At 42.1% G+C, this 72,089-nt stretch overlaps 2 protein-coding genes across 5 annotated transcripts; one reads left to right on the forward strand and one right to left on the reverse strand.

Annotated features, from left to right (window-relative positions):
• Nucleotides 1–19,022: 19,022 nt before the first annotated feature.
• ZDHHC7 (zDHHC palmitoyltransferase 7) lies at nucleotides 19,023–27,973 on the forward strand (the record flags this gene model as incomplete). 2 transcript variants are annotated; one of them, XM_079541585.1, is made up of 6 exons in its annotated part: nucleotides 19,023–19,397; nucleotides 21,561–21,685; nucleotides 25,724–25,820; nucleotides 26,287–26,368; nucleotides 26,635–26,765; nucleotides 27,797–27,973. In XM_079541585.1, the coding sequence occupies 6 exons, from the start codon at nucleotides 19,023–19,025 to the stop codon at nucleotides 27,971–27,973; spliced, it is 987 nt and encodes a 328-aa protein (XP_079397711.1). The 2 variants fall into 2 exon arrangements, with proteins under 2 accessions (XP_079397711.1, XP_079397712.1); XM_079541586.1 differs by having other exon boundaries at nucleotides 19,023–19,328.
• A 4,138-nt stretch (nucleotides 27,974–32,111) lies between these two features.
• On the reverse strand, nucleotides 32,112–52,194 carry LOC306950866 (hepatocyte nuclear factor 4-beta-like; the record flags this gene model as incomplete). 3 transcript variants are annotated; one of them, XM_079541260.1, is made up of 10 exons in its annotated part: nucleotides 32,112–32,248; nucleotides 33,297–33,410; nucleotides 34,014–34,250; nucleotides 35,983–36,135; nucleotides 36,689–36,776; nucleotides 37,128–37,283; nucleotides 38,038–38,144; nucleotides 43,486–43,580; nucleotides 45,376–45,535; nucleotides 52,080–52,194. In XM_079541260.1, 10 exons carry the CDS (start codon nucleotides 52,192–52,194, stop codon nucleotides 32,112–32,114), a joined length of 1,362 nt encoding a protein of 453 aa, XP_079397386.1. The 3 variants fall into 3 exon arrangements, with proteins under 3 accessions (XP_079397386.1, XP_079397385.1, XP_079397384.1); XM_079541259.1 differs by having other exon boundaries at nucleotides 45,376–45,547; XM_079541258.1 differs by having other exon boundaries at nucleotides 45,376–45,580.
• Between the last annotated feature and the right edge of the window lie 19,895 nt (nucleotides 52,195–72,089).

Raw genomic sequence — 72,089 nt, forward strand, 5'->3', positions numbered from 1 at the left:
CACAGGGCAAGCTTGCTTGTCCAGCCTTGCAGAAACATCAAAGTGCTTGCCACCTTTCATAAATGCAAGAAAGGAAGAATGTTTCCAGACTCCAATTGTGTTTAATCTCAAAAATTCACAAGATCTGCTATTTTTGCATATAGATTTTTTCTTATGCTTTTCCAAAGAGCAGTAGTTTTCCTCTTTGCTTTGTAAATTGAGAAGGAACTTTGATCAAGGCATATTTTCAAATATATGTGTCACTTACCAGCAGTAAAACTGACTCTGTACTCATCCTTGATTACACCATCATCAGCCATTTCAGCCAGCGAGGCATTGGACCACTCAATCCCAGCCTTCTTCCCATCAGGGAAAAAGACATAACCTACAGTGAGGCTGAAGAGGAAAGAAATGGAGCAGAACAAAAGTTCAGCTAAAGCTCAAATGAATCAACATGCTGACCTTCCAGGGGAGCTCAGCTTTGAGTATAGCCTCCATTCCTGGCCAGCAGCATAAAAATGGTTGTATTGTGGGATCTTGCAAATGTTGAACAGGGGAGGCCATGGAAGTAGGAAAGAAGATGAGGATTGCAAGAATGAAAAGCAGGTCTTTTGGTCACACTTGGTCACAGAGCTGAAGAGTCAGGAATGAGAGGATCGAAGCTCCCCACCATTCAGAAGCATAACATTAGGCTCAACAATAGTGAGCAAGTGCTCAATTTCTACCTCTAAGTCCTCTAGACAATAAGAAAGACAGCTGCAGCAGCCCAAAAGTAATTGAAAGGAAAGGAAGTAATTGGAGGTAAAAGCTGTCCTTATAACTAATTGCAGCTGAAAAATTGGACTGAGGGAGTGGAGAGCATGAAAAAGAGGGTGTGGATGGAAATCTGGCTAGGTGGGTTCAAAGCAAGAATGTGCACACAGCTGTCTTGCTGAGCAACTTCTGTCACTTTAGAGATGTGTGTTTTCATCAGGGCAAACTTCCTGGTTTACTTACTTCGTTGTGGTAGCAGGCATGTTTATAACTGTTAAATGTGCTGCAGTCCCATCCTGAAAGACAGGAATAAAAGAAAAGCAGTCTGATTGACATGAGTCGTATGCTGATTTGACCAAGAAGACCTAGAAGACATTGGATTCAAGTCAGGTTATGCAGCACACTATTACTTATTACTTCTAATTCTTCTCAGTCAATTTTCTCTGTAAGTGTAGCTGCAAATGAAAGTCCAGGAATATAAACTAACTGAGGGCAAATTAAGGACATTAAGGACAACTGAAAGTCCACAGAAAGCAGATATAAGAGAAGAAGGGAAACAATAACTGCAGAAACCTCAGCTTGCTGTGCTCAGAACTGCAGAGCCACCTCTCACAGTTGGCCCTTCTTTGACAAGATATCTCTTTTAACCTATATTATTCCACGCTTTAAAGCAGCATACAGGAAAAATGTTAAATAACGAGGAACTAGATTCTCATGTTTTTATTCATTTCTATTCCATTCTTGAGTCTGAATCTCTTCATGCTCCACTTGGGCTGCTTGGAGGTAAATGAAAGCCCATGCTGCAGTTTTTTAAATGTACAGACATCGAGATGTGAGGACTCCAAATTTCAATCAGTGATTAACTTTAATTGTTTCTTAATAAACAGTTAGATGGCTTTTAATTAGGAGGGGTAGAGCAGCAGTTATTTTGAGTCCTGAATAACTCTGAAGAAAAGGGAGAGGTTACTGACCGATTATGCACATCACAGTGCAAAACCACAATCTTATTAAAAGGTACACAGGCATAAGTTAGATCCCAGCAGCAACTGGATCTGCACATATGTGGGAATTTCCAAGGTGTGTTTTTCTGCTGGCCTGCATGTGTCTGGGCAAGAATTTTTATTCTGCTTTCAGTCTCAACTCATGTAATGCTGAATATAACAGACATCTTTATGCCTTTTCAGAAGCAATCTGCTCAGGTTGCATGCCAGCCTGGAATGCCAGGGTTCAGAATTTCCCCAGGCTGTGCTCTCAGCAGCCACTCCTCCAGCACAACCACCATAGCAAAGCAGGGAATTAGAGCTGAGCATGGACAGAAATATTTGCTGACTGCTGTCATGAAGGCTTAAGATGCCTTCAAATATCTCAGGCTGTGAATCAGCATTGTATCACCTCCTCCGAGCTCTTGGGTATCTGCAGCAGGAGAAAATCTGTCCAGTAAAGCTGTCTAATTTTATCTTAAAAAGCCAAAACAAACAGTTTCAAGTTATCAAAACAATTTTTAGTTAAGCCAGTGTAGAAAAAAATATATATTAATTTTCAAACACATGGCTCAGCTTTTTGAGATCTGCACCCAACACTGACATGTGCTAATGATGGCAACATTTAGAATTTCTGATTGCACACTGTGAATGCTCCCAGCATGTTATGTCTGGATATTTAAATGTAGCTGATAAATTCAGAAACATCAGTAGTGCCATGGTTAAGGAGCATACTGGCATGCTCATATCTACCTCAAAACGTGCCAAAATCATGACATAACGGTAGATCTCAGACCAGTTCCGGACACCTGCAAAACAGAACAAAATCATCCAATGTAAAGTACACCATGGCTGGAAAACATGAAGGAACAGTATCTGACTTGACATTGACTTCAGATACAGCAGTCCTGCAGTAAGTGATACATGATGAGTACGTGCTGGGCTCCAGAACAGCCATGGAGTATCATAGAATCATAGAATGGCCCAGGTTGAAAAGGGCCATAATGATCATCTAGTTTCAACCCCTCTGGTATGTGCAGGGTCAAGGCCATCATAATTGAAAGAGAAGCAGAGTAACATGTCAAGTCAGACTGAGGAAAGGTTTATCTTGACCAAAACCAGGAAAATGTCTCAAAAGATAAAATTAAATTAACAGTTCTAAGTGTGTCAGGCCAGGAGGCTGAATGGGCCACATCCTCTCAATCACAAGTCTCTACAGTGAAATTACATCCCATGCCTCTCTTAAAGAGGAATGCTGTCACCTGGAGGAGCACCAGGCTTCAAGGAGGTGAGGAGATGGGATGAGTGGTTCGGAGTGACTTAATCCCTACTGGAGTCTACTGGAGGTGAACGAGGGGAAAATTTCTGCTGTTGTTACCGTAAGAGTGGCTCCGAACACCTTTGAGGGAAAGTTTGGTTTTCTCATGATTTTTTATTTCAATTTCTCCAACAGACTGGCCCCACTGCTCATGTCGGAAATGTTGTTCCCTTTGTCTGGAAGAAAGAAAAGCTCGAATCAATATTGGCAAAATCAGCATGGCTTCTATTAGGGAAACCACAGTGCCAATCTGATGGAAGCACATCCAAAAAATGAAGGTTTCAGAGCATCTAGATCACAGCTGTGTCAGATCCTACATGTCAGCAAACACTTTCAGATTTCCCAGCTATTGCTAAATGCATGTTAGAACACACAGGCATACCCTTGCAGCAGTCTGTAGAGTAATTATAACTAATCCCAGAAGACATTATTCTTGCCTCTCACTTTTTGACCCTTTGGAAGAACTCGATGGTCCATGGTTCCTGGGCAAAAGCATGGGCAAATGTGCTGGGATGACTGTCATCACGGAAGCTGAACACTTCTGTAGAGTTCTCCCAACTAGGAAAAGAAGGGAAAAAGCAAAAGCTGTTATCAGCTTGCGGGTCACATTAGGCCAAGTTGTGCACTTTCTACTCTAGGGATGATCTTTGCATTGTATGGTGCTTGAAAATTTCTGATCTTTTCCATTTTAAATATGCTATTACTTTTCAAGAAAACAAACAAAAGGAAAGAGAATGGGTACCATATCCTGCAGAATGGCTTAACAAGGGTCAGCAGATTACCTAGGAAGAGAAGCTGGAAGGGCAGAGCCTCAAGTAAAAGGATGATGCTTTCTCTCATTCAGTCTATTCAGAGGTACAAATGCGGAATGATGCCAGAAATGCTGCGCTACTCCGACAGCAAATCATTTTTAATCAGGCAAACAGTCCATAAACCATTTGCACTGCTGGAAAGCAATGGCAGAATAAGAAAGCAGAGACAAGGATGGCATGAATTACTTTGGACACATGACCCTGTGAAAACAATAGCTGTGGGAATAAGAGAAATAAAGCCACAAATATATATTTTCAAATAGAGATTGTGGGTTTGGGGTGGTTATCTTGTATACTATTTCCTAGTTGTATGAGCAGAGCTTTTATCCAAATACACGCTAAAATCATTCCATAACTGTTGGTTGGGTCTAGTTCCAACCCCCTGCTATGTGCAGGTCACCAACCAGCAGACCAGGCCCAGAGCCACATCCAGCCTGGCCTTGAATGCCTGCAGGGATGGGGCATCCACAGCCTCCTTGGGCAACCTGTTCCAGTGCATCACCACCCTTTGTGTGAAAAACTTCCTCCTAACATCCAACCTAAACCTCCCCCATCTCAGTTTAAGACCGTTCCTCCTTATCCTATCACTATCTACCCTCATAAACAGCCATTCCCTCTCCAAGAAACAGAGGACCAGTGTATTTTGAGACTGCAGAACTAAATTCCTTTTAAAGCAGTTTCTCCAAAGACAAAAACACCAGACATAAAAGTCTTTGGTATGATAACTGTCTAAATAACAAATACTGAAGTTCTCATTATGCAGTCAGTTTGCTTTCATTTCCTCAAGGATATAATGAAGAACCAAATCTTTAACCACAAACCCACAATACAAACCAAAGCAAACTGAAATGCTCTTACTGAAAAGAGAATTTAACCGGTACAAGTTCTCCCTCTTCTTCACTCCACTGCTGTCGGTAGGGTCCTTTTCTATAAGAGAAAGCACCATAATTCTGTATAACTTCTAAACAGGTGACATTTTTTATGTATTTGAAAATGGAATCAACAGAAGACACTGCAGAAGAATGGTGTCACTGTGTGCTAAGGAAGGACAGTAATGCTCCATTGCAGTTAAGAAGCAGAAAATAGAACTGGATGTGGATCCTACCAGCTGTATTTTCATTGCATAGAAGGCAATGCATGCTATTGGTACCAAGTAGCTTTTGGTTCAAGCCTGTTAATTAGTTTTCCAGGTAGTGTTCAAGAAGCCTTGGCCTCACATGTATGAGCCCACAGTGCTGTAATACCTGAGGAATCCATTGAAGCTTATTTTCCAGCGTGCTTGGAGCTCTAAGTATTCAATAGTGAGCCCTCCTCCACTCCAAATCTCTTCAGATTCATCATTCACCATCATGTTTGGGTGCTGTGGGTGCTAAAGAGACATTTCAGGAAAACATTTGTTTAACCCAATTCTGGAGGTGCAACACAGGTGAATTCCCACTGTGACAGCCCTCTGCAGGAGTAACATCAGATTGAATTGGCTTTTCAGCTCTGTCTGCTTTTTGGTAGCCACATACTGGAAAAGAAAAATTGCATCTAAAATATTGGAGTTTCAGATAGTTTGTTATTGCTTCAGATAATACAACTGAACTACTTGTGTGTAGGAAAACCACTGTAACAGCCCAGCTCATACTTAGACCCAAGGCAATGTGAAGCTTTGGGGGGTAAAAGTTATTTTTAGGCTGACTATGATGAAACAGATGATTTTGTTTTAAACATGCTTTAGATTTTTAGTGCGTGCAAGTTCAAAGCTCGTCAGCTGCTCTTTGAAAAATATGCTTTATTTCCTAAGGTTGTCAGCTTCCTGAAGGAGCTCTTATCCCTGCTGCTATAAGAAAGGGTGTAGGGTATATAACTTGGCTGCAGTTGCAAATAATAAAGCCACAGCTACACAGTACTAGGAAACCTAATAATGCACATCAATCTTCACTTCTGTGGTTTACTGTGAATAGGATGCCCCCTGGTCATGGCTACTTAGCAAAGCAAATTTGTGAATGTAAAAGTATTGGTAAGGTGCAAAGGGATTTAGGCCAGATCTTTTCTTTTTCTTCACCACAGAGTCAGCTACTGACAAAAAGAAAGTTCACAAGTAAAATATTTGATTAATACTGTTTTCCTGTTAGGATGAATGAAGCAGATGTACATCTAACTCCTTAAAAGCCCTCCTTTCTCGTTGAAAGAGGCACTTCCACAACAATTACAGAAAGGGGAAAAAACAACCATAGCTGTACAGCACTGCTTATTAACCACATGCAGCACATTATCACAAAGACTGAATGCTCAAATACTTCCAAGAAGATTTACCAAGATATTTTTTTAGACAACATGTTATATTTAGTGCACTTATTGGGGAAAGAAAAAAAAAAAGCAGTGAATATCAGATACCTGCCCTGAAAATTACACACAAGAAGTAATCCACTGAATTCACTGAAGTGAAATGCAATTTATCTACTGGAGCACCATTCTATTCCCCGTGCATGGATTGACTGCATTCAGTTCTGGAGCCTCATGGGGTTCATGAACAGCTTTCTTTCCTTAATGTCTGTTGCCACTTATCTTAATGAGACATTGGAGAAGACAGCAGGTCTCAAGGTGTGTTTTTCTGCCAGTGATTGTTGTGTTCACTGGAAGTGAATTCTAATGGGGTGTTTCAAGAAGACAAGATCAAGCAACACATGTAACTGCCTTGTAGCAGCACTGATGGTTTAGAATGTTAATCATAGAATCATAGAGCCACCAAGGTTGGAAAAGACCTCCAGGACCATCCAACCCAACTGCCCGCCTATCACCAACAGTTTCCACTTGTTTCTCAGCACAGCATCAGTGAAGACACATGCATGGTGGTGATGGATTGACTGTTAGACTAGATGATCTTTATGATCTTTTCCAATCTTAATGGTTCTGTGATTAATTTTCACTTGGGTTCCTAGCATAGCAATAGGACTTAAGCACTGAATGTCCACCACTTACTTCAAACTCTCCTATTCCATCCACCCTCAGGAAGAGCCACATCTCACAGATGCCATTGGGACGCTTGGCAAGACGAGCAATCACAAAGCTCTTGTTGGTCTCTGCAAAGCCCGTGAAGTAAACTGAATCAAGTGCCTAGGGAAAAGGAAACAGATCTCGGCTCAGGCTGGAGGGGGAGAAAGAGAGCCATGCTTTGTTTTCCGTGTTTTTTTCTCAGGAAATGGACTTTACTTTCACTTTCTGTATTTAATACCACATTTTTCATTAGCTTAAAAGCATTATTCCTTTCTCCTTTGCCCATTTGCTTGTCAGGAAGAAGAGATAGAGCAGGTGATAAGCAAGTTTAACAAGGGACCGTAATTATTTTATGACACTCGTGCAAGGTGGGCTTCTTGCCATAGGAAACCCAGCACTTCACTGCCATGATTACCAAGTAATGGCACTGTTAATGTCTCAAGTCTCAAGAACGTTTAGGCACAGAAATCCACAACTCCACTTCTACCTGCGAGGTACAACCAGGTGACATGCCCATGTTGCCATCCCAGAGATGTGCGGAGGGGAGAAAAAGGGTGCAGGTCCAAGGTTGGGTAGTGAGTGAAGCCCAGCATTGGGATGCAGGGAAAAGAAGCTTCTGATGCAGGGGGATGCAAGGTGCTGGTGTGCAGGGGATGCAGAGGGGTGTGTGCCCTTGAGGGATGAGAGTCCCACACACAGAAGTCCTGGGGAGTGTGAATACAGGTTATGCTAGATTAATGAGCAACCCAGAGGATGGAGGTCCTGGAGATGGCATGCACTGGGACGCAGTGGGAATCTGAGGAGATGGGGGTCCTGGGGATGGCAATGCATTGGGATGCAGTAGGTCTCTCAGGGGATGGGGGTCCTGGGGTTGGAATGCATTTGGGCAGAGTGCTGGGGAGATGGGGCTCCAGCCAAAAGAGTGCCATAGAGATGGGATGCCAAGGAGATGAGGATGCTAGGGAAAGGAGCGCCAGGGAGATAAGTGCCAGGCGAAGGAGTACCAGAGAAAAAGGTGCCAGGGAAACGGGACGCCAGAGAGATAGACGAGGTGCCGGGGAAGCGAGTCGTTCTGGGGCACATCAGGCCACTCACGTGGGGGTCGGGACTCAGCAGACGCGGCCTCCGGGGTTCCGCTGCTCCTCCGCAGGCAGCCCGCTGCTTCCAGGCGCCGTAGAGAAGCAAAAGACCTCCCAAGGCCCAGCGCTTCAGCGGGACCCAGGCACCGGGAGCAGCCGCCCGCCGCGCCCCGAGCAGCGCCAGCAGCGCGGCCGCCAGCAGCGCCAGCAGCGCCAACATCGCGCAGCGGAGCGGAGCGCAGCGCGGGGCGCGGAACGGAGCTGCAGCCGCTTCGTAGCTGGGCCGATCGTTCCGGCGGTCGCCAAACTCCGCCTCGAAGCTGCTTAAGGGCTCGTCCTGTCTGCCGGCGCTCTGAGGTCACGCATAGAAGTGGCATTTGTTTATTGATGTATTTGTGAAGTGGTTACTGTTAGTATTACCGTTACTAATGTTATCGAAAGTTGCATTTGCTCGGTTTATTTACTTGTTCATTTATTATTGCCGTTACTGTCCTTGTCATTCTCCTTATTTTCCCAAATAAACATGATCTCAGCTCCCATTTTGCACAGCTGGATGGAACCAAAGAGAAGTTCAGGCACACCGCTGGTGTGGTGCAGGGGATGTGGCTTCTGTGGTTTCCTCCTTCCCAGGGCAATCTGTGGCTCCGAGCCTTAAACCTGAGGCTGCTCCCAGATCCTTGGTTGGGATCTCAGTTCCTATTTCCATTTCTGGCTCTGTTTCATTCAGCTTCCAGCTTAAGTGGATCCTTCGCTTCATCCCACTGCCAGCTGAAGCCAAAGGGGAGAGAAATGACTCAGCTGCACTCTTCATCCAAACCATGAAGCAGAATCTCAGCAGACGTCCTTTCAGCCACCTTGGTAGGTGCCATTTCTGGAAGCCTCACTTTCTGATGCCTGTTGGCTCACCGCACAATAGATCTTTTTATTCCTCTGACAGTTAGCAAGCGTTTTGTCTCATTTCCCTACATTAGCTAAGATCCAGTCTGTCATGGTTAGGCTTAGGGTTGAGGTGTAGCTGATCTTGCTTTGAAGAAAGGCAGGGCTCTCAGACTCCATGCCTTTTACATTTAGTTTGGACTCCCTGTTAACTCTACAGACTTCTCAGTGCGTGTATATAGACTTCTATGGTACTGGTGTGTGCATTTACTCTGCCTCAATGATTATCTTTCTGTCTATCTTTCAAAAGTATTGTCTTAGATGTTCATTTTATCCTCTTAAAAATCTCCCTTATTTGTACAATTTCCCTTTTCTGAGGCTGGACTGTATTGCCTTATTGCTGTCAATGGACATCAAAAGTAGACATGAAGGAGCTAAAGAGTAGAAGGCAGCAATGAGTTTCAAAAATTTATTTCTGTAAGTCATCGTTGCTTGAATTAATACTCAAGGAGCAAGTGTTAAAGTTAACTACCTACTGTAGACAGAGAGCCAGAGAGACAAAAAGGTGATTTTCATATTTCAGATCATGCCATAGAATGGCTAAAAACAGCCACAAGATAGATTATGTCACAGTGTTATCACCACACCTGCAGCAGAGCAGATAATGGCTCAGTACAGAGGTAGGTTGCATTGGAATGTGTTATGAAGAACAGCTTTTATTTTTAGCTCAAATTTAAAGAAAACATTGACACAAAGCAATACTCGGCAAGCAACAATCCACACAAGTGACAAATCTTTGGCACTTTACAAACATGCATAATTAAACCCTAAACAACACTTGTCTTGAGACTTGCCTATGGGAAATGACATATTCTGCTGAATTGTTTTTGCCTCATGCAATCTGTGAGCAGTTTTACTGTGCTTTGCCAAACCATTGGAGTCCTCATACAAATCATTTGAATGTCAGTATTTGCATTTCTGAGGGCAGGAACAACAGAGCATGCATATTTCATGTGTTCCTCTGATATCTGAAGTATCCCAAAACTCTTCCAGTTTAAACAGTGCATCAGTTAAGGTACTGCAGCCGTCTCTATGGAATCTGTAACAGAGATAAACTCCATTCCTTCCTACAAGGACAGGAAGCATGGAAACAATTTGCTTTGTGCAGCATTATTTTTCAACATTTCTTAGGTAATCTGTTGGAGGACTTGAATATATCTCTGACAAACAATTTATCTTGGCAGTATTGTTTGCTGGGGAGGTGGTTTCAAAACAGCAGGAATTGCAGAAGAACCGAAGTCCTGACATGTCTGGTAATGTTTTTAGCATGGCAAAAACAATGATTTGCCTATTAAAACAGATCTGTCCAAGCCCTGCTCCACATGCTTAGCAAAAAACGTGGGAAGTAAAACGTGCAGATGATTTGTTTGGTTTTGAGTTCAGGAGGAAATGAGAAACCTGCACAGTGCTAAAAATACAGAGAAGGAAACAAGGTGAATTTCAGACTGATTTGCTGCCTTGCCTTTCCGAGCTCTCTTGAACAGAAATCAAAGCTTACAAGAAAAAAAAACTGGTTCATGGTCTCATGGTCTCTAATCCTCTAAGAGCTGCAAATGAATCTAAATTTTCAGAACTACATCCACCAACACCAGCAAGAATCAGATGTGTAGTGCAAGACCTGAACTTTGAGAGGTCTCTGGTCTGGGAGAAAACATCCTATTTTCAGCCTGTATTTATGTCACATGGTATTATATGTAAGTATTATTTTTTTAGTTGCTAAACAACTGCTTTGTCTATATAATTTCTCCCTCTATTTTCACATATGGAGAGATGCATACTGCTTGCCAAGGTCAGCATGACTCCAACATGTTTTAAGATGCCCTCTAGCTGCCCTCCAGAAACAAGCAATGCACCATCCAGTGGACAAGAGCAGTTACACTGCAGTGGCAAATTATAAAATATCAGTTCCACTAATAAGGGTTGCAGCGTTTCCACTGCATTTAGAATGACATGGAGAGAAAACAAAATGTTAGAGAGATCACCTTCTATGATTTTCTGTGCATAGATTTTTGTGTTTAGGCACTGGAATGGGCTCCCCAGGGAGGTGGTGGAGTCATCGACCCTGGAGGTGTTCAAAGAACGTTTGGATTTTGTGCTGAGGGATATGATTTACTGAGTACTATTGGTAATAGGTGGATGGTTGGACTGGATGATCTTGTAGGTCTTTTCTAACCTTGGTGTTTCTGTGATTCTGTGATTCTGCGTGCTGTCATTTGAATAGCAGAGTTGGGGATAGATAGTTCCACCCACTGTATGAAATCCATCTGTTGGGAAATAGAATATTACATACAAAAGCAAGTCCTTCTGAAGTCTCCAATATTTTGGTGCAAAAGGAGAAGGAAATGGAAGAAAAGAAGCATAGAAACATGCACAGGCACGCAGACAGCTGTATTATATTGTGTGTATCAGCACTTGCTGCCCATGTCCCACTAGATGGTGTTCATGCTACAAGAAAAATAAGATGGAAAAGTGTGTTTGAGCTGTCATAATGCCACCCTTAGGCTTCTTCTTAATGTGCTTTAAATACTCCCTTGTCTCACACAGTGCTAGGTTAGCTGCTTTGTACCTCATTGTCAGAAGCAGATTACAAAGGGGTTTCAAGGGCTTCAAAGGGGCAGAGGATGTGCTCACAGAAACACTCCTGGCCCAGCTGCCTGGGGCTGGGGAGGCAGTGGCAGGTTAGCAGGCTGTGGCAGATCTGTGCCCGGGCGTCCCAGGGCCATAGGAGCACAGCAGCTCAGGCTTCTCTACCTGAGTTGCCTTGTGCATCTTCGCTCTGTAACCTTCGACACCGCAGAGATATCGTTTCAGAGATATCGTCTTCAGACACAGACAACTCTTTTTTCAGACATCGGGAAGGAAAATGTCTCGTTTCAACAGCTGGACGAACCGCATCTCGCTCTGCCCATCAAGCAGCCCACCGCTCGCCCGGGCGCTCCATCACCAACACATGCGCACTACCCGCCCATCCCACAGCCGGCGCCAAGGACGATCCGCCTTGCGCTGTGCGCATGCGTGCTGCGCGCAACACGCACCCGCCTGTCTTCAGCGCATGCGCATTGATCCCAGCGGCGAGCCCTGCCTGCCGCCGCGTCTGCGCAGTGAGGGGCGCTCGACTTCCGCCTCCTGCGGCGCTACCCTGCCCACTTCCGGGAGCGCTGGGCTCCGCGGAGCGCACGGCGGAGGGGCACGGTGGCGCCCGCGGTGGCCCGGCGGGGGGGGGCTCGGCCCCGGCTCGGCCCAACGCGCCGCCGGCACGGCGCCAATCACGGCTCCGAGGGCAGCAGGGCCGCCGCCCTGAGGTAAATGCATCCCCGGTGCTCTCCTTCTCTCTCCTTCTCAGCCGTCGGGGAACCGGTTCCCGTCGGGGTACCGAACGGGGCTCGGGCGATGGACGAGGCGGGGTGAGACCGAGAGCTGTGAGAGTCCTGAGAGCTTCGGGAGAGGATCTGGTGCTGAGTTACGCTGCGAAGACGTAATTGGGTTGAATTCAATGAGCTCCTTGGGGCTGAAAGACTCATAGCGATTTCTGTCTCTTTAAAATCCACTCGCTTTTTCTCTAAATTAATACATTTTGTGCCGTGTTTTTCTCACGAATTTCCTGTTTTTGCCTTTGATGAGGGCGTAGAACTCTATGGGAGCAAATGTTTTGCATGCTGCAGTGGTCAAAAGGCCAAAGAGCGGTGAGAACAGTTTGTTTTTATCTGATATGGAAAAAAAAAAAAAAAAAAAAAGGTTTTAATACTCTTAATCCATACTGATAATTGCCAGTGCAAATATTTCAGCTCTGATCTGTGACATTGCTTGGAACCTTGAAGGGAAAATCACATGTGGATGGGGATATAACTGGTGGAAAACTGTATTGCTAGCCTGAGATTGCAGCACAGTCAGCGATGGTGATGTGCAAACTGTCTTCAAATGAATGTAAGGTTATTGCATAATTTGACAACTGGAAATGTTGCAACAAAAAAAATTGTGCTCTCAAGTAGAAAGTGACATCCATTTGTCATTGACAAAAGAGCAAAGCTTCCAGCTTCCACGCAACAATGCTGGTAGTTGTTTAAGCTTTCTAGTGTCTAATCTCAATTTGAGTTTGTGGCCCTGCTCCAAAGTAGGTAAGCTATAAAGGTTGGCCATTACTCATGTAAATTGTGCTTGTGTCCGTCCTTGGGTGAAGGACAGGGGTTGTTCTTGAGTCCAGAAGTGTTTTGTCCTTGCTCTTGTAGGCCAATGAATTCATGGTAAATTGGTTGCTGTATTTCTTTGCTGAGCACTTCAGTCTTGTGAAATGTATTCTCTTCCTCTTCCACATCTATAAAGGAAAAAAGCTGTTTTCAAAAAGAAAAGTTACCTCGCTGAGCATCTCAGGTGTTGCTCAGAGTTTTGGTGCACATGGGAAAGTGACTTAATATCGCAGCTCTGATCAGATTTATTGCTGATGAGCAAAGGGCTTTAATTCATCATATAGATGCACGTTCTGAAGGCTTCCAGGGTTTTTCTTGTATTTTGCATAACTTGTGTTGCCCGGAATTCACATTTCTGGGTTTTGGGGATGTTTGTAAAGAGTAATTAGATGATTGGCTTCCCAGTAAAACATCCATACGTGTGCTTTTATTGCTTCTGTGTTTCCCTTTTATTTCTGAGAAGCACATTCCCTTTTCAGAGCTGAAAACGGAAACCTCCACTGTTTTTTTTGCGTCCTTCTACTTGCTGTATAAGACAGGCATAAGGAGAAGTGGCTTTAAACTTCACTGTTAAATACATACTTAATGAGGATCATCTCTTGAATTTGCTGCCAGCTCTGCATGCAAACAGCATCACATTTGTTGTATGTATCCACTGTAAATTGTCAGCTTGTGCCTGTAGTAGAGGATATGTTGTTTAGTACAAGAAAGGGCAGCAAAGCATAAACAAGGCATTCATGAGACAAATATGGTATAAAGCATGTAAAAGAAGGATTTTAGAGAGATGGTCAGCTTTGTCTCTGAGGGGATGGGACAGAATTGGGATTGTAGTTGATGGTTGTTGGACTGATTCAGTGTTGATGTGTAGTAGGACTATTGCTTGGGCTGAGGAAAGTGTTTTTCATACAGTTACTGCTTGATGGAGTTACTAGAGCAGTTTTATTTGTTTGTTCTGAGGTTGTTTGCTAGTTCAGTTGCTGAGAGAAGTCGTAACAAGCCATAGTTTACTTATTAAATGGCTTTTTAGTTTGGATTGCATGCATCTGCAATGAAAAGCTAGTTACCTAGATTGGGCATGGGTATGTTTAGTGGTTATCTGGTGGATGTCTATCAGCAACAAATGGTCCGAATTGCCTGTGATAATGGGCACAATGGTACGGTTGCCCATTTGGTGTGCTTTTAAATTTTGCAGTTTTTGAAGTTAATGTTTAAACTGCCATTCTGTGATTTTGATTTGCCACCAACGCTGTGTTTCCTATGCAGGATTTGAATCGATCCTATGTAAGCGCTGCTTATGTAAGTGTGTGATACCTGATAGCATCCCTGCAACTTCTGACTTACCAGCATTTAGTCAGCAAAGCTGAAGGAAAAGAGTTCTCTCTACTGCACTGTCACTGAAATAGGAGGAATCTAAGGAGCTATCCACTGTGCAGCTATAAATTGACCCCAAAACATTTGAGTTCTGACAGCTGATGGATTTTAGACCTGCATATCAATTCTTACCTGTATATCAGTGAAAGAAGTTGTTGGTGTTTTGTTTTGTTTTGTTTTCATTTCTAGGCCAATAAAGAACTTTCTTCTTCAAAAAAAATAACAATGAGAAAGGACTGGAGTTGACTTCAGAGTGCCCTTTTTTCTTATTTCTTGGACAGCTGAGGGGCTTCCCAATGCAATAGTAGTATGATGTCACTCATCTTTCTGAAGCCCGTGGTAACCTTATTCCAGTAAGCCTACAGATGGGAGATTTGCTGTTGCAGTGGCTCCTCTTTAGCCCCACTGGAACACTGCAAGCATTTCAGGCACAGTCATTTTACAAGACCATCTATCCACTGGTTTTGACTTTTTAACATAACTTCAGCTTTTCTTCATATTTCCCCGTGCTTTCTAAGCAGCCTGCTTGTCACTTCTTAATACCCTTTTATTCCAATAAAGTGCCTGCTGTTTGTGCCTGCATTTAGTTAACAATGAGATGTAGGTCAGATAAGACATACTTAACCTGAGAATTTCAAATAACACCTAACAGTGGAACTGCATTAGATTAGATTTAATACAATCACCTGTGTAAAGGGATTATGTTTTGCATGAAATGTTGAATGATCCAATGTTATCTTCCAGTGCCAGATACATGAAAAAGGCCAAATTAAAAACCCTTGTTTGAAAATATTAGGTTTAAAGCATTTTGCTTTGTCCTGGATGTTTGTACTTCAGCTGTTCCACAGAGACACAGTGTAATGGGGGACAGACACAGTTGATAGGGACAAACAGTGCAGTGAATAAATCAGCCACCTACAGGAAAGCTGTGAGTGCCTTGGTGGGGATGCATGGCGCTTGATAAGGTGTCAGTGCTTTTCAACTGTTGATCCTTCTCTCCTTGAAGGGACCAAGACAGGGAGTAATGGGGCAGGCAGCTATAGAGGAGTAGCAAAGATGGCCAGGGAGGGAGGAGTCACATCAAAACGACTGTATCTTTTGTTCTTGCAAAAGCTGAACTGTGATGGCACTTCCACGTAAAGCAAGAACAGGAGATGCTGCAAGAAACACTGACTTATCACACACAGCTGCAGTGAGGATTTGGGAACTGACCAAATAAATCATGTCCCTGTCTTGTCATTGAGTTCTCTGTTCATAATTTCAAATGATTCCTCTAACTTCAATATTTTACCTGCAGAGGCTTAACATGTCTTCTTCTATTGCTTGTCATCGTCAACTCAGGGAATGGGTGGGTGATGCTGCAAACTAACGTGATGTACTCAGCCTTTCTTTGCTTTGTGAGCTCCTACTTCCTCAAAATGCCACATCAGTGACAACTTAATGATCCTAGTTTTCACAACATTGTGAAACCTTGTTTAACAAGTGTATAAAAGGTTATTCATAAAGCAAAACAGAATTCAGTAGCTTTGCTCAGTTATATGTGCATTAAGAAGAATATTCATTACCTTTTAGGCTTCTATAGATGATACAATTTTGTTTAAATAAGGCACGAGTCTTCTCATTTCCAGAGGAAGTCTGTCTTGGTATAACTTCCCTTGTTCCAAATGCCATGTGGTGATTCATAGAATGGCTTGGGTTGAAAAGGACCACAATGCTGATCCAGTTCCAACCCCCTGCTATGAGCAGGGTCAGCAACCAGCAGCCCAGGCTGCTCGGAGCCACATCCAGCCTGGCCTTGAATGCCTGCAGGGATGGGGCATCCACAGCCTCCTTGGGCAACCTGTTCCAGTGCCTCACCACCCTCTGAGTGAAAAACTTCCTCCTAATACCCAACCTAAACCTCCCCTGTCTCAGTTTAAAACCATTCCCCCTTGTCCTGTCACTGCCTACCCTCATAAACAGCCATTCCCCTTCCTGTTACATGCTCCCTTCAGATACTGGAAGACATTTCCAGAATGGAAGCCTTTCAAGCTTTGAAGTACCTGATTTTCTAAATAAAATGTGTTCCCATTCGTTATGAAAATGGTTATGAAACTTCTAGGCTGTTTAGAAGAAATGCTCTCGCTTCACACAGTCTGTCTTCAGCTTGTTACATCCCAAGGAAAAGGAAGGAACATGATTAAAGTTGGTGAAACACTTGTATTGTGAAATAAGACGTGGTTAGAACAGCTCGTGCTAGAGTTTGAGTTCTTATACTGACTTCTGCATTGTAATAACATAATATATTTGAAATTTCAGAACTTTCTAAGTGCATGTTTCCATTGGCAGAATTGTGGAGCATTTTCTTTTATCTACAGATTCTGGAAAGAGTAGTTTCTTTATTTTTAAATTGTCCCTGTTTGGATTAATGATTAGTTTGAAAACATTTGCTCCTAGCTTATGTTAGAATTACAGAACAAGATGGATGCAGTGTTAATTGAAACACTGCCTAGAGGTTTTTAGAGTGATCTTTATGATAACTTAAAAAGTCTAAAAGGCTTTTATCCCCTTTGGTCAGAAGTTTGCTTGCTGAAATTGCATGCAGCATACTCCTATGGTAGTACATTGTTTCTATTTAACATTTTCCTGATAAAGCAAAAGTGATTTACTAACCAGTTTTGTGGTGATGTCTTTTCAGATTTCATCAGATATGACTATGAATATCCTAGCGTAGCCCAAAGGAAGGACATGATGTCAGAATAACATACAGAACAATTGTGAGGTATGTGATTATTATTTTTTTCTTTTTTAATTTCGATTTTTCCTGTTGTGTTAAAAATGTTTTGGGGTGTTTTTTAAACAATTAAACAAATTGAATATAGCAATTTCATGCCATTCTGTTTGCGTGCTGGAGTAGTTGTTTAGAATTAAGCTAAAATCCGCATATGTCAGGGACTATGCAGTACTGACTTATTTCTTTTCAGAATCTTGATGTCCTGATTTATGGTGATAACTTGTTGGTCTGAGCAGCTGAAAACTTGCCTTGATTGAAAAATAATTGCACATTTCTACTCGGAGATACTGCATCCCCTCTGGATGGAATTCCAAATTTGTGTTCTGTTTGAAGCTTCAGAACTGGAAGCTTGATTGTTTTGCTTCATTGACTCCTTTCAAATAATTGGAAACATCTATGCAGCAAAGAGATCTTGGAGGAGCACCTATTTTAAATGTTACTTTGGAATCTCTGCGCTGTAATCTGTGTATACTGCTTTCATTTCTGGTCTTTGAGATGATTCCTGCCTTTTTCTAACCATTAAAGTTTAAGGGCCAGAAGGATTTGTTAAGCAGAATGTGTTTATCATTCGTGATTCCTGGTAGATGGGACTGAGAGATTTTTAAAGGTTCTTAAAACATAGAGCTTCATTTGAAAACTGTCTCCAGTGTGAGACTTTTCACTTGGTGCTGATTGCTTTCACCCTTTGAGGCTATATTCAGAGTCTTGGGATATAACCCAAAGTCTCATATAGACTACCTTTATAACAGAGAAAAACCTGAGACTTCTTCATAGCTGTCACCAATCAATATAATGCTTTCACAGCTCTCTTTGATATGGGCTTTAATGGCATGAATCAATATAATTTTTGGAACACAGTATACTTCAAGGTAAGAGCCCAATCTTAATGTTTAAGCTTTAATTTGTCTGGTTGTTGACAGCACTTCTGTACTGCCATTGTGTGTTTTTGCTGCCTAGAGATGTTTGAGAAATAACTGTTTTCATGAAATCTGATACAGTTTTGAATCTTGTTTTTGTTTCACGTTGGAACAACAACAAAGCCTTAAAAGCATTCTGATCAAATTAAATTAATAAATGTGTTCTTTTGAAAATCTGGTTTGTGCAATCCGTTGCTGTGCTAATTTAACCACTGCCATTTGTTTCCCTTAGGTCTGGTCTGATCTGAGATGCTTTTCTCAGTTATCCAATCTGATTATTTTTTTTTTTGTAGCATTTTTGTTGTGTGGTCATGCTTTTGTGGGTGTTTTCTTGTTGGTTTTTTAAATTTTAAATACAATTGCACTTCTGTCAACAAATTTAGTTGCTTTCGAACTTGCTCTGCTTTTTGTTAACGGTGTTCTGGAGCACTGGTATTTCTATTCTACTTTTCACTGAAGTTATGAAGCAGAAAAAAACTCTGAAGGCAAATGTCATAGTTAGTAATTTTCTGAGAGACATAAACTGTAATCTGATGAAGAGTTTGCCATTTGGAATGATTAGGGCTAAAAGAAAGAGGTTACATTTTTAACAGAAAGAGTTGAGTAGTTTACAGGCATAGCAAGGTGGAATTAAGGTTGTTCTGAAATCCATTTATCGAGCATCAAATTAACGTGATAAAAATAAGTTACAGAACTAGAACACTAATGAAGTAGCTTACAAAATTATTGCTGAAACTTTGTAAATTAGTGTCTCATAGAAACATTTCATCCTTATGCAGTCATAGAACTGTTAAGTTTTGATCATGCAATCCCATTCATTGTTTTGAAGCTGAATGTGTTTTATTTTACAGAAATGGAAAAGGAGAGCACCCCCATTTCTGGTTTCCTGATGTGTAATAATGGTATCTTTGCTTCCTGCAGGGCAAGTCCAGAGAACCATGCAGTCATCGGGGCACAGGTTCCGTGATGTTGAGCACCACCCACTTCTTGCTGAAAATGACAGCTATGATTCCTCTTCCTCAGAGGCCGACATGGCAGAGAGGGTTTGGTTCATCCGAGATGGCTGTGGTATGGTCTGTGCTATAATGACGTGGCTTCTGGTTGTCTATGCAGACTTCGTAGTGACTTTTGTCATGCTGCTGCCTTCCAAAGACTTTTGGTACTCTGTGATCAACGGTGTTCTCTTTAACTGCTTGGCAGTGCTAGCTTTGTCATCACATCTGAGAACCATGCTAACCGATCCAGTAAGTATGCAATTGCTCCTTGGTGTTGGAGTATTCTTTCATATCACTCATCAGCAGCAGAGAAATTTGGTATTTGTTCCCTCTTACTAGGGAAAAAATAATGTTAGGCCCAAACTCCTCGAGTTGGAGGGACTATACCTATGCTTTGCCTGTTTTTATGTGAATGAAACCACAAATAAGCTTTGATTTGAGCTGCAGGCAGTATAAGACACGTTATATGGCAGAGGTAGGCTCATGAGAAGTACAGTTCATTTGTTAAATATTAACCCGTTGTGAAGAAGCTGGTAAATCTTCAGTCTTTTTTTTTTTCCCCTTTTTTTTTTCTCTAGATTTATTTTCAGAGCTTTATAAAAGGTGTAGTTACATCTTATTGTACCAGTTGAAATATGTCTTCCATTTATGGCAAGTGGAGAAAGTTCAGAGGTAGGCATGCTGAAAAACCTCAGTCACATACTCATCATTCATGCATTACCTCTTGTAGATATTTAGAGTCAGTGGAAGGAAAGTGTGAGTTTAACCTCCCTGCTGTTGTGACAATAGCTGTGAGAGGTCCTAAAACTATTCACTTTTAGGACTTTTAGTTTAGGAATTCAAGAGATTAAATTGTTTATTTTGTGCTTAAATCTGTTACTTCTAGGAAATACATCTGTTGGAAGAGGGATGAGGGAAGGGAAAACTATTTTCTCTAGGATTTTGAAACAATTTATGGAATAGTTGATTAAAATGTTATGACCTCTCCAGACTGACAGCTAATAAAGTTTAAGGACAGGTTACTTCAAAATATGCACTGGTAAAACTGTGTCTCTTTCTAGACCTGTGTTGCTCTCACTGCAGCAGAGATGAGTCACTCTCTTTTTTTTTTTATTCACTCCTCTCCTCCCCTCTCTTAGCATGGAAGACATGACTATGTGATAGAAGGTTGAAGGAAATAGGAATATATCACTTCTAAACTTATGTGAACTACAACATACTGTCAGAGCTGTATTTTTTTTTTAATTGTAAGGACTTAGCAACAGTCTGAGTGTAGAAAATATATAAGTAGAGTGGTTTTTGTCATCAGAATGTGAAGGGAATGATCTGAAGATGCTGTGGTTAGGTACAGATGAGTAGGTGAATTTGTGAGATGTTTTATAAGCATAGAGTCACCTGGGACAAGATAAATTTGTGCATTCAGGAGTAACATCTGTCTTTGAGATAGTTCTCCATTTTTACTGTGAAGTGCTATCATACATTAAATGTGAATGTTTAAGGTAATATATACTGCAAAAAAAACACTTCAGCAATACAGGATGGTCTTTAAGAAGCTCTCTTCCAGTTTGTGCCTCTTCAAAGACCAGCTGGTTCAAGTTTAAAGCACCATTTAGCACTGCAGAGCTTATCTGGGGCAGGACTTGAACTGTCTCTCAAACAGCATAAATGCAAGATTGTTGTCCATTGCCTGTGATACTGTTACTGGAAGAAGCAATCCTGCCAGTTCCTCACAGTTCATCATTGCCCTTTGTGTCAGAACAGCTGCAAATGGAGCGTTTTGATGAACAATTTAAAAAACTAATCAATTGAAACATGGTTTCTTTTCCTGGTGGTTTGTTTTTCTTCTGAATTGGTTCTTTCAGCTGTCTGCCATGGAGGTCTTTCACAGTAGCAACAGGCAGAAGGAAATGCTGGGTACAAAATGGAGAAGCTGATGGTGGTTGTACTGGAGGTGTGCAAGCTAAAAGCTTGGGTGTCAAGGGAAAAAACTTGTTCACATGGAATGGGTAGCAAAAGCTTGGAACTGGAGAGTTGAAATAAAAGCTTTCAAGTAGTTGCTGACTTTATGGCTTTTGTGGATGGTTTGGCCTAACAATAGAATGTCACGTTTATGTGAAAGCATGTTTCTTTTTAGTGCCAAACTTGGAGTAACTCGTAAGCAAATATTGTACCTGTAGTGCCCACATCTGCATGTAATGGTGTGTCTTCCTCATCATTCTATTTAAGCAACAACAGATTCTGGCAGGAGTATGCCAGTACTTGGCTATAGCTGTGTCTTGCTGAAATGAAATAGATCTTGAGGTCATGCGTTGGTAGCTTGCTGATTTGAAGTGGTTCTGGCTTATGGCAGATTAACTTCAAGTAAATGAATTTATTTCAGCAATTATCCTGAGATTACTGGTATGGAGTCTATAAAATGTATTATTAAACACTTTCATACCATTTAAGCAGCTTTTTCTGTTTTAATTGAAATGATTTCAGGGGGCTGTACCCAAAGGAAATGCCACTAAAGAGTACATGGATAATTTGCAACTAAAACCAGGAGAAGTGATCTACAAATGTCCGAAGTGCTGTAGTATCAAACCTGAACGTGCACACCATTGCAGGTATGCCCTAGTTTGGTTTATTTTTTAAAGCAGTTATTCCTCACAGATGTTTTTGATATTCAAGAAAGTTTTCAGAGACTTATACATTGCAGAGTGTCTTATACTGTAGCGTGAGCGTGGATGAGGGGAAGGAAGCAAGAGATGCTGTTAAAATCTGTTTTCCTTTGCATCATTCTAATTATTGTGCCACATGTTAGTAATGGGGGACAAAGGCAAGAATCTCAAGGAATTTTTCAGATAGAAACTAATGAAATAAGTGACCTCTTCAATCTTAAATCAAGAAAATACTGTTAGATTTTGTAGTGCTTCACTTGCGATTACATCTAAATTGGTTCCTTATTTTCTCAAAGTTTTATGAATAGTCAGTTAAATGTGTTTCTGTTTGTTGAAGACTCATTTTAATTATGATCAAAGTGATGGCAATTTGAACTTACAGGGCAATACATGGGATAACAAATATGCACGTTGTTGATCAACTCTCAGTCTTCTGAATTTTCAAACAGTATAAATGTGCATTTCTGATATTTATTGTGTGAGTTGAATAGATAGGCCTGCATAATTAGGGCTCACATAAATATGTAAATGTTTCTGGTGTCTCTTTCTAGGTGTGAAGAGTATATGTATTGAATTCTGTGGCATATTAAGTTTCTGAGCTAGTAGCCTTCAAAGGAACAGAAGTCTTGTCAGGACACTTTACATGTTCTGTAAATGTGTGGTTTCTAAATTAAGTGTCTCACTGTGTGTCGCATTTCTTTGTGAAAGTTACAGCTGAAAAGCTATTTCCATTATAAATACTCTGCTTTGGCACTGAAATCTTGCTCTCATCTCAGATGTGAGTGGGTTTTTGTATCTGGAATGCGAGGGGAAAAGTGTCGTATATAAATAGCCTTGTATAGAATTATCTTTCGGTTGATTTCTCTTTGTTTCAGGTTAGTTGTGGCATGGATGCAGACAGACACCAGGCATGGCTTCATGTGCAGTGAGTTTGATTCTGGCTGGCAGTATTAGCTCCAGCAGAGCGTTACATGAACACAGCTGTGCTGTTAGCTGGGCAGGCTTGGGGGTGGAAGCAATGCAGCTGCTTTCTTGTGCTAGAATACAAACTGTTATCCTATGGAGAGCCAGAACAGCTTTGTGCCATCTGTTCAGGTTGTGTTGTGTTCATGGGATGCAGCAAAGGGATACCCAGAGGCTCTGCTGAGTGTAGGTTGGATCTTGTTAATTTGCTCGTGGCAGATTTAGGCTGGCTCCTACAGACTTTACAGGTATCTCTGTAAAGTGTTTCCCACATCTTCAGTCCCTGTAGGATTTTCTAATTTGGAAAATGAAGACATTTTATGTTGAAATCTACATATGAACAAAGAAGCTGGAGAATTGAGGAGCCCAGAGCCCATGCAGTTGTGTAACTCTGCATAGGCACTGCTTGAATGGTGGATCAACAGCCGTGGGGGTTACAGATGAAGCTGTAGAGCTGCTGGGTTACATCTGGGCGTCCTCCTTCAGACACAGCAATGTTGGCTGTTCCAGTAGCCTGGGATCCCAGATGAGGCAATGCTAATGGAATAATTAGTATTCCACATGGGCAGGCTGGTCTAGTAGAAATTGTACCTTCCAACCCATATCGTTCTATGATTGTGTGACCTTGTGATTTTATTTTATTTTTTTTACTTTTCTATGCTTTGATAAGATCCTTTGTGAGATGTTCTGCATTCTGAAAGGGAAAAGTTGAACCTGAAAGTGTTTTGTGAGCCTGCTGTTACGCTTTTCTCAGCAGTTGGAAACTAGTTTAACTGTCTGTCTTTGTGTTGGCCATATAGTGCTACTAGAAGTTTGTTAACTTGTCATAAGTAAAAAAACAAAGAGTTGGGTGTTTTTTTTCCTGCAGTTTTCTGAATGTTGAATATATGTTGTATGGACAGGTAAATGGGCTGGAAAACCCCTACTAGAATCTGCTTCTTTGCCATAGATTTAGCACTGCAAAAGTGTTCCAAATAGGAAACAAAGAAGTTGGTTTGATTATACTGCCAGCTTCTTATTGACTTACAAACCCGTCTGAGTGTATTAAGAAGATGGTCTTGTCCCAAGTAGTCAAATTGGCAACTTGCTGGTAAAAGAGAGTTGAAAAGGCAGATTGAAGTCAGTTCCTATTGAGAAACAGTTGTACTCAAAGCCACAGTGCAGATTTTGAGTAGTAGATTGTTAACAGAAGAGACTCTTATGATGTAGTTATGAAAATTGTTGTGCAACGCTGAAGAAGTTCTTTTGAGGAAGAAAAATAATTTCATAGTACTGTTAGTGATGGGAAAACAAACAAGAAACCTCTGTTTACAACTTGGATATCTGGCCTCCATAAAACACTTGAAACCAAGATTTTACTGAGCAGTTAACACTTTCAGCATAAGGAGGAGGTTATGCTGAGTGAATGCTGTATTGTTTCTGCAGAAGCACAGCTGTTGTTATTTCCACCCTGTTCTGAGTGCCTGCTTTTCTGCGTGGAGAGCTGATACTCAGAATCAGGTCACTGAGGTGGTTGCTTCAGCTTTTCTGTGAATTCCTGTTATCCAGGCCAATTTCTGTTAAGCTTCTAGCTGTGTCTTCCTGAACATTATCCTTGGCATTCGAAACTGTAATTGCATCTGCAATTGCCTGAGTGCATTCAGCAGGCTGGAGAAGACTTTCCTTTGTCTGCAGCTTCTTAATGCCATGCTGCTCCTTTCGCTCTCATGCAGGCATCAGGGTTCATGCACAGTGAAACGACCCAGATTGCAGCAAATGGGGTGGTTTCCCTGAACTCTTGCTTGCATGTATGTCAGTGCTGGGACCAGGGAAGTAACAGCATACAAATGGCTGGGGTGGGAGGAAAGCTGTGCCACTGCTTTCAGCATCGCAGTTTGATGGCAGGAAGCATTTGTTGAATGGCGGTGTTAAATTAGAAATGAAGGCGGGGTTCCAAGCATCTGATGTCTTGGGGGAGCTGAGTAGGCTTGTGAGAAATACTGAATGAGCAAAAGTGATTCCTGCCCACTTCCCATCCTTTGGTTGCCGTGATTTGAATCCGGATATAATTTTACTCAGTCCTTCACCTTAACAGTCTTAGAGTGGCAGTGTATTTTCTGTGTCCCGGGAGAAGACTCGCATGGTCATGGTGATGAGCATTAGCTCGTCTTTCCCTCACAGCTCAAGAATTAATAGGAGGCTGAACATAAAGGCTCGTGCTCTGGAAGGAGAATCTTTCGGAGAGCCTTCTGAACATCTTGTCATGAATCATACCTGTTTTCTTCTGAGCTGTGTTTCCTTATGGTAGTGTTCTTGTGTGAGAATGGCACTGTTTGAACAGTGATTTTCATCAAAGCAGTTGTCATGGATAAGACAAGAAGCAGTGGGAATGTAGGGGTTGTGGTAGCTCAGAGCAAAGGGAACTTCAGAGGGACTGTGTGAGATTTGGGATCCGTTCCTGTTACCAGCGTGGAAGTGTGTTCTGCTTCTTCCTCAATAACTTTGTAGTCATCCATATGCAGTGATTTAAAAATTACTTTGTGCATGGGAAAGCTGCTTTTTTTTCCGACCTTTTCAACTCTAATAGTAATCTGACTTTATTCTGTGGCTTGTTGCTGAAGCATTCATAGATACTATGCATAACTAAGCACGTGTTTTGAATAATAGTGCCTGAATTTGGGAGGCTTATTGAGCTCGATATTTGCTGAAATGAAAATGAGTAACATTTTGAGTGTTTTGCAGGAAAATGTGAAGCACTCTGAGTCTGTGCCTATCTTAAGCTATTGATCTAGGGAAGAAGTTCAACACGTTTTCAGCTGTTCTGTATTTGTCTGCAGATGGGCATGGATACAAGAGAATTGAGCCCTTTGGTGCTGTTGGCCAGATGTAAAATGAACTTTTGAAATATTTGACTTTCTCATTTTTCAGTTCATCACGAAAATTCATTTCAGTGCATCTTCTCCTGGCCACTGAGAACATTTATTTCTCTTTTAAAGCACAAGCTCTGGTTTCTCAACTGAAGTCTTGTTTTCTTTCCCCTAGCATTTGCAAACGATGTATTCGAAAGATGGATCACCACTGCCCTTGGGTGAATAACTGTGTGGGGGAGAAGAATCAGAGATTTTTTGTTTTGTTTACGGTAAGGGAAAGTCAACAGTAGCTTGATTTTGGTACGAATCTACCTTCAGTGTTACTATTTTGATTGTGTTTGTAGAGAGCAATGGCTTAAGGGCAAAATTACTTTGTGATTTTTTTTGTTCCTTTTTTCCACCCATCCAAGTTATTCTCCAGGTATTTTCTGTCCATATTCATGTCAACCTGTTTCGTAAAGTGCTGTTATTTTAAGTCATCCCAATTTTGCTGTTTTACATAGCAATGATTTGATATTGAAATTGTGATGTGAGTGATGGAGCTAATCTTCATAAACATTCATCGTTGCCCATGTTTTTAGATTCAAGCTTAGAGTTTGTTTGTCCATCATTGCATTGAACTAAAATTGGAAATAGGAAAGTGTATTTGCTGTGGAGTGGTAAAGGCTGGCTGAAAACAGTGTCTGGTTTACTACCTGGCAGCAGTCAAAAGTAAGCACTCTCTCTCATTTCCAGATGTATATAGCCCTAATTTCAGCTCATGCGCTCATACTGTGTGGGTTTCAGTTTTTCTCCTGTGTCCGAGGGCAGTGGACTGGTAAGCAAACACTTAACTTTCACTAAGTTACTAAGGAAAAGTCATCACTTCCACTTACTTCAATCCCTTGTGTGACATGTTATGAGACTTTAGCCTTTTTCTGTGAGGTCTAAAAGATGTTCTCATGCCTGTTAAGTTTCTTACAATTGTGACATGTTTCGAGAATCCAACAGCTTTTATTGCTGTTTATTGAAGAGGAGATAACTTACTATGAACATGCTCTGTAGATGTATTCTTTTTCATAATTAAATGTGTTGTTTTCACAGAATGCAGTGACTTCTCTCCACCTGTAACTGTGATCCTGATGATCTTCTTGTGCCTTGAGGGTTTTCTGTTTCTCACTTTCACTGCAGTCATGTTTGGCACCCAAATCCACTCCATATGCAATGATGAAACGGTAAAGATTGCTATTCTTGTGTCCAGTAACAATTCCTCTAGAAAGATGTGGTTAGATATAATCTGATTTACATGAAGGAGAACTCTCATTTTGTACAAAACCTGAAATCTGAAATGAATCACAATTTTTAGTCTCACTCATAAAATTGAGAAACTACTTTGATTTATGCTTTCTAGCAGATGTTCTTGCATTGTTTCCTTTTCTGACATAAGTTTTATAGTTAGGTTTTCAATTATGCGTGTTGCACAAATTCTGACATCAGTTTGGACTTCTCAACCTTCAGAAACTCCTGAAATGTCAGGATAAATGACTGCTTTCCTCAGCTGTTTTGTTTTAATTCTTCACATTGCTTCTCTACTTTGATATATTTTGTTCAAATATAACCATCGTTTGGACATTTGATCCCCTTGGCCTGTGATTTGCAGTTTCAGGCCTTGAGAGGATATTTGATGCCAGATAATTGACTCGAAGCATAAGGAATTTGAACACTGTGGCTATTTAGACTTTTCTCATCTGGGGCTGTTTAAAGAGTACTCCTGTATAAAAGGCCTTGGTGTGTTACAAAATGAAAAACAAATCAGTAAATATCTGGCTTTCATTAGTGGGAAATTAAGAAAACAAAATGCATTTGGGAAGATTAAGCCTAGCTTCAGTAATTACAATATGAGCATCTTCTTGGGAGCCTCACTACTTGATGCCATTAAAAGAGTAAAGAACATTTGGTGGAGGTGTATTGTGTGCAGATCTTCTAACTTCAGCATCAGCTTTTCTGCCCATTTTGTCTTTCAGTTTGGAGGGCTGGGAGAAAAGGTAGAAATAGTCCAGCCTGTCTTGTATACATTGTATGTTTTGTAAGTCTTTTTCTGTCTACCTGCAGGGTTGAATCAGCTTTTCACATTTTGTTTGTGCTAAATAAATATCAGTAAGACACCAGTGAGCTCTCTATAAATTAAAAGAATGTGAAATCATCAGTTTGGGTAATGACTTGTAGACTTTGGACAGTGTGTCACTGCACATCTGTTTGCATACAGGAGATCGAAAGACTGAAGAGTGAAAAGCCAACGTGGGAGCGGAGACTGCGATGGGAAGGAATGAAATCTGTTTTTGGGGGTCAGCCTTCACTCCTGTGGATTAATCCTTTTGCAGGATTTAGGATCAGACAAATCCTACTGAGATCGAAGAAAGGAGGACCTGAATTTTCTGTTTGAGTCTAGTTATGCTGGAACTTGCAAGAATACTATATAATATTTATTTGGGGCCAGAAAAGGCTGTCTACATATAATCTGTGACCAGGTGAAACTGATACCAGACATTTGCTTGTAGCAAGCAGAGTTTTATACATTTATCGTCACAGACATCTCATTAACTTTCAGAGACACAAACTGGATCTGTAATGGTCTTAACAGCAAGATAACATAGAAAAAAGCACGTGGTCACACTAAAGAAGCCAAATGTCATGCTACTGTAATTTATTTTTTGAGATTAATTATGCTTTTTTTTGTTAAACCCTTTTTATTTGATAAATGTTTGGGGAATTACCAGTGTGTTTTTATAAAAATTATATACTTAAGTGCAGTTGTCAATCATAAGGAGAAGCATTCTGGTGAAAGGTGATCTCAAATGAGACCCAGCCTTCTAAATCCAGTTTTCAGGGAATAGTGGTTTGTTCAGTTTTGATTTATATTTCAGCTTGTCCTATTAAATGGAGCTATACTTTTGTGTCCCACCTCAGACACACATTCTTCATATGCAAGTGATTCAAGGGACTTGTGCACACGACAGCATAACATGTCAGAGGCACTATTACACCCCTGCCAAATGTCTTCCCAGGCTCACAGCATGTCTTGTGTTTGGCAGTATTAATCTCGTGTGGCATTTAGGTAAGTTCTGAGTCTTCAGTAAATGACACTTAACAGCTGAGAGTAGAATTCTGCCCTCAGATATGCATCTTCAATCCTTGTGCATTGATTCTAGAGGAACTTAAGTATGTAGGTGTTCTGAGGTTTGTATCTTGTCCTCTGAGCGGGGATAACTGGGGCCAATGACTGTTAAAATGAAAAATACTGCAGATTGGCATCAATCTACTGAGAACAGCAGTCTTTGTAAGGTCTTGTTCTGCTCCTTTTTTTCATTGTTCGGACTATTCTTGAGGGGAACACTGTTAATTCATGGTCCCATGAGCAAAATGGTCCCATGAGCAGAGAAATGGGAAGCATGAGGGAGGTTCCTTTAGTGCTGACACAGCTTGCCTCTTTCTCAAATACAACATGTCTTCAAAGTAGAAAAATCTGCAATAAAAGGGATTAATTTCAATTTTACCATCTTCCATCCAAAATTGCTTTCAAGAGAAGAGAACAGTCTAGATCTAGAACTGCTTTATGTGGGCCTGACAAACAACAGTAGTGCTCAGAAACGTTTGTAAGCCTGCAAGTAATGAAATGCAAATTGCCAGTAATGAAATTTAACTGCAGGTGGATCCTTGAACAATTAAAACTCTTTTTTCCTTCTAGAAGTTACTGACAATACAAAGGATAAAACAGGAGCCTTGATGCAGAGCTTGAAATCGTGCCTAGAAAGTAATTTGCTCCCTGTTCTGGGACTTGCCTTAAAATTGTCCTGTTCTTGCTTTTGCTTTGCAAGTTGCACTGATGATCTGTCCCACTTCAAGCAGTCCAGTGTGCTGGAGAATCTTACACCAGTAAGTTTACTTACCACAGGGGTTGTGCTTCCTTTCTTCAGTGACCTGCTTCTCCATTTCTAGCTGTCTGTGGCCTCTCAATTCGTCAGGTTTCATACTGTTGTGTGAGTGAACATACCAAAGGGTCCCTTTCTTACCAACCACCCTGCAAACAGAACTGTGCAATACTGTGCAGTACGTTCAGTTTGCTTGGGGGAGATGGTGTGTAAGTCTGGAGAGTGGGCACTGGGTGGAAGCCATTGAAATTGCAGCCAGTTGAACAAAGCTGTATCTCACACAAGTGAAGGGGAAGGCAGAAGTTCCACGAGAATCTTTGCATATTCAGTTGCACATCTTAAATGCTGGGAAAAAAAAATAATGTCTGGCTTTGTCATGAGGCTCTCAATGTGTATATTGTTTAATAAAATATCCTGATGAGAATCAGAAACTATCACTTCAAACGGATGAACTCTGTGACTTAGCAAGTGTGTGCGTGTGTGAAATCAGGTTTACTTGGCTTTTCAAACCCTTGTTACGTTGTAATTTTTTAATGTAAAGAAAGAAATAAAGTAATTAATTGAAGTCTTAAAGTTGATTCACTTCTGCCCCATATGTATAACTTGTTTTCTGCACATATATATGCATATTTAAATCTTTCCAGGGTAATGGTGTTGCATCCTTAGGTTTGTAATCTATATGTATGTCGAGCAATGGCTGACACTATGGCAGATTAAATATGTTCTTTCCAAGAACATGGGTTTAATTTAGGGGTGGTATTTGATGTAGAGATGCTGGAAACACTTTTGCTGTGATTCTGTTCTGGCCCTAAATGCAGGCCTGTCATAAGACAAGAAATTATTGTTTTCTGAAGGCTGCTACCTATGCTCTGGAACATGAATCCGTTACCTACTTGTGCCAGATCAATTTTATTTTCTTCTATGAAGTAGTGTCTTAGATTGTTAAAAGGATGCTGTATTTTGCAGGCATAGATGATTCTTTTGCTTGTGTTATGGGTATATAATCCCTAAGGCATTTGCATTGCAGAGATCAACAGAGAATCTTGAAAACTTTGAATTAAACAAGAAAGGCAAGCTGTCATTTAAAGAACTGTGAACCATATGGAATTTATTTCCAGTAGATTTATTTTCTTACCATTAATGAGTATAAATGTATATTTAATTTCTAGAAAAGCATGTCATTTACACGATGGAGGAACTGGGAGCGATGTTACACAAGAATGGACGCAGCAGGAATGCTTGCAGTGGAATTTGTTCTCCAGCTATAGCTGTGTCAAATCAGAGTCATCAGCACGTAATATCGGGTCACAGGCATTAGTAAAATAAAACACTAAGATGCTGGGTGCAATCAAGCCAGTCTTCAGTGGTTTTCAGACCTGTTGTAGAATGGTAACTCTAAAATGTCTCCCCAAGCAGTGAGAAATAACCTGAGTACAAAGTAGTGCCCTTTGGGGGCAGGTTCGGCTGCTCTTCCTTTTTCAGTGAGATTGCATTTCTGTGTTGTGCTCCATCTGAGGATCTCAGAGTGCTTCACAAGCCTCACAAAGCCTTTGCTGGGCACTGTCATCGCAGCATTGTGACAGGCAGGGGTCGGTGCTCGTGGGCTGAGTTTAATGCACCATGCAAGAACAAAGAATTCCCCATTGCACCCTGCATTTCAATCCGAGTCCATCTTAATGCATCGAGAGCTGACTGGTGAAGGTCATTGGGCTTTACAGGAAGGAACGTAAGCTCTATAGAAATCCAGCAGTCTGCTTTCTAGTAATGTTCAATTTATACAAATAAACACAGTGCCAGTGACTGTGCTTCAGGAACGTTTGAGGTTGTGTAGTCATCTGTTGGGGTTGTTTTAAGTAGTATCATGGTTAGAGGTGGTTTCTTGAGCTTGCTGCTCATTGTGGGTTTTGCCATAGTCAGATGCAGAGCTCCTTTCTGCTGTCTGAGTGGTATTAGATGGATATGCCAATAAAGCAGAGGCTGCAAGTGACTCGTGGGTGGACTCCAGATACATTGTGAAATATGGAAAATGACAAAATGTTGAGACCTTGCCATTCCTGATCACAACTAAGAACTGAGCAGCAGTAAAGGTTAGCTGGCCTATGTGGAACAAGTCACATCTGGAAGGGTGATGAAGATGGAAGAGTTAGGAAGATATTCTTCCTAAAGCTTAATTTGCAGTGGGAGAATTAAGAGTGTAATTACATTTTTAATGGGGATAGACCTTTCCATACTGATAATTCGATGCAGGCTGTACTCAGTGCCAATTAACAGGAGCTGCATCAAGGTGTTTGTTTTTATGATGATAGCAACCAGGGGCTTCGAAAGGGTTATGACCACAGGGAGCTAAGTGATACCAAACGCAATCAGGACCTGCTCTGAAGAGCTCGCAGTCTTGGTCCTATGAGACGAGCATTAACCCCAATCATGTGTGAGATGAGGGTGAGATCAGTGGGATGAGCTGTGGGATGACTCGTGCTGTGGCTCCTGCTGCAGCTTGGTGCCCTCTGCTTTACTCACTGACAGGGAAGAGCGTGACCCCCAGGTCCGGTGGCAGGCAGGGGATTGCTGTGCTTTGCCTCTGCAAAAAGAAAGGACCTGGTTCACATTCTGCGTGGTTCCCACATTGCTCCCAGCTTCTCCTTCTACCTCTCCCTATAAAATCTCCTGCTTGGGTATCAGTGTCTGAGGTAAGAGCTGTGCTACGGCGCTTGGCCCTGCGCTAGAGCCTAGTTTATAGTCTTCGCTGCCTGTGCTTGTAGGAGGAGATGGAAGGGATGGTTCAGGAGATGCTGTGGGAGAGAAAAGAGACAGAATTAAAATGGACTTGGATGTCGTTCAGTGAAGCAGCATCCAAATAAAACCAGCAGACCATCCTATGAACTAAAGAGCAGAAGCTGGGGGAGCAGTGGGCCATGTGGGAGAGATCCCAAGTCCAGGCACATCCTTTCTTCCTGGGTTGCAGTGAGGCCCAGAGGGACTGGTAGGCATATATCAGTTCTTTCCACTATTATGCCCTTGGAAAATGCTTGCCCCTATATACTTTTTAATCCTTCCACTCTTAGAAGATGGCTCAACCTGCTGGCATCTGGACTTCATTTACAGAACATAATGTTTCTCCATCAGCATCTCTCTAATTTCCCTTGTGCAAGATGGCTTTAAAAAAGAAAGGAAAGAAAAAGGAAAAAAAAAAGAAAAAGAAAAAGCTAGATAACATGGTATAAATTTATATGGCTGAGAAACAGCAAAATATGCTATAAGAAGTGTAAGATCATAACTTGCAGAAGGAAACTGAAAGACATGATTACAATAGCTGTAAATAGCATGGTCCATTTGCTATTACAGTGCATAAATGCTTTAACGAAGAGCCATTGCCTGGCAGCAGTGTCCAGAGAGGTCAAAGGTGGACATGTGTTCATCTTATATTTTGTTCTGGTTGACAGCAACCAAGATGCTTTATGTGGGGCACCTCTACCCACTGCTAACTGTGTATGAGTCTTCGTGGTGTTACCCAGCACTCTTATGTTCATAGACACACAGTCACCACTCTTCATTTCTTTTTTTTCTTTTTTTCTTTTTCTTTTTTTTTTTCCAACTCTTGTGTTTGGTAGCATCTCAAAATCCACCTGGTATTAATTAATTAGTGGTATTAATTGAAAATCATGCCTTGTCTTTGGAAGATGTCTCCAGACTTCATAGTAAAGGAAGTCGACAAGGAGTGGCGTGGACTCAGATTCATTGTGATGCTTACATAGATCAACAAATCTAATTATGCCTTCTTAATCCTTTCCCCCTCCCAGTCCTCTTATTATGCTGACAGCAAAAAAAATGGGCACGTACGGTCTGGGACAGCGTGAATCACAGAGCTCATGTTGCCTGGGAGCACATGTCCTGGCAATGGGTCCAGGTTGAGACTGGGAGGTCCTGACTGGTACTGGACATCAATGGTGGTTCCTGCGGTGTAATCAGGAAAAGAAAGACATCATTCTTCACATCATTACTGAGAAAGCCAGATGGTCAGGCACAAAGCTCTTTTCTCAGGAAATATGGGAGACCTCTGTGGGTGGGGGTTAATGTCTTGGCTCCTCTTTGCTTCCTTCCTGCTCCCGCTCTCTGTTCTTTCAGCCTTTTTGCTCCCAAATGGTTGGGGTTTCAGCTAATAACCAACCACACTGTTCACCTATGTGTGTGTTTCACAATTACTGCCCTTATCAGGGTTTCCCATATAATTTGGTATATTGCAAGCTAAAATATGTTGTCTCCCTGCAGCTTGCATCAAGTCGGCTGCCTAAGTCAAGCTCCTGGCTGCTGTGAAGCACACAGAGCATACCCACTCCTATAAACTGTCCCTGGGCTTACATTTTCAGAGATAGGCTAGAAGGGAACCATTTGGGAATTGGACTTGGGTTGAGAACATCCGATATTTAAGCTACAATTCAAGCTGATCCTTCACTTCCCTCCTCCCAGGACCACGTTATCTTTACCAACATCCTCTAGAGGACAAAAATCCCCTTAAATGGCTTCATAATAAAACCCCTTTCTCAGCAGTGCTCCTACCTCCCAGCAGCATCTCCTGCAGCAAGCTGTCGATCCTTGCCACACCAAAGAGCTTGATGAACTGGACCTGCTCGATCATCTGCCAGGTGATGCTCTGCAGTGGGGGCAGCAGCAGGAGAATGTCACTGAAGCGGCCCCGGGAATCGTATTGGCGGTCATTGATGTAGTCCTCCAGATTGACCTGGACCTGGAAACGCATGTTCTTCACCTTCCCTGGCTCACTCAGGCCTTTGCAGTCTAGGGAGGGGTGAAAGAAATGAAGTGAATTGATGACCCTTGCAGCCAAGAAGCGTTATGCTGGCAACTATGCTCCAGGGAGGGAAAAGGCTGAGATAGAAATGACTCTGTGACAGTTATCTCTGTGTGCAGGTTATCTGGCAGATGTACAATGCACTGTCACTGCTTCATTTCTCAGATGGAATAGGCTATTTCAGTGCAAATAGAAAGAGCATAACTCAGATGGATGTATCTGGGTGCATGAGCGAAGAGGAAGGATTTAGAAACTGATCTGTGTTTGTTCTGCAAACTGCTGAGACTTTCACCCATGCATTTTGAGTCTCAATTCTTCTCACTAAATCCATGCAGGTTTAGAGCTTATCTGTTTAAATGTATGAGCTCTAGCACTAGGTTCTTCCCTTGATTTCATGTCTTTGAGCCATGGTCCCTCTGTTTTCCATGGACTGCTGGTCTAGTTTTGCTTAATCAAGTAAATATTCAAGGTGTGTTGAAGTAGACAATTTACAGCTTTCCACTCCTGATTTTCCTCACACCCTGAATCAGAAATTTCTGGCTACTCTACCATTTCCTTCAGTCTACAAAGAATGGCCAAGCACTACATTCTAGGGATCATCATGCCAAGAGATCAAATGGAATGGTTAGCAAGTTATTGTATGTCAACATGCAACTCCAAGGATAAGCCTACTTGTTAGCAGGAATGAATTTTACTTCCGTAGAACTTGGCACTCTTTTCTTTCAGATGAAATCATGGTGCCTCATTGTTGCAATGATCTAAAGCTTGAGATACCAATCAGCGGAGCAGCTAATTTGTCTAACAGCATGATAACACCATCCCTATACGGGTTTGCAGCAGGCACTTTGGCAAGCCAAAGATCATGATGTTTGTAGAACTCCTGTATCTTGATTTCAAATCAGAGAACACAGCAAAAAATGATTAATGGAAGATGGTACTCTAATTTTCCACGTAATAGATGCCAAAGACAAAAGGGCGTTGCTCTTTGCTTGGAATTGTTCCTCCTCCTCTCCTCCAAGCTACAGGGCAATACACCTAAAGCTGAATGTTCTGCTGAGGGGACAGTGTGCATGCTGTAGGCATTCGGTTGGGGGGAACCTGAGTGGGATGTTTGTGGAATGACAATATAAGGATGATGCAAAGCAAGTTTTTCTTTGCTTTATGTTTCCCTGCTCTCTTCTCCACCCTGGGCTGCCCAGCTCTGCTCTCGCTGATGCTGGCTGCCAGCAAGATCCATTAAGAGACATCCTTGATGTTTCTGGCTACTCAGTGCCCTGAACAGTCCACAGCTCTCTGTGGTTTTTAATTCTCATCTCAGAACTCTGATGGGTGCTTCAAACTGCTGCTCAGTCAACTAATTCAGCTAATGCATAATTCAGTATGAGCATATATGTCCTTAATAGGCATCTCTTTCATTTCAGACTAATGGGCTTTCCTGAAGCCACCTACAGAAGCAGCAAAACTCCTCTGAATTCTGCCAAGATTTGCACATCTGGCTGGAGCTACTATGTGCTAAATAGCAAAGTGTTCAGGAATAGGGTGAAATGCAGAGCTGTTGCCAAGGGGTTTTCAGCCTGGCTATCAGAGCTGCTCTTAGGAATGCAAAAGCAGGAGGAAGAGCTGCGTTTCCCCACCCATTGCCCTATTTCCCATATCCTCCTATAACACAACATCTCCTCAAGCCCTGTGCTTGCTCCTGCAAGCAAGAAAGTCACATACCTGGATCAAAGAAGATGATGGCTTTAAGGCATGCGTACTCGTTGTCATCGATCTGGATGTCCCTCAAGGGCTTCACCAGTTCATCTAAGATCCTGGTGGCCACACGAGCGATTTCTAGCTCTGGACAGTGCATTGGGATGATGAAGTCATTCCCTGGGGACAAGGGAGAAATTCAATGTTGAATGCACTGCAGAAATGGTCTCACCCATCGGTTGCCCAGACCTGGGCTGCCAGATAGTCCTACTGCTATGCAGAGTTGTGAACAACACCCAGGTTCACAATGGAAAAGCAAAGTGTGGATTTGACTCTTTGGTCCTTAGTTTTGCACATATCAGTGCATTAACACCATACTCAAAGTTTGTCCCATCTTCTGCTCTGATTTACAATTTTCAGCACCAATACTCAAATACCTCACTGTGCCCCGACCATCTGTTGCAAAACCATGACACAACTGTTTGAGATCCTGCTTAATAGAGAGGTTTTCCCAACAGCAGTTTCAAATCATAAGGGCACAGGTGTAAAAAATGATCTCAGTGGTCTTTTCCAACCATAATGACCCTATGAAAAGTCACAGTGTCTTTGTCTCTCCCTTTCTACTCTTCTCCAGAGGCCTCCTTGAGCACTTAATCCTGAGCCAGATGTGCAGTGACCTATCCAGGTTCTATGTGTGCAGATAATAAAAGCAGGAGTGCTTTCAGTACTTTACCTAATAGTAGAAAGTCGGTGTAGGGTATGGACCGCTTGGCTACCCCAAGGAGAAGGTGTTCCCCCGCGTGGGCTCTGAGCAAGGCAACCTGCAGACAGCACAGAAGAGAGAGGTCTTACTAGAACTTCAACTCAAAGAGCAAAAAGGGGGATGGACTTGAATTCTTAAGAAACAAATGGCTTTTATAGTCATCTACCGGGTTTTAGTAAAGGGAAAAGCTCACTGTCTGGGTCCCTGTGCACACTGGAGTGACCAGTTCTGTATTTCTGGGCTTTTAGGCTACTGAACTCATTGCCTTTGTCCTTTATTATTCTTCATCTCCTGCCAGTATGTTGCTTTGCAGAGTAATATATTGATACCAGATTTCCCCACTGAAAAGTACAGCTGAAAATTAGCACGGAAGGTAGCAGCACTACAGGGAAAGGCATTTGCCCATCACCTGGTCATCCAACGGCAGCTCGCAGAACGCAGGGATGTACTTGGCCCACTCCACCAGCACCAGCAGCTGCTGCTTCATGGACTCACACACATCATTGATGGTGGCCACTTTCTTCATTGCTATATCGGCGCTGTGCACGGGGCTCAGTGGCAAATACTGAAAGAGAAGCAATGCATACCCAGATGAGTGCAATCCTACCCCTCCCCACTCTCTTAGCCGAGTCTTTCCTCCGTAGCGATGGCTGCACACTTGTTCCCCAGGCAAAGCACCACGAGGTGGTGCTCGGTCCCAGCACCACGTCCCATCCCTGCTTCTTTCACAGCCTGTTCCATGTCCCCGTTCTTACAGCACTGGGGCTCAGCTTCGCAGCAAACCAGCAAAACGCATGAAATGCACTCCCCCCGAGGTGGGTGTCTGGGACGAAACTCATCCACTTTGATCTCTAAAGAGCTGCACGGTGGGCAGAGAGTTAAAATGTAATGATTTTTGCAAGGGAAATGGATGCATTGTTGCATGTAATGTGCAACATCTGGACCACATGCCTCAGTGGCGAGAGGCGATTTGCATAACAATTTAAAGGACACTCAGGGCGAAATTCGTTGTGAAACCAGAGAGCAATCAGCGTCTGTTTAAGACAGCAATTTTGTTAGCTTTATTTTTTTTCTCCCTGGTAAAAACGAAGTAACAAATAAAAGATGCAATTGGCCGTGATGGGAACATTGTGTTCTGGCCAGGACACATTGTGCAGAGAGAGCTGCTGAACTTCTGCCTGAACTTCGGAGAGCTTTTAGGGTGCAGCAATAATTGGGGTGGGGGCAGAGGGGACCCGGGGCATCCCTCAGAATTGCAGCTCTGCATCTCACACCTCAAAGGCTGCGTCTTGTTTGGGGGTTGCCCTTGGGTCTCCTACCTGCTGTGCCATTGCCTCGGCCTGGGTGAGCACACTGATGGACAGCGAGCCGTTGTCTTCATAGCTGCTCCTACGGATGCTGATCCTGTCGCGCTCATTCTGCACCGCTGCAAAGAGAGCCGGGGATCAGAAGTCTCCTCATTAAAGAAGCTCAGAAGGAAAGAAACTTCAATTCAACCCACTGCTCTCCGTTACAGCCATTGGCCCTGCCCACCCCATTGGTCCCTTCTCAGGTTCCCTTCAGGTTGGATATTAGGAAAGATTTCTTCTCTTGCAAGAGCGGTGACGCACCTGCACAGGCTGCCCAGGAAGGTGGTGGGATCATCATCCATGGAGATGTGAGCCATGAGGATGTGGCACTGAGAGATGTGCTTATGGCATGTTGGGGTGGGTTGGGGCTGGCTGGGGGATCTTGGAAGTCTTTTCCAGCCTTGATGATTCTGTGATTCTTTGCTCAGGACACATTTCTCCAGATTTCCCCAAACATGGGATGGAAAAGCTGCCTGGTTTATGGGCTTTTGTCAGCTTGGGTCAAACCTCTTATCTGTGTTCCTAACAAGCCCCCGATGAGAGGCCAACAAAGTGAAAGGGCAGAAAACAGGCAACAGCAGCAAAATCAATACTTCCCATGACGCATAGAAGCCTGCTGCTTGTTTTCCAGGATCTGGCACTCAGCTTTGCTGGCAGTTGAACAGGGTGGGCTGGGCACGGGGCTGCAAGGGCTGAGACACCAGAGCCATTTTTAGGTTTTACACCTCAGAGCCACTTTTGGTGGAGTCCATTTGGAAGAGGCACTCTGCACGCACGTGTAGCAGTGAAGCCTCTTCAGTCTGAGACAGTTAAAAGGTGATTTAAAGAAAGATGAGTGGTCACTTTAAATACATCCATAAGCTATAGTTAATCTTCAGAACAGATTAACCCTTCACTGCTTGTTTTCTATACACCAGGCAGCATCCAGCTTTGAACAGAAAGAAGCCAACCCAAAGCCAACCTTTTCCTGGCAGGTCTCTGCCCTACTTCTCCCATCTGGCTCCATAGCAGATGCTCTCTTTGGAATGAATAGGCTCTTTTTACCCACTCCCAAGACAAGATAATTTTCCCATAGTAATCAATAAACACAATAACATAGGTCCCACAAACCTCTCCTGCTCCCCTATGACAGACTCCTTTAAGAGCCTCCAGCTTGTTTTTCACCAGTCTGCTTTTATGGCACATATTTCAGTGCTTTTCTCATGCCCTGATAAGCTCAATCTCAAGTGTAAGTGGACGTCCTGGTTGACTTTCTCAAGGTGATTTGGGTGTTGTCACTGAAAGTACCCAAGATGCTGTGGAATTAGATACAAAAGGGAGTTAATGTTTTACCTGTACAAAAATAATTTATTGCTATGTGGTAATTATATTGCTATAATTATTGTGCTTGTAAAAAGCAAGGTGTAGGTCATGGTGGCAAGGCATGGCTGTGCAGAAGGTGCTCTGGCCTAGATGTGATCTTGGCTTTGCTGACAGTAAGAAAGGACTAAAACTCCACTATTTCCAGTATGTGTCCAGCAAGCCACACTCCCCATCCTTTTTCTCTCATGCTGTACTCAATTCGTGCTCTGATTTCCAAAGCCAATGAATGGAAAGACCTGGATCAGGCTGATGGCTGAGGGATAGCCCACAGAATTATAGAATTATTCAGGTTGCAGAAGACCACCAAGATCCCCAACCCAACAACAACCCAATCCCACCAGTGCCACACTGCCATGGTTCTGGAACACCTCCAGGGATGGTGACTCTGCCATCTCCCTGTGTCATCTGTGCCAATGCCTGATCTCTCTTCCACAGAGTATTTTTTTTCCTAATATCCAACCACGATGCACACGGCTCCGCTCCCCCACCCCAAACAGCTCAGCATCCCTGCAGGCAGACGGGTGCCAGGGATGAGAAGAACCCCTGCAACCCCACGCAAGGAGACGTCAGTGAGAAAACGTCCCTGTGATGCTGTTGCTCAGGGACAGCGCGTCTCTGACCTCGACTTCTCCCCAGGGAATTTGGAGGGAGGGCAGAACGATGCCCGCATCTCCCTCCAAGGAATTCACCACATGTCTCAGGCTGTGGGAAGCAGAGGAGAAAACAAACATCTCCTCCATCTGACGTTTCCATACTCGGAGCAACCCCGGGTCCTTTTGCCATGAGCACACTGAGGATGCTGGCATGCGGAGCGCTCGCTGCGGCTCTTGGGCAAACAGTGGTGTGTTTGTGGGATTGCAACAATCCCATGTTTCCCAAACATTTTGTCCTTGCTGCCTTGCCACATCAGTACAGAGCACGTGACAAGGAACCTCTGGAGAATCCAGTAGATTTGGGCACAGGCATTGATTTGAAGCCAACAGCAACAAACTAGTAGTTTTCCATAGGAATTGCAGATGATAAAGCTCTCCTTTGCCACCTGCCTACATAAGAGATGCCATTATTACTCTGCTAAAACAATCCATATTTAATGCCAATCTGGTAGGAATTGTGCTAATTAATGAGCAGCATACAAGGAGACAGCAGGAGAAGGAGCTCCGAGTGCTCCATTGGAGCTCACAGAGTGCCCATCTCTACTGACAGATTCACTCCTTGTTGCTGTATTAATTTCTATGCACAAATCATTTTTTTCCCCCATACTTTCTCTGATTTCGTAGGGGTGGTGTATTTTATTTGCACATAAAAGCCAAAGGAACATGCACATTTAATCCTTTCACATGCTGAGGGATGGTTTATGGCCATCAAAATGCTTTACCTTTTCCATCTCTCTTTGCAATGCACTGCAGTCCGAGAACTCTACAAGTTGGCAGAAAAGATGTGCAAACAAAAGGCATGAAATGCTAACAAAACCATTCCATAAACCTGTCTGATTTAACAATAAACAAATAACAGCTTCAGGTCCGCCCACTGTGCAGTGGTAGTAATCATTCTTTTTACTTCTGCATAAAACCAGAGGAGCTCATGTACATTCATAAATTTCTTTAAAGGGGACAAGAGGTTAAATATTAACCTCTTTCTTCACCAGCAAACTGCATCCTGACAGTGCGGTGCTGGACATTTCAAAAGGCACCAAGGTTATTAGCTCAGCTCCACATGAGCTGGTGGCCAGGCTCATTGGAGAAATCACAGCCTGCTCATTTGTTCAAGGTTGAGCATGGTGACAAATAGCTGCTAAAAATAGCTTTGGGGAGTGTTTAATATCAGATGCACTCCTTGTTCATAGATGGTTTCCTGGTCAAAAATCTGTCTGGTAGTATTGTGTGAAACAGTAGAGATCAAACCTTGTGCTATGCAAAGAGAGGGAAGTAGAGAGAAAGCCAGAAAATGCACGGAAGGGATGGAGATGTCAGAGTGTACATCAACTGCCCTGAGGCACTGCCCTGACCTTCACCACACACCAAGAGAAAGGGAGCAGATCTGCAACTATCCGAGATCTGGAGAGCATTCAAGCAAGTCTTTTCCTCACAGCTTGTCCTGACTTCAACGAGTGTTTGCTTATTAAAATGAGTTATTGATACGAAAAAATGTGATAGGAGTAGGAGTGTTCCTAAACGAGCTAATTTCTAGGAAATCTGGAGACTTTTCTACAAGACTCATGTGTTGGCCCTTCTTTACTCTCGCTGTTGACAATGGGACCTGGATCCCTTCTCATGGCACAAGCAGTGGCTGGATATTTTGGGTGTTTCTTTGCCAAAATTTCTCACTAGAGATATAGGGCTCAAGTGTGAGACATCTTTTCAAAAAGCAGAATCAAATTCAGAGTGCTCAGACAGCCATGCACCTGCCCCTATAGACAGGTCAAGCTTTTGCGTCATACAGCTTCTCCTTTGGACAGAAATTCCCATTTTACCAGGCTGGCTAGCATAGCCACTCTCATTCTCTTATCCAACAAAGTTGTTTCCAGCATGGAAAGGAGGAGAAAAAGATCCAAAAGTGTCGCATCATGTCTTACAGCACAAGAAGATCAGAAAAGAAGAAAAATCACTCTGGATCCAAAGCTCCAGCTTATCCATTAGTTCTGCCAGGCTAAGGACACGTAGAGGACAGCAAGTTTTTCAGTGCTGCACACCACACCATGGAGCAGCAGGTCAGCATGGTGCCAGCCACTGAAACAGGCAAAGTGACACAACCCCACCTCCACGCCCCAGGTGTATTGTCACACCCAGGCTGGGAAAAGGATCGTTTCCATCTTTTTTCTCTCTACGGTGAATAAATAAATAGTGCTGTTACCACACCCTGGAAAGTCTGATTGCTGTTACGAAAGCTGGTTGAAAAATGATGTGCCAGAGAACAAGTGTCAAAGCGCTGTGTGCCAGCGCCGGGACGACTTGACACACTGAGTGTGGATGTCGTGGATCTGGCACAAATTGGTGCATACCACTGAAACATTTGTATAAACACTTTTATCATGCTGCTCTACCCCAAGACACGGCTTCTCTTCTTCCCTTATGCTTCGCAGTACTGTTTAATATTAATCCAGAACCAACCTAAAGCAAACAACGGCGTTCTTTTTGTACACACAATTGTGCAAGAAAATTTCTTTCTGAGTTCTGCACACGTGTTCTGGATACAGCTCTGGTCAGCTAGGCTAATTCCTACAGAGCAGTTGCTCAAGGTGCTTTAAAACCTTCTGTACCAAACACATGAGCAGTTTGTGAGCACACAACCTGACCACGCACTCATAAAATAAGTTTCAAGGAATGTGGCGATGTGGAACTTGGAATGCGTCATCATGCATCAAGCTGCAATCAATAATGAAGGAATGAGCCAAGGTTTTATAACTTTTGCCATAAAACAAATAAAAATCACGCTTCAGATGAAAGAATGGAGCTGATAACCAGATTTCAGCCTTTCCAAACTGTGGAGTTTGCTGCATTGGTGATTGGCTCAATCCTCATCTAGAACTGAGAGCAGATTTGGTTGGCTAATATTACTATGATAACTACTTTTTTCCCAGCTTTGTATTTACTCCATTTCTCCTAAACTAAACCAGCAGGCATTTTAGCTTCAACCATGACCTATCCAAATTGCAAGAAACCCTGTTCTCCAGGAAAACAGATGGTCAGGGATTTGGAAAGAGATTCTTGTCATCGTTGGTGAAAAGTTATGAATTACCAGAAATGAGTGAAAAATTTCCCATTGGTTTCTGTGGAATTGTGATTTCACCCCTTAGGTAAAGGGCAAATTTGGTGGCAATCCCTCTCCCAGTATTGAATCACCTAAAGAGAGAAGCCTCCCGGGATGTGTGGATATTGGCACAAAGCTGTAGCTGAAATTCCCATCTAAAGAGATGGAAAATGGGGTTTTCAGCTGCAACAAGAGCCCTCTCACTGGGGAACACAGCATCAGCTCAGACAAGAGCTGCTGCTTCCCTCCACCACCTCCCACAAATGGAGCAAGGCCAGAAACAGCAGCAGGCAGCCTTCTCACACCTACCTTCTTTCTTCATGCCGGCTCTGAAGCACTTCTTCAGCCTGCAGTACCTGCACTGGTTCCTCTTGTCTTTGTCTATCACACACTGTCGGCTGAACCTGGAAGGAGATGGGAAAGATGGAGCAACATGGCCTGTGCCCTGCTCACCCTGAGCAGCCCCAACCCCAGGACTCATGAAGGAGCCAAAGGCCTTGGAGGGAATGGGTGGAATCAGTGCTGGTTTGGCCCCACTCCCCATCTTCCCACTGCCAGCTGGGAATGCAGCAATTTCAGACCATCTACTCCACGAGGACTGTGATGGTTTTGGCTGTTGAAGTGTGATGGTGACACAAGTTGGGCTGGTGGTTAGCGGAGTTGGGATCTTCATCTCCCACTTTCAGATGGCTATCAGGTGTCTAGTTTGGACCAGTTTGTTGACACTGTCTTACTTTGCAGAGAATAAATTCTCCATGGCCCATAAACCCTTTTGTGCCTATAGTCTACTTTTGAGGTAAGTGGCCTTCACATTTCTCTTCATTTCAACAGGAGATGGAGAAACATCCAAGTGATGGCCCATGAAGGCTAGGCCACTATGGATGAAGGGATGGAAGAGGGATCTGTTGTGCAGGGAAGAGGCAATGTGGGTTGCTCCGGGGCCATCATTAGGTTGTAAAAGCTGAGGCACATTCCCAGGCTGGTAAAAAGCCAAAGGTACAAAAACCCAAAGGCTTTCCAAGGAATTCAAGTCTGCGATAAACAACAGAGCTTTGAGCTGGGCTAAATACAGCACGGCTCACCAAATAAGGATTCACAGACAGGCAAGCATTTACCATTTGCTTGGCTTACACACTGCAACTCCCCAGGCTGCCAAATGTCACAGTGATTCATCGATTCCTGGGGAGGGGCAACAATTATGCTCCCAGGAGAGCAAGAGCCAAAATTTCAAAGAAATCAGTAGTAGCTATTCAATCCTCCTGACAGGATCCTGCAGTGCATGGGATGGGCACCGTGCAGGTGGAGTCTGATATCAGATTGGGTGTCTTTTGTGGCTGATGTGACCTGGAGTGATAAATATCCCAGGAGCGTTTTGACAAAAAGAGCAACTTGCATTACAAAAATATGGAACTCCTTTAAAAGGAAGAAGAACTCTGGAACAAAAAGAAAACTTCCAGGTTTTAATCATAGATTAAAAGTTTGAGGGTGGGTTCAAGTTTTTTTTCTCTTCCTCCTGTGCTAAAATAAACACCGTTTTTCCAAGGCCAACCAAGATAGCTGCTTTATAATTTATGGCATCCTCCTGGAAAAAAAATCTCTCCAATGTGTACCTGTGTGCCAAAGTGGCTGTGAATCATCACTGGTCCATGCTACATTCTCGGAATAATTGTAAAATTATCAGTGATATGTAAGCATGCATAATTCAATGTGTCTGAAAACAAAGATGGAGAAGCTGTGGTGACTCTGGAAGTGACGGGTTCTTGGATGCCTATTGCTTTCACGTTGTTACCAGGAAAAACAAGACTTTGAGAAGATATCTCTGAAGCTTTGGTCCTTTTTCACCCTTCGCTTTCCCTTGCTGGTTTGTGATGAGGTTGTGGTGTCACTCCACATCCAGAGGCTGTACTCTTATGCAAGCCTCATGACCCTATTTCTCCCCTGAATCACACCACGACAGTATGAACTCACAAAACAGATTGCACAGTGTCATGAAAGGTGCCAGCGTCCAAGATGAGATAGGACATAGCTTACTCCTTAGGTCCCTATCTTCTGGCCACAAGTTAAACTGCATCATTATTGTCAGCATTCACGCCACAGTAATGCAACAAAAGGGATGGGGGGGCCTCACTGTACAAGTTGATCACTGCCCACTTACTTGCAGTATCAATGGCATTTAAATCTCATAGAGTAGGCAGGTACCTGCAGGAATAGACATGGTTCTTGCGGACGCTCCTCCTGAAGAAGCCTTTGCAGCCATCACAGCTGGATGCCCCGTAGTGTTTGCCCGTCGCCCGGTCCCCGCAGATGGAGCAAAGGGAGCCAATGCCGTTGTTGAGCAGGTTGGTGTTGGCTGATTCAGCTGTGATGGTCTCTGCAGGCATTGAACAGCGCCCGTTGGCCTCCTCTGTGATGGAAACCAGAATCAACAGACAGCAGGTTGGTTTTTGTCAGATAAATCATGCGCTGAGCCCGCCCCTTACCCGCGTGTGCACGCACTGTGTGTTTTGCTGGTGAAACCTCCAGATGGAAGCCATGCTGTTCTCAGCCTCAGCTGGCACTAGCTCACTTGGCTTTGCTGCTGGATAGTGGTATTTTTCTTAGCCTCAGTGAGCAGGGAGACTTCAAGGCTTATAACCCAATGCGTTCATGAGAACTGAACAATTACTGCTGCTTTTCTTGACAAATCATAGAATCATATGAGTTGGAAGAGATCTTTAACGGCCATCTGGTCCAACTTCCTTGCAATGAACAGGGACACCTACAGCTCCATCAGGTGCCTGGAGCCCCATTTAGTCTGACCTTGGGTGTCTCCAGGGATGGAGTGCCCATCACATCTATGGAGCAAATTCTGCCAGTGCTTCAACACCTGTACTGCAGAAAACTTCTCCCCTGTATCCTACCTAAATCTCCCCCATTTTAGCCTGAAATCATTTCCCCTTGTCTGGTCACAACAGACCCTGCTAAAGAATTTGTCTCCTTCTTTCTTATAGCTCCTTTAGATACTGAAAAGCCACTCTCAGGCCCTCCTGGAGCCTTCTTTCTCCAGGTTGAAGAAAAGGCTCTGGGGAGACCAGATGCAGAGAAACCTTATCTGGATGCGAGATATACGCTGTTGAGGGATGGAGAGCCATCTCCCCAGTTAGACAGCTGAAGAACATGATCCAAAGCCTGCACCACAAAAAGCGTTGGAAGAAAAACATTGTTAGCTCAAATAAATAGAAAGCAGAGAAAAGAGAGAAGAAACAGGAAAGATGAATTACTTCATGCACACAATAGAAGTGAAAGAAAGACACCTTGGGGTCACCTCTGCAGCTGGGAGAGAGAGACAGAAGCTCAAACAAGAGTCACTTTCGTTCCCCTCAATGTGGTTTCTCCTCTGCTTTACCCACTGAAGAGGGCCATTACGTTCCACTGCTTACAGAGGAGCACAGGAGGATCGACCTTCTAAATCTGACACCTAAAATTATGTCATATGAATGCCCACTGTTTGCACCCACTCATTTGGGGCAGGAATAGCTCTGCCTGGGCTGTGTGTATACACTGCTGAAAGTTCCCCATTAAGCTTCTCCCCTGGCCTTAACCACCAGACTCACTGCCCTCTGAATCCCTCTGAATCCTCCTAATTCGAGGCAGAGCTTGGGTGAAAAGAAAAAAAAAAAAGAGGGAGAGACATGAGAAGATGCAGATGACAGTGTTTACATCTTGCTGAGAGAAGGAATGTTTGTGGAGTCTGTCCTGACCTGAGCACTCACTGCAGGATGGTTTTGTGAATTTATCACTCCTCTGGGAGTGTGTTCTTTGCTCCAGAGGAGCTGATCTCGTCCTGCAGTGACCTAGGGAAGGCTCTGGGACAAGAGAGCTGAGCAGAAAGGGAACAGCTCAGCTGATGTTGTATTGAACAATGAGAAAAATGAGAAAATTACTTGAGGGGGAGGAATTGGTACTTGATGTGGGCAGTCTAGAGAATGTTTTCTAATGCATAATGTGTAAAAATATCTTTGGGTCATCCTCACGCAACTTATATATAAATACACAGAAGGAGAATGTTATTTTTATATGTAAATACTCATCAAAAATTTATAGCGAAAATATTTACTATGCAATGAAAATCGTAATAAAAAGCCCCCTGAAAAGCCAGTAAGGCTTGATTATTTTTTTTTAATGGGAATTTTGTTAGCTAAGGCTGAGATGAAGACATTTTTAGCTAAGACTTCACAAATGCAAAGGTCAGATTTCTTTTTGCATCCTCAGAAAGACTTTTTCATTTCTATTTCACCTTCTAACACACAGGTGAGCAAATGAGTGTGTTGGAGTGACCTGGGAGCAACACAAGAATTAAAAATGACAATACTGAAATAATTCTTGGGTTGTAACGACAGGAACTGTGATTTACCTGTTGCCATAACCCATGTGCCATGCTGCAGCTCTGACATTCATCACTAGTTAAGTGCAAACAGAGTCCATGTGAGAAGTGCTTAATGGTAATTCAAATTGATTTTTAGATGTTTTTACATTGATTCTATATTTAATATATATATATAATATTTAATATATATATTTAATATTGATTTGATAACTTTAAGTAAGCTGTACTGGAATACTCCTTCAAAGGTAGCTGTACTGCTAAACATTTGTGCTTCTGTTGCTTCATCTGTTATTTTTTTGAAGGAATATATGAACAAAAACAAATACACCAAAATGTGCTGGATCCCATTAAAAAAAATTGCACAACAGAAATAAAGATAAGAAAGCCAATTTTCTCCTCACTCCACCCGTGCTCTACTGACTTCAGAGGAATCAAGCCAAGGTCATACAATTTGGTTCTCAAATAGACTCTTCATTCTTCAGTTGGGTCAAGATTGCAAAATGATGCTGGAAAAGCATTTGTTCACCAGAAAAGGGTGTTGTTTTGTACCCTGCATGGGAGCAAGACATGTGAGGAACTGTGTTAGGTAAGAAATTGATATTCTGGTCTTAAATCTGGTACATATTGGAGGCATAGTCACCAGCTGCAGGTGAGGACCCATGGAGCCAAAATTTGCCCCCCTCTGCTACAGTTTTGTTGGGTGGCTGTATGTTCAGGCAGATTATAGCTAATAGTTCAGTCCCCCATGTCCTCTTCAGCTGAGCTGGATGAGAGTAGAAATTTTTAAAGATAAAAGAAAGCCACAAGCTGGCATGCATATGTCACTTGCAATGATTAATTTTAATTACAAAATCCTGTCGCCAGTTAATCATGAGTTCCTAATGAGAATTAGCTCAGAAAAACAGAAAGGACACAAACAATATTGCGTGCATCCAGTAACTTCTGCTGGGGCTTTCAAACCTACTCAGTATTTGGGGAATGTCTGGCTTTTTCCAGAACTAATCACTGCTAAGAAAGGCAGAGGAAAGCCAGGATCCATGCTATCATTGTTGCATGCCTGTGAAATCAGCTGAAAACTGTAGGTTCTTTCCTTGAGCCCTTACTGACACAAGACAAGGACCTGCTCAACACATCATGGAACACACTGTGCCTCTCCAGAGGTGTTGCTGCCTGACATTCATCACCGAGATGTCCAAATGTATTCAGTCATCTGAACCAAGCTTGTGACTATCCTCACCACCCCAGGGAGAGATGCTCAGAAATGGATCAGTTATAGATGTTCATGGCTGTGATACAACAGAACAACTCTCAATTCATGCCAGCACAGTACCTCTGAAATTTCTGCTGGCAAGGTGAAGATGAGGATGCTCTCCAAGCAAAGACCATAACTCGTCTTCCATTGATTGGGTCCTGAGCTGAGCTGAAGACCTGTGGTTGTGACCAAACTCCTCATTAGGATCATCCCTAAAGTTTCAGCTTCATGCCTTTTGTGAGCTATGGGTTGATGGTTGGACTAGATGATCTTAGGTCTTTCCAACTTTAATGACTCTATGATTCTATGTATGAGCAACATGCAGCACAGGAACCATAGCCTAACTGGATTGCTGAATTTGATTATTTAAGAGTCTTTCCCAACCTAAGTGATTCTATGCTTCTACTTAGCTATGATAAGGGTATCCCAGTGTATTTGTCAGCTTTAGGGCCAATTAAACTTGCAAACTTGAATGCATATAACTTTTTGTTATGTATTGCATTAATATGTGAGCCGTTACCAAACTGGGGCTGCAGTGAAGATGACAATATTTACAATAATAAGAAATAACAGTGAGGATGCTGCTAGGGAATGGTATCTGGCTTCCATTCAGAGCTGAAGATCAGCATACCTGACCCCTCAGACCTTTTTTCTGCTTTTCCTTTCAGTTATGCTATTGGTTGCCAATCTCATTTCACACCAAGCAGTGCTTCCCGGATTTCCCTTCCATGCACCAGAAATCCAAGCCAGTCTTGGCCTGTGGTTCTGATGCACATCATTTGCACTTTCTAATGGGCAAATGTTCTGAGATGGTTTTTTCATGCTTTCAGCCAGTTCAAGGTGCAGTGGAGTTGGGAACAGGGTTTTGCCAACATTTGCCAAATTCTCAAGGTTCAGTGCTGTGTTTGAGTGCTGGGAAAGGAAAACAAGCACTGCAGTGGGAGAAAATTTGACTAAAGAATTAGTGCAATATTTTAATACTGCTTCATATTTTAAGCAAGATGACAACTCTGACAAGAGCATAAGGAAGTGGGTATTAGCAGCACATAAAAAAACCAAGTGAGAAGATGGCTTGCAATGCCAGCCAATGTAAAGGAAACAAGTTTCTACCAAATGGGCAAGTTTCTGCAGTTACAACATGTATTTTATAAAGGAAATGAAGGATTAACATTGATTTTCATTGACTTCCTTTTGCTTTTCTTTCTATTTAAAACAGGTAGTTTTTTAAACTTCCCCTCTACTCCCGTAATGGATTCTACTCTTATTTTGAACTGTTTGGCAAATTATGACGCACGTAGGGGTGGAAGATTCAAAATGTATCTAGGCACATCTCAGAACTGTAGCTTCTGAATCTTAGCCGTCAAATCATTCCACATCATCAATTAACCCCAGATTTTGATGAAATAATAATATTCCAAAGAAGAAAAGAGTTGTTTTTAGGAATGAATTGCCTCATTTGAAAACATTCTATTTTTCACTTTCACATCACTCAGCATGTAAGCAACAGTTCTGATACCATTAAAGTTCCTGTGGCACCCCATCCTGTTCATGCTTATATAATACAGTAAAATTGCAGTTCAGTTTAGTAAAGGAAGTAAAGAATAATTTCACTCAATGAGGTAGATTTGGTTTTAAACAAATCCATTACATTTTTTAAACTATCTAAAAGAAAATAATTTCTTGATTCCAACAATTTTAAAATATTTTTGAATCTCTGTGAACTTTAGTTTTTGAGTTATCTACAGGAGATGACTTGTTTGGTTAGCCGTACATTTCCAGGCATGGACATCTGAGGTCTTTTTTCAAGTTATTTTCACAAACTGTAGAAGAGGACACTTACCCAAGACAAACAAGCTAATTTCAAAACAGCTAGTTCCTGAGAGAACCAGTTACTCATTAACAGCTAAACAAATAACCCAACACTGATCAAGATAAACTTCAGAAAGACTCAGCCTGTCAGTTCTACTGAATGAAAAAAAAAAACATAAAGAGCCCCTAGCAGGTTTTGGTAATTAATTTGCAAAATTATATTGAATTTTGAGGAGATTTATACCACTCTAAAAAGTAAAAAGTATCTTACTGTTCAGCAGAGTGATAAAGTGAAATATCTGCATTAAATGTCATTTTTGGAGTAGAGTGGTGTCTCAAAACCTTCCCACAAAAATAAGAAGTAAGATCTGTATCTAGCAAAAAAATAATAAAATAATAATAATAATAATAAAAAGAACGATCCTTCTTGGGACAGAGAGAAAACTTTTCTTGAAGCTAATTTTAAATTCTGAATTCTTCGGGCCTTTTTACTTCATTTTTCTCCTGAGAAATTCCCTTTCCCACTATAATAATTCCAAACATTTTATGTTGTAGATAATAGCCCTTTAGAAATGTTGATTATTTTTTGATGAGGAGTCAACTAATGAGAAAATGTGAGACCATAAAAATCCCATCTCCATTTCACTAAGCTTCTTAAGAAGTTAAATGAAATATTGCCAAAACTCTCCAAAGGCATCACCAACATTAGAATCTCAGTTACATGATTGGTTTTATGCTGTACAACTCAAATGTCCTCTGCTTTTCAGGCAGTGAACAATTAATGTCACAGAATAGTGTTTTCTTTAATCTAGAACACCTTTGACTGCACAAATCCCAAATATCACACAATATGCTTTAATTCTGTGACCAAAGAGAAGGTCTTCCTTTATTGAACTTAATGAATCCCAGCCACATTCTTTATGTGTCCTAAGAGCTAATAGACCATTTTGATACCAAGATGCCAAAAATAAGTCAAGTGATCCTTTGGATATTGCTTCTCAATCTAAGTATCTATGAACAAGTATCGGATACATGGTATATTGTGTGAATAGCCATGCGGGTGTTTTTTTTTTTTTTCCCAACAGTTAAATAAGAACCCAAACCATATATAGGAGTGAAACATAAATTTTAAGGCAGAAATATCGATAATAACTTTTTGCATAAGTCATGTAGGGAGCCAAATGCGTGGTATGCCATCAAGAGCTCCACCGGCATTAGCAGTATCTTGTAGGCTCTTCAGGACATGATGCTTCGCAGACCAAGGAAATGAATAACTCCAAAAGGACCAGGAAGTGAAACCATCCCATTTCAGCCCAAATATTACTGCCGATCCAACCGAAGTTGGAAGGTCAGCTGCTTAAATACTGCCTCTTCACCCTTTGCCCCACACCTCCTACCTACCTGCCTGCCCTACGCTTTCAGCTTTTTAACAAAGGCGGTAGAGGTTATTACAGAGGAAGCGAATAGGAATCTCACCAGTGTTGTTTGGAAGAACCCGAAGGTTTTCAAATTCTAGCATGGTATAAGAGGAATCCAAGGAGTCGACGTAATCTGGCATATCCATGTCCATGATGGACTGACACAGCTTCATTATTACTTGTCAACTGCAAGGGAAGCGGCAAAAACAGCCCTACTGTCAATCACGGCCAAGTTTTCCTCTGCAAAGAGAGACACCCCAGCCCACTCCGTGACAAATCATTACCTAGCTCTGCCCACAGTCCCCTCCCCGTGCCAGCAGAGAAGGGACGAAACCTTTCCTTCTTGCTTGCAGTCCCCTCCCTTCCCGGGGTGCATCTGCGCTCTCAGTCCTGATAATATGGTACAGATAAGGCCTAGACTCAAACAACCTGGATTGCATCTTTGGGTCAATACAGCCCAGTTTATGGCCATTCCTGCGCAAACATTTTGAAAAGGACTGCAGAGAGGCGTTCACATATGCACTGCTTTTCCCGTGCCACTGCAATGTCACCTTGCTTGGCTACCAGCCCTTGGGAAAAGATCAAGTGATGTCACTTGAAGCTGCTGAAGCCATGAGTCAGTGCCACCACTGGCTGATGACCGTTAAGATAGATCGGTGTTCAGAGCTTGAGGCATTGCCAAGAGAACATGGATCACATCCCGACGTACGACTGGAAGGGGAAAATGAGGAATCATTACAGCCAGATGCATGCTTTCACCCTGCCCCACGGACAGAGGAAAGGTAATTTCTCTCACCAGTCCTATTTCTCCATCCTTCTGGCTCCAATTTCTCAGAACTCCCACTAAGCTGCAGTTGCAATTTGCTGGGGCAGAAGATTTCAAGTGATGGTAAATGATGGAAATGGAAAAGGCTGGAAAGAACCAGGCAGACTCCCTCACAGATGTGTGGTGCTTCATTTCACGTTGACTTATGTTTTCCTTTCCTGGGAAAGGCCCGTGTTATGGACGTGTAATTCCAGCTTTTCCCCAGGGACTGTGCTGTTAGGTTTTTAACTTACCAAATTATGCATAAAAGTCTTTTTCACTGTGACACGTAGCACAAAAGACTGGAAATAAAACACAGCCATGAATTTCCCCCAGAATTGTACCTTAAAGTAGTTGGTTTACTCCTGGTTTCATCCTCCGGATGCCTTCCTGGACCTTACAGTTCCCTCTCCAGTGACGTTGTTGTGTGTCAGAGAGCCCTTCCTTTCCATGAGCTGTTCTGTGAGATACAGTTCAACATCCTGTTGAATATAGAGGAAAGAAATCTTGAGAAACAGGGAAGTGCGTTGCCAGAAAAAAAGCGATTGCCAGATGGCCTGAACTTTCACTGAACCACAGATCAGGGCGGCCCCGTGTATCCTAGCAAACTCAAAATAGCAAGAAATATGCCAAAACTGACTTTCTAAATGTATTCAGATTGATTTCATCTACACAGTCTTTGTTTCGTATGTGGGCAGTCAAGATTTGTCCACATCCTTGGGACTTACAGTAGACTTTGCAATGGGTTAACACTAGATAGGCTTTTCCCCTATAAAGATTGGGTGCAGGAACAATTACCTTTCCTTTCTTATCATTTCTGGGGCATAAAATAATCTCATGTGCCATAGATACTTTTTTCCTTCTTTCCTTTTTTAAGTACATGTTGTAACCAGTGGTGCACAAATGACTCCTTGGTTAGATAAGACATTATGTTTTTATCCTTGGACTATGTCCCCAGGCTTTCAATAATGCCAGCATCAGCTAAGTTAGCATCTGATTAGTCTTTCTTACCTCTTACTCAATGTCATTCTTGATTATGCCTACTAATTTGGCACATCTTTTTGAACTGAGGTACGGGCACAATCCTGCCTGATTCTCAGCACTCTGCTACCATTGTAGCCAAAGGAGGAGACTCAGATTTCCACAGATCCAGTGGGCTTTGTATGGGTTACTTACCACTAAAATAGTCATATATGCATTTGCCATGCTTTTGGGCATCCAAGACATAGAGAGAGGAATGCTGGGGCTCCTACCCTGATATCAACAGTTTAGATATGCTTCAATGTCCTCAATTTCTCAGTACAAAGATACAGAGTTAAGGCTCTTTTCCAAAGAAAGCTTGGCAGTGAGGATGTGCTTGAGCACTTTTTGTTCTGGGAACAAGAAAAGGGCACTGGGAAAGAGAAAAGGTTATGGTGCAAAATTCACAGTTTGGGACCAGACTCTCAATGTCACAGCCATGCTGATAATCAGGGCTGACTTTGTTATGGAAGATGGTGTTAGAGTGATTGAAGGCCACTTTTCTATCCATTACAAACAGATGTCAGCACCCTGTTCCAAACCACACCACCAGCCCTGAAGAATACTGAAACTTTGTTGAGGGGTGAGCAGTTTCTTCTTTTTCCTCTCCTCATTTTCTTGCTTCATTTTCTGAGTTACAGCTGCACTTCAACTGCTATCATTACGAGGCCAGGACTGAGTTTAATTGTATTATACACACTGCAGCAAGGACAGAGGGCAAGCTCTAGCAAACACATGGTCACTGTGAGACAAGACAATTATTCCTAGGCATAAAATCAGATGCCTTTGGGAGAGCTTATTAGACAAGATGAACTACAGAAAAAATAAGAAATCCTTGACTAATGAGGTAAGAATATAAACTAACAAGAACACTCTATCAGAAGCAGCATTTCTCTGGCAAGGCAAGCAGTGGGAGATGTTTGTAGGCTTTTGGCTCAAAAGTTTGAGAGTTTTCTGCCTTTGCTCTTAGAAACAAATTGAAAATCATTATCACTAATTTCTTCACTCGAAAAGTGGCAATAAATGCATTCTCTCGTCCCCTTGCAAGAGTTTGTGAGTATGAATTCACCAATGCATGGGTGGTTCTCCAATACCAGAAGTGATGGTAGGTGTAAAGTTACATATCTGGAGACAGGGTGGCTGGGCACAACCAACCAATGAAAGACTGAAGCCAGTAAGGCCTTTTCTCTGACTAAAGTATAATTAGAACCAGCATGCTGCTGGGATTGTAAACAGTGTGAAATCATATCATTAGCATATGATTACAAGTTCACACGTGGCAAATTCATCCAGACCAGATGTCTGCTAGATCAGTTCCCTCCTTTCTTATGGTGTATGACAGCACATTCTACTCGTGATACAGTTAACACAAGATACAGAAGAATCTCTCTTGACTTGTATCCTTATATAAGTATTTCTTATTACGAGTAACAGTTTCATGGCACTGACTTTTTTACTGTATAGTGAGGGGCTGCTTTTCCAAAAATCACCTAGGTAACTTAACACTATGTGTTTAAAAATATGGACTACAGATATCCTGGGACTGGATATCCTGGGACTGCAGATATCCTGTCAGTGTCACCACAGCCTAAACCAAAGGTTGCAGGGCTGAACTGACTGTAAAGGATGCTCACAAGGTTAAGGTTGACAGTTACTGAGATGGGGTTTGCTGTTTTCTTACTCTTCGAGCACATTTGGAGGAGGATGTGCAAAGGAGTCTCCCCAGGGTTTCCTTCCTTCACAGTGCAAACTTTCACTCCTCATTTGAGGACGCTGGTCTCTACACAGCCCAATGGACAGGTCACTCACTTCTCAAGACAGTCTCTGAATGCTGTAGCCCCCAATTAATACCATTTTCTTTGAAGTTAATGGCAACCAGCCAACTAACCGACACATTCACCCAGAAAAAGTTTGCCAGAATCTTCAATAAGCTTTGGGCTTGGCTTGGTGGCCATTTTGCGTTAACACTCGTTTCATCCCCTGCCAGAAACCCACGGACATGACAGAAACCTGTTGATGTCCAAACCCAATAAATCTGGGGTTGTTTAGAAACAGGCCACATTTCTATAGCAGGGCCAATGGTCAGTCCGTGAGTCACATCCTGCGGCAGTGAACAAAGCCTGAGTTAGGACATATACTTTTCTCCAAAACGACTTGATAGCATCTACAGGCAGGATGGCATTAACCAACCAGCCCTATTCAAGTCCCCATGAGGACCTAGATGTGATAGACAATGCTGTGATGGACATAGGATAACATCACATAACGTATAAGGATGCCTTCTCTGAAGGAGGAACAGTGACACGGAGGGCATCAATTTTTGGGTAAAATGGAAAGATAGGCAAATTTTGATCACTATGTTGAAACAATTCCTTTAGGATCGTTTTTTAAATCTTTTTTTTTTTTTTTTTAAAGACCTGTCTGGATTTGGGTGCATTTATGGATTCTAGCCATTACAAACCATTAAGCATGCAACACAAAGACCCTGCTGCCAGACAAGTCAGTGCATTCATGGAATTCCCAGTTATTTCTATGATGTACTAACTGTTCAACACAGATGAAACCTGAGCTGGATTTGGGAAATAAATCTGAGATGTTTCATATTCTTCCAGCAAGCAAAGGTTAACCTGGTAGTTTGTTCTTTCCAATTTCATGTCATTTTCATTCTTGGCTATGGTGCATTTGGCCAAGGCCAGAACTTCAGAAGCAATAAGTGCTCATTTAGATATCTAAATGAAACAATCTGACCTTCAGATCTGTTGAGAAACACCCGCTGGGAATAAAGACTGGATTTGCAGATGTCTTCATGTAGCCAGAGACCATTCGTATCTTGGAAATAAATCTCCTGTTTTGAACACCTGAGTAAAATCAGATGTCACAGTCTACACGGAGTCTGCTGGGCTGTAACTGCCTTTGCAACCCTGTCTTTTTCTGGCGAACACATCACAGCAAACACTTGATACCTACATGCAGCAGTTTGAATTTCTGTTATGCAGTTTTTTCAGAAGATGAAGTCACAAAAGATGAATTCTCTCCTGACAACAGAGAACGCAGAATCATTAAAAGATCACAGAGACCACCTAGTCCAACCATCAAACCATCCCCACCATGCTCACTAACCATGTCACTCAGTGCTACATCTATCTTTTCCTTAAAGAACTCCAGGGATGGTGACCCCACCACCTCCCTGGGCAGCCTGTTCCAATACCTCACCACAGCCATGGAGCTCACATAGCCATCATGAACTAGACTAGATTCCTTGGCTGTGGGTGATGTTGGCCTCCGACTAAAGCAAATACACAAGCATGAACCAGGGCTGGCAGCAGGAGAGAGGAGCCAGGAATAAGGAAGCAAAATTACCTAATCTGCTGCTGCTCAGAGTAGGCAGGGGACTCATCTGGAGAGTGCTGCTGCTGTGGGCAAGGTTTTGGCTTTACTTGCTGAAAACGGCATGCCATCAGTCAGGAGTAACCAACCCTGAAAAGTGTATTTGCTATGACTCCCATCTCCCCTGCGAACGACATTCCTGCTGCTTCGAGCTTTTTCGGTTGCAGTGTTGACACTTCTTCAGATCTGTCATTAGCTCAGCTGAAGGGAAAACAGAAACGCTATTCAGGCCCCAGACCCAGTGTGGGAGGTTAGGAGTGCAAATTCTCACTTCACACTGAAAGCACGATGAGTGCTTTATGTTACTGTTGCTCTTTCTATTTTAGGGGATGCCTTTATGAGACATTTGCTGTCACGCAAAGTAATTTTTAATGTAATCCAACAAATTAATGTTATTAAAATTAAATTTTTCACATTTCCGAGAATTAGTCTTGAACTTCTTAGATTTTTTTCCTGCACCTTATAAATATCTACCTCTGTTTTTGAAAGTGTTTAGCTATTTTGCTGGTTTTCTTTCATATTTTTAGACTTCTGTGATGAAGCCTAGATCCAACTCTACCACCATGAGGATTCGAATCTCCCCCCAGACTCACTTTTGGTGGTTGTAAGTTGCTGATTCCATCTTCATACTGCATTTTCATTACATTGGACAAAGATCAATAGAATTTGGCTGAGCTCCAGAGAATAGTCAAGAGCAATGAGTTGACCTGTGGTTGCGTTCACCTGAATCATCATCTGTGTTCCAGTAAATACAGGAGCTGAAAGCAAATTGCCTACCTGAGAAATCATGCAGCATTTCTGTGGAGTGGTTTTGGTTTCTGTTCATGGCCCCTAGATTTTCTAGCTTTGTCATCTTGCAGACAAATTCATAGTTCAGAACAAACGTGGAATTCCTCCAAATTACTCATTTCCATGATCTTTCGTAAGAAAACATTCAGCAGCATCATTTTTCTTGTTTGTGATTCTTGTCTCCATTCCCTCCACATTTTTTACTATCTCACCCATCTGACAGCAACACTACTTGGGGGGGGGAAGGGGGGAAATCTGGGAGTGTTAATGGATAACATCAAAGAGAAGGGCCAAAAATAAAAATGAGAAAAATCATTATAAAATATAGTTTAGCCTAGAAAACTGGACAAGAGCAGACCATATTTTTAAAACAAAATGAGGAAATCCAATGGTCCCTAGGAATCAGTGTCTCTCTCACCTCTATGGCCACGCATCCGGAAGTAGTCATTATAAACCATTCATCTCAGATGGACAGTCAAAGATAGAAGATTATAATTATCAACATACATTTAATTTAGCAGTGTCATTCAGTAGTGTATCCTGTGGTTTCTCCAAGAACCAAAGCTCTGGGAAATACTGCTGGCACTCCAGTGAATACTGAAAAGAAATGCTGGTGTCTATTAAGTGCATATTTGTAACTGTACAGTCTCTGGACTACTCCAGTACACCCACCCACTCTACTGAACCATCAGCCCTACAACCCATGAGGACTTTTTCTTATTTCGTAGAATTATAGAGTCACTTGAGTTGGAAGGGACATTTAAAGGTCATCTAGTCCAACTCATAGAATCTATGGAGTAAATTTCTGTTTGAGCAAATTTCTATTTAGAATCAAGGTTGGAAAAGACCTCCAAGATCACCTAGTCCAACCGTACACCTACTACCAATATTTCCCATCAAAATCATGTCCATAAGCACTCCATCTACAAGATTCTAAAAAAGACATATCTAGTAGGAATATCTTTTAAAAAATACCTTAGTGACTGTGAAGAAATCTGATATAATGTAGTGATCCAGCAACAGCCATAAATGAAGAAGCCGTTGTTCCTCAGAGCCAATGAGTACCAGATGCATCTTGCTCAACTCTTGACATTTCAGGCTTACTGCATTTCTCTATAGGTGGTTATGTTCTGCCTTCCTCACCCAAAGAGAGAAGCTATTTTAAAAGCATTTGGGTCAAATTCAGACAGATTTTCTTCCTAAAAGATCCTTCTACAAGGAAAAAAAGTGTTAAGTAAACATACTGACGTGTTGGAAAGATGCTTTTTATGACTTTAAGCTCGGGAAATTATTATAAGCATTAAGCTATATTTTCCCCATAATATAATATTTTTGAATAATTCATTCTCTTCTGGACTGCCTTACTCATAATTGCTGCTCTCTTAGACTGGTGGGCATAGTAAAAGGAAGTGTTTACTGAGTGACAAATACGTTCATATACAAGACTCCTGGTTTTGCAGATGTTTTCAGGAAGCTATAACCCCTGATAAATCTTTGCAGACCACTGAGATGAATAATATTTGTGGATGCATTTTTGAGGCTACCAGACTGGAGAGGTATTTGTGGCTGTGGTCTTTACCACTCACACAGAAAATTATGTTTTCCTTACATCCGTCATATAGGTTATATTTTGCCATATGTCTTTAATTAGGCCAATTCCATGTTATGAAGGGTATGCAAAATCAAATGAATTATTTAGAAAATGGAATTAACCATTAAAACGCAGTGTCAAAATACACTCATAGCAAAGTACTTAAAACAAATGCTCTGAATCCAAGTGCATACTAAATGTTGCATGGATTCAGAAATTGTTGAATCCAGCCTAAATCGAATCTAAAAGGACATGCTTATTACAAGGCAAGTTGCACAGAAGCCTTCGTTTCATCATAATGACCTCATGAACCCAAAGTGAGTTTCTCTATCTTCTGCCTCTAACAAAGTTCTTCCTAATTTGGAGATCTGAGCTCGTTCAGAAGCGCACACTCACCTAAAAAAGTTTGTTGGCCATGATTTCACAGTGCAGTGAAAAGTGAGCTAAAGTGAGCATTCCTATCAGTTCAGATTGGATCTAGTGTGGCTATCGCCACAATCCAACAGGCTCTAGCCAGTTTTGGAAGATTGCAAAGGAGGAATCTCTTCTCCATTCTTCATGGCTGTACTGGGAAAGGGATTTCTTTTTGTTATGATGACTGTGACCGCAATGATTTAGGTCAAACCAAACACAGAATATCCCACAGCACCCTCCAGCCAGTTTGCTGACTCAAAAACAGCTATCTGCAAGCTTCCAGATGCTGAAGTTATTCTCAGACTGAGTAATTTCATGACCATTTTGCCTCCTCATAAGAGCAAGACTGGGAGGGAAATTTATGATTGCGTTTCACACCAAATTTCAATTTCTGAACACCAGTAATGATTCAGATTCTGTCAATCCTGCAGTCTGTGCTGCTAATCTGTGAATAGCAAGACACGAAAAAAAAAAACATTTGTCTGCTTTCTCCTTTCCCACTGTTAGATTTGCTTGTGCATTTGTTCACTCTAACAAACAGTTCCTAGAAACCCAGTGCTTGCTTACCTTGACAGTCAGAGCAGTTACCCTTTAGCTGCTGGTAATTGTGTTTGTTCAACAGCAATCCCAGGGGGAAACATTCATCAGACTCCCAGATTTGGTGCTACTGGATTCCCCAGTGTGAAGCAGAAATGCATTCCAAATTAAAAACAAACAAACAAACAACAACAAAACAGCAAGGGCATTCAAAATATTTTTTTAAAGGGAACAGAGAGCACATATATCATATTGCAGTACTGGGGTATTGCAATACCAGCAGTAGTACAGTAGAGTATATATAAGTATATAGAGTATATAGATAGTATATATAAGCATATATATACAATAGAGTATATATAGAGAGAGTACATACACTTATGCACATTAAAAATATGTATGTACATATGCATATATACATCTACATATAATATACATGCTTTCATGCTCAGCCTACTGTAGGAAACCTGCTCTAAGCAATGGGGTTGTAGTCAACTCTCTGGAGTTCCCCTTCCAGTGCTTGGCAGCCCAGACCACAACATGAGTTGGAAATAAATAATATCTGAGGTCCCTTCCAAGCCAAGCCATTCTATGATTCTACTATTCCAACCCCTACAAAATCTATGATTCTACTACTCTATATGTGCATGTATGCAAGTACACATATGCAATGCAAAAGTCATCTCTTCCACCCCTGCTTTTCTTCCTAGCTTATGTCATGGCTCAGAACAGAAGGTAAAAGGAAGCCCTCCATCCACTCTTGCCCTGCTCTGAGTTAATCTTGCGGTTCCCCTGCAGATGCTGGTGAGCCAAACACAATAACAAGCTGGCCACGTCTATCCTTTTATTTACAGCCTAACATGCATTGATTCTGCCTCCTTATGTTACACTTTGAAAGAGAGAAGGAAAAAATAATGGAGGAAAAAGAAGTAATGGTAAATGGAAGCTTTTCACCAGCTCCAATAATAATTTCTTGCAGGAGCCTATGTGTAAGGGGAAGAAGAGGCAGGATTTGTGTTAATGGGATGATCTACGCGGACACAGCTGAAATGCAATGCCAAATAATGCGCTCAGATTCCCAGTGCTGCAACTATTTTTCCTCTACCATGTGGAAGAAGCTGACCTCTGTCCTTTATTTTTGAGGTATTTGCAGTGGTGGTGGGGAAGTATCCTAAATCCTGAAGGAGCTCTCAAATCCCAGTTTCATTCCTCATTTCAGTTATGTTTAGAGCACAATACGGGTTTGTTATTCTCCGTCCCTTGCTGAAATAGGTCAGTGTGGCCTCCCTCGCTAAAAGCTACCTGGCAATTATGCTTTGCCCCAGGCCAAAATTCTGCATAAAAAACACAGATGGAATATTAGCACAGGGAAAAAGATTCTTATTTATATTCCAGCAGCACTAAGGGGCTAGATGCTTTTAGACCAGGTGCTGTTCAGAAATGTGGTAAGAAACTGTCCCTCCTTCTAGCAAATAAAGAAGAAAGAAAGTAGAAAGGAAAACTGAAAGTGAAGCAAGTTGTCCAGGATGAAAGAAGAGGACAGATCTGCTCAGCTGCAGATAGTGCCTTTCCCACCGAATTACACCACTGCATTATGACATACTCCTGAATTCATATCTCACAGTGTGGGAGAAAGTATAATCATGCATGTAATCATTTTAACTTAAAGAGGCACCAGGGAGTTGATCCGCAGCACTGATTCGTTTATACAAAAGAAGAAAGACCATGGCAAGTATGGAAAAAAATTTAGCACCGTGTCACCAGCCAAGAAGCTGTCCACAAGTTTAGATGGAGTAAAGCAACATCATCATGGACTGAAATCCATCTAGTTTGGCCAAAAGTTCATTGATGCATATAGAAGGTAAAGATAGAAGAAAATATCACTTCTGTTTTCATGGTTTTATAAAATGTATCATCCTACCATCTCTGTCCTGCTCCATGCTGGGCACTAAGAAGAATTTCTTCTCAGAAAGAGTGGTCAGGCACAGGCTGCCCAGGGAGGTGGTGGGGTCACTGTCTCTGGAGACGTGGCACTGGAGGGTCATGGTCAATGGGCATGGTGGGGGTGAGATGAGGTTGTACCTTGGAGGTCTTTTCCAGCCTTGATGACTCTATGATGCTGTGACTCTATCTTTCTCCAGGACACCTCCAGCATCTCTGCTTGCTTCCGGTTAGGACTTTGTAACTTAAGTTTGCTCCTGTGAAAAACTATTCCAACAATAGGCAGTTTACACCACCTGGCTGCAACATGACCAAGTACATAGTGAGGTTGGCCCACTTTTCTGCTCAGGATAATAAGCAGTGCTAATTAGATTCTTTTTTTTTTTTTTTTTTTTTTCTAGGAGAGTTGATTGAATCACAGCCAAAAGGCATATTTCCCTAGGCACTAGTCTGTTTAAATGAACTCTTATTGCACTGGAAATACTGGCATTTTAATCTGTCTGAAAGAGAGATTGGGGAAACAGAGTTCTCATATAGCTTGAACGCTTCATAGCAGACAACAATTTCATTGTACTTCAAAGAAAGAGTGTGATTCATGTTTTGTGATACTGAGGGAAGCTGGACACTTTTCTTTGCCTTTTGTGTTTCTACTGTCAATGACACATGACTGGATGTTTATAATTTCCATGACCAGCCTAACATCTTTTCTCTGTCCCCATATTGCTGTAGGAATAAGCAGCATCAAATCTTACCCTTGCTCAGACTAGGAGTATAAATAAGGAGCACTTCTGCTTCTGTAAAATGAGTTATGTCAGTTGTATACTGTCATAACTGATCACCGAGTTTAGTTAAAGACATTAAGAAACCAACCAACATTTGCTGTATGCACAACAGATGATGCACTGATATGCATTGCTAAACCACATGACTGTACAAGTATAGTTATCTTTTTAGGAAATTCAGTCCAATCCCTGATTGAAAAATAAATCCCCAAACAAGAGCTACAACGATAAGGGACTTTTCAGAGAAAGCAATGCTTGCTCAGCCAAGTTCACAAGGTGGATGAAATAAATGATGAAGTCTACATCTTTAATTACTATTTTATGTTTGTGTACTATGGGTAATCAACTCCCTATGCATCTTGAGAACTTACAGATAACAGGTTCAGACTGCTGGCTAGCTTACCACAGTGTAAAGTAACTAAAAACAGGGAAACCATTCTCTTTACTATGCATATGTAAATCTACACCAGCACAACAGAATCAACTCATTTAAAGCAGGGTTATTGGGATTTATTATAATTTTGAACAGAACTCAGCCCAAAATGCATCAAGAGCACAAAGCAAGCATGCTTGCAATGATATACGATGCAAAGTGCAGCATTTAAGTTTCTTTTGCTATTAGGTTTTACTTGCATCGTCAGCCACAGATACCCTGAAGCACTGCAGAACATGGAAACCTCTCCTGGCTCACACAGAGGCTTCACAGTGCATTGCACATCAGATATCACTTTGCTCTGGCTAATTTAACAAACCCACTCCGAGCAGCTCTACCAGGAAAATGTTGACCCGATGCTCAAACTTTCCTCTTACTCAAGATGGCAGCAGAGATACTATGAGTCACTCAACAGAGCTGGCTCCAGGATTTATTTTCTGCACTTCTACTCTCGAGTCACTGGAAACAGATCTATCTTGTGTTGGAGCAAGGGAGAATCTAATAGAAAATAAAACAAGAGAGTCAGGAGATGTTTCCGGATGTTACTTACTGTGTCCTGTTGCTCCTGGCCTTCTCCACTTCTTTCCACGGAGGAACACATGATGTTTGCATGGCCTCGTTAGAGAAATGACTTGTCTCCAGGTTGCAATGTCAGAGACAAACCAGAGGAGTGTCCTGGAAAAGAAGAAATAGATGATGTGAAACAGATGTTTTCCTTTAATTGCTTATTGCAGATGCAGCCCAGTAACTAACCCACCTGCTATCTTCCCACAGGAATAATTCCTCCTCTCCACGATCCCAGCCAAATGAATTTATGTTTCCATGCCACATTACACCCATCTCCACTTTGCCCAATATTATGCACCAAGACCATGTCAGTTTGCAAACATTTAAAATAAAAAAAAAAAAAGGAAAAATAAAGGAAATGCCAAAAAAATGCAAGTATTTTTGTTGTACTTAATTACATACATAGATTCATATGGAAAGTAGGGTTTCCCAGAGTACCTATGGATGTTAATTCAAATTATCAGTGAAATCAAGGCATGTCACAGCCTTAAATACAGCACAATGCATACCTAAAATCTCTGTTTCTTCAGAGAGCAGTTTTGTCATAAGAACTGACCAGAAAGATACAATGAAGATTTTGTTGCCTACACAGGCCACCCCTTGAAACAAGGTCAGCTCACATCTCTGATGCTGCATGGTGTCACTGGCTGTCCTCATTGCCAAGGAAATTGGGTTTCAGCAGAAAAGCCAACAAGAAAGCAATCTGAGAGATGATCATTGACTGAATTTGATAGGAATGGAAAAAGAACGTGACCTGAGCTACAAGCCTTGTTATGGTCCTCATTAATACAGCCTTCATCTTTTCTTCTTTTTAAGGGAGTTACTTACTTACTCTGCCTCAGGCAAGAGCAAAAGCCAGCTGGAGATGATTTAGTCCTACTTCACTAATGTTGACATCTCTGGATTTAATATTGGCTTTTTTGGAACCCTACTACGAATCTTTGGCTTGGCGAGGTGGCTCAGGTAGTTATCCTGAGCATAATATTTTGTTAACCAACCAGCTGCAGATCTATTCCAAATATGAAACAGGATTCTGGTCAGCCAGGACTAACAAAATCTCCTCAAGCTCTTTCACTGCATGATGCTCAACAGCCACCAACTCTGGGGAATGTCTTCAAAAGGTTTTCAGTGAGCAGCTTAACTAATGCCTGCTGTAGAAATACAAAGCAAAACCAAATCTTCAGAAAGAAAGGCCAGTGGCTGGAGAGATGGGTGGATGATGCTGGGTATAGCAGAGAAGGAGCTGCAGAGAGCAGGCTTGTGCATTCAGTCCTACCAAGGGAGGTTCACCACAGACAAGGCTCAGCAGAAAGGGCAGCCAGACTCAGCCAGCCCAAATCCCACTGCTGTTCATATGCCCCATGTTTTCCAGTGTCTCTGGAGGCCCATGAATACCTGATTGAAAAGGACTAAAGCAATGGCCAAAGCAGAAACTGGAAAAGAGCCCAGAAACAGCAAGTCTTAAGAACAGACAATAAAAACCAAGGCGTGTCATGACAGTCTTTGTTCACATTGCCCTCCTTGGGGGCAATGGCATGTGATGGACAGAAAGCTAAGCATCAAAATCTCTGCCAAACCAGAAAGATGGAGCTGAATTGAAAAAATATCCTGTGCAAGACTGCTCGGGCAATATTTTACCTGCCCTATCTATGGATATTAGCTTTGCATTGCATGCTGTTCTTCATGTGCAGGATTATTTGGAACAGAAAAATATCAGGAGATACAAGGTTTGCCTTCATCAGTGATACATAGACCTTCAGTGGTACAAGAGCACCAGGAAAAAGAAGGAGAATGGTGATTCAGCTCCTATGAAAATGAAGTCATTGTATGTTTACAATGATTTTAGCTTCACCTAACAGCATCTGGACTTCCCTCAGAGTAAATCTCAGAGATTTTCAACAGGAGAGCAATGACAGATTTGAAATATCTTTTGATTTCATTTTGAGTAGTTCACGTCCAATTTGGTGCGCAATGGACAGGCAGTTCTGGTGAGAGAAGTTGCTACACATAACAAATTGAGATAAATTTCAGTGGAGAATTTCATAATCTCACCTGCAATATCCAGTGTCTGTTATTATGCCCATTTACAGACATGAACAGTTCCCATTACTTACCAGTGGTGTGCAAAAGCCCAGGATATAACCAGTTTCAGTGTCTGCTTTCACAAAGCAATATTAGCTACAGTATTTGAGGTGAAAGAGGTAAAACCAAAACGAAAGCATATCTAAACAAATTAAATTAAAGAAACCTTTCAGAATAAACTTATCTCGTGCTCTGCAAATAACCTTAAATGTTTAATGAAAATTTGATGGAAATCTAAATTATCCCAAATTTTATCAGAATAAATCATCTAAACAAAAAGCACTTCTGAAAAGGACAGATATTATTACTAGCCATCTGGAATGCATTACTCCTTTCCAAGCAGCACTGTTGATATTGAAAGTGTTGTAACAATATCCTTTTCTAATGTGGTTCCACAGTGGCTCCATCCATAATAAAAGTAGTCAGGGCCAGAGAACCCACTTAGCATGACAAGGTCCCCAAACCTGGATTATTTGGATAAAACTCTAATTTGACATTCCGACTTCCATGGTTTTTATGTATTATATTTCTTATAATAATTTTAAAGGAGACCAAGGAATGGGCATCGTCTAATCAGGGGAAATGATTTTGCTGAACCATACATCCTCTAAATTCTTGTAAATCCTAACCCCACACTAAGAAGAGATGGAAACTGAAAAGGAGGAAAATATCCTCTGTTTCCTGTCTTGCAAAGTCTAAAATCACCATACTTTTATACTTTCTAGACTATTTGGCCAGAACTGCAGTATGGCTACATTCCAGATTCAGGTGTACACTACAGAAAACAAAGAATACACAACATTCTCATGCATTAATACTCAAGATACAATGTCTTTATGCCAGTATACTCAGAAAGGTTTAGTCATCTTGAAAAAGAACTATCAGCAGAAAAAGCTGGACACTCACAATTTTTTAGATCAAGTACATCAAAGAGTGGCAGTCCAGCCTGTCAAATAATGGTATTTCTACATTAATGTTGGTGTCATTTTTCCTAAAATAACATTTCAATAAATGAAATGTTTCAATAAATTGAAATGTTGCTGTATTGCATATCCCAGCATTATTACCTCTTTAAACTTGATGATCAGATACAGACAGCTGGATATCATAAGATTAATTTCCTTATGAAATTAGACCAAAAGTGATAGAAGTTCCCTGGACTTTGCTGCCAGGTGTCTACCCTATTATTTTACACTCCTTCATCCACATGCTGGTGCACTGTGTGATCCTGACTTACACATATAAACTCAGTTTCTCCTGCTGTGTATATTTGTGATGATAAACAAAAAATTCTTCTCCTTTGTAAAACCTTTTCAGAGCTTCGTTGGGGAAGAACAAGAAGTGATTGCAAAATAAATAAATAACTAATAAAAACATCATAACAGAGACTGTTGGATGCTGGAGATGACCAGTTCCAGCTGTTCTATCAGCCAAACACTTCCAAGCAATTTAGCCCACAGCAGCAAATGCCTATGAAAAGCTGCTCAGGATGAGAAGAGTCAGAGCCGCTTGAGAACATCTTTGAAGTCTTGGTCTTCACCATCAGTCTGCTCTTCCCTGCGGTCCCTTTACTCTGCGTTAACCTAAATACCATCCCTTCTCAGAGAATTAAAGAGCCTTGGGTGCAACTTCACATTGTCCTTTGCCCACACTGAGAAATGAAGCCCGTGATTTGCAAGAAGCCACAATACCAGCAACAAAACATTGTCCATGTGGTTGTTGGCAATTGCTGGGACAAAACATGGCTTGAAGTCATAACAGGACCTGGGGTCCTCCCTCCATCCTCACCACCCTCTCTGAGATCCAGCTGTGAGCCTTTCTTCTTGCTTTCTTCATTCTCTGTGCTGCCTGATAGTAGAGTCCTGCCAGTCAACAATGAGAAACAAGAGAGCCGTGTCTTTGTCCTTTGGCTGTCCAAGGATAGGGCAGTAATTCATTTTGCCGACATGCAAAGGACTTGCCAACAGTTTCAAAAGCAAGTTTGTTATAAATGATTCTTCATGGTGAATTTCCTTAACTCACCAGAGGAGGAAAGCAAAGAAAAATGACAAGGGGCCTCATTCCTTTTCTTCAGAAACTGAGATTTATTGTAGGCGAACTGAGGATTCCAAAACATTACTCCTATAAGGGAAGGTAACTCAATCTCCAATAAAAATAAACAGCCACGTTTAAATAAACCTTCTGCAATTTGTTACTGCTGTTTTCCCCCCAGAAGCTGGGGGAACATTTCTTTTGTCTAATTGAGCTACTGCACAAGACGTTGCTAAGTGCCTGCTCTGAAGAGCCAGAAATTTCCTCTGCTTTGTGTGGCCTGTTAAGCCGTAGGAAGGATAAAAGGCAGAAAACAAAGGGAAAAATTAAAGTATGATGAGCTGCATTTGAAGTCCCTGGCAGATGCTGGTTTGCTGCTCATGGGACTGCCTTCAGCACCAGAGTAGAGGTTTGCCCATCCTTCTGCCCTGATTCATGTGTATATGTAGAGAAGGATGTATGTGCTAAGTCTTCTGATACATCCTACAAGCCAGTGGTCAGTGGTTTAGGGACTTCCCACAACATTTCCATGAGTAGTGAAGTCAATAAGTCACAATAACGTTGGAGCCACATACCCTGCCAACATCTGAGGACTTGAGAACAGTGAATGGTGTCCCACCTGAAAACCTCGGGAGACAAAGCTCAAGCCAGTGAAACAAAAGTGGCAATACAAGAGTGTCATTTCACCAATACAGATTGTTTGACCCTGCTTTCAAAGCACACGTAATAGAGCTCATAGCAAGGCGCTGACATCAAGGGGACAAAGTGCTCAACACAACGAACAATAAATGGATTGAATAGAGTTTGAAAATAAATGCGGACGTTCAAGAAAAAAAAGAAAAAAAAAGCAAGTCATGGGCATCCAGCCCAGTGAAGTTAACAGAGAAATTACATCTACCTGTGTGACCCTTGTGTTACCACCGTGTTCTTTGCTCTGCATACTTTTGTTCTGAACCTTTTCTTCCTTAGCATGAGCTGTTAGGAAAACACACGGGAGAACTGTGAATCCCGATTACCCAGTTGAGATCAGAGATAATTAATGACACGGGGCAAATTAGTTGTGGAGTCACTTGGGATTGCTGTTCTCAGATTATGCGAATGCATCTCCTTGACTTGGCAGATTTTGCCTTGTTAAGCCCTTTGTGCTTTAGGAAGGTTGTTCCTTCTCAGTTTATCAGCAAGAGAAAGGTAATTACAGCACTTAGAAGCCATTAGGATAAAGAAGGGAAGAGAAAAACAGCGATTTACCTATTTGGGGATTTCTGAGATGGCTAGAAGATTCACTGATAGTTAATGGTGAGCTGGGCTCCTCTGCTCAGCTGAGAACCAGGCTAAGGACCAGAGATGCCCAGCTGGGGGGATGAAGTGGCTCTGGAAGAGCTGTGAGACAAGTGTGATTCACTCCCTGTGACTGAATTCACTCCCATCGTACATAGCTTCAGGCAAATCAAACAACATTAAATCCCCTGATGAGACAAGTAGCCAGAACATCCTACAGTGTGAAGCAGAATACTGCTGCCAAGGCTCCTTTTCCAGTCTGTAGAGACAGCAAGACACCTGTGGACTGGGCTCCTGAACAGCTGGCAGGGGAGGCAGAGGGTTGCTGGCCAAAGGAAAATGCCGACAGAAGTATGCTGACAGAAGAAGTATGCCTTCAAGCCACTGCCCTCGGGGGAAATTAGGTGCTCCAACTGCTGCCTCCCATTCTTCCCATGACAATCTCCATGTCTGGATAAAAGATCTAATGCAGACTCTTCACAAGAGCCAGCCCTCACTGTACATTCGCTGAGCTATGTTGTGAGGGGACAAACTCTTGAGGCACGAGACATACCTCCCATCCCTGTGCCAATAATTACATCAATATCTTCTGCTGTGCGCTGTATCCTGGGTGACAGCCCTTTTCTCCACTTGGGCTGGTCGGTGTAGCCATGCCAATTGTCATTCTCTTTCCAAGACTGCGGGCAATGGCTACAGATCCTTTGGGACCACCTCCTCTTGTAACCAGATTCCTCCAGAGAAGGGAGGCCAAACAGAGGAGAACCCAAATGCTTCATGGAAAAGAGCCCATCGCCCAAGCGTGGGATGAAGAGAGACAGACACCTGTACTTCTGCTTCCATTTGTCTTGAGGGTGGTGATAGTCAGTTGGTCCAGAGACACGGTGTGGCAAGGTTCCAGAAGGGGACATCACTGAGGAAATGAAGTTGCCAGTGGATTGTTAGGGGCTTTCCAAATCAGTAACAACCAAACAAAGGAACATTAAGGATCTGTACTTTGAACTGAGACATGCTGAGCTAAGCCACTACTAGGCAGCTACTTTCTTTCATGGCTTCAGTCTCGGGTGCCTAAATTTTCTGTTTACGGGATTCAGTTCATTGTCCCAAGCCCCGATGAGGCAGAGAGGTAGCACCTGAAACCCTCTGCAGTGCTCCTAAACCACACAGGCTGGGTAAATAAGCCTGCAGGAAAGCTCAATTTCAAAATATTTTGCAGTGAAAGTAAAACAACTCAGCATAAAAGTACAACTTGTTCTTCGAAGTACATTCTAGTAAGTACAAGTTGTTGTGATCTTTTTCTATCTTTTGCCAGATTGATTATGAATGTATTTTTTTATTATTTTTTTATTATTTTTTTTTTTACAAATTAATCTTCAGGGTGGGTAGAAAACTCCTTCCACGTTGTGCCCTCCTGCTTCTGTCTGTGACAGCCTTTGATGGTTTCTAAGAGCTGTGAGAATTGTCTCATACTATCTAATGGAGCTCCAAAAAAACCACTTGAAAGAACTCAGAAACCATCATCACGAAGTGACGAAGGGAGTATTTTAAGAACCCATCTCAAGTATCATTCAGAGACAGATATTTCACTCAGCTGCAGGGCTTTTTTTCTTTTTTCACAGAATAGGTAGTTTTCTTCCCAAAAAAATAGAACGCTAACGCTTTTTGATCCCAGTTCTCCTTGGCAGTCTTTCAAGTTTCCATCATTTTGCAACCTAGCAAGGATTAAGAGACTTCCTGATGTCCTGCTCTTCTCTGAAAAGGAACACATGGCTGACGTACTCCTTTTGCCTGTAATATTCAGGCACATAACCAATGGGGATGTCTTGTCTGCTTTCCATTTGTTGTTACGTCTTCTGCTGCCTGTGCTGCAATGGTCTGCTGAAATGCAGTGCCAATGCAAGAGGTTTGGACCAAGATAGACTTTAGCATGGCAGTTACCTTCCTCTTCCTGCATCAGTTCCCTGCTCTTGAGACCTTTCTGAAAACGTGAAAACATAGCATGGAGTTCCTTCTAATAGGGAGAGTAAAACAGAGGAAATAAACCATAGATCTACGTGGTAACAGAGCTTTGATTTTGCTGGGTTGGTTAAAGCATGGAGCAGATCTCAATTATTGTGATGAATCAGCAGATTCACATCCTTAGCAGGTCTGATTTAGAATTTGCCACTTATCCTGGGCCTCTCTGGATAGAAAAACTGAATGGAAACCCAATGATTAAAAAGAGCCTATGTTTGAAACACTAAATACAGACCAGCCAGTCATAAGACTTCTGTAAATGATCATTTCATACGTAATCACCATAGTAGCCCCAGTCTATTTGTGACACTCATACACCCTGAACCTTGGCGTATTTTATGATTTTATCTGCAGATTTTCCTAGTATCTGAATAATCAGGGTGCTATCTATAAGGGTG

Source organism: Tetrao urogallus (assembly GCF_951394365.1).
Source record: "Tetrao urogallus genome assembly, chromosome: 12".
NCBI classification, from domain to species: Eukaryota; Metazoa; Chordata; class Aves; order Galliformes; family Phasianidae; genus Tetrao; species Tetrao urogallus.